Here is a 60,948-nt window from a genome sequence, read left to right as displayed (position 1 = left end):
CATTTAATGTTTTAATAACTGAGGACTTTTCATGACAATGAGACACTCTGCTCCTGGCAGCACCAATGTACTTCAAGAGGAAGATGGGCATCGAAGAGGCACCTTATGGAGTTTGATAGCCATTTGGGAAAGAAACTGCTCTTGCCTGGACTATTGCATCAACTGGACACAGAGAACCCACAGAGAGAGGACTACTGAACTTGCCTAAGGTGAGATGATCTTTCGGGGTTCCTGATTCATGAAAGAGTCTGCGAGACATTCTGCAGGACACAACAGATAGTGACTGAACTGACTTTGAATTTTCCTGCTTTATGGAAATGTCTGCTGGATACCATGGGCCTGAAGGCTGAAGATGGATGCCCCAACGGTACAAAAGAACTTTGGGTGACTGTCCAGGCAGCGAGATGTCTTTGTCATTTCTAGAGTTTGAAGTTTCTTAGTTCTTGTTTACTTAGGTAATATTATATCTTTCTGGAATCTTTGATGGAGTTAAGAATAGTTAGTTATAGTTGTAGTTTTCCTTAGTTATGATAAAGATTATTGTAACTTTTACTTGATAACTGTTTTGTTATATATAATTTTGCTATGTTAAAGTTAAAGCCGTTTTTTTTTTTTTGTTTAAACCGAAAAAGGGGAAATGATGGAGGAAGGTCATTGGCTAATAAAGGAACTGCCCTGGTCCATTTTATTGGTTAGGACATAGGTAGGTGGAGTAAACAGATCAAAATGCTGGGAGGAAGAGGAAGTGAGGTCAGAGTCTTGACAGCTTCTTCTCTCTGGAGCAGACGCCTGAGAGAAACGCCATGCCCCGCTCCCGGGATGAAGCTCCGACCCAGGATGGACTAGGCTAGAATCTCCCCGGTAAGCGCACCTTGGGGTGCAACACACAGACGATTAGAAATGGGCTAAATTAATATGTGAGAATTAGCCTAGAAGAGAATGGGCCAAGCTGTGATTAAAAGGATACAGTGTCCGTGTAATTATTTTGGGGCATAAGCTAGCAGGGCAGGTGGATGGGGTGTTGGGGACGCAGCCCCGCCGCCGCCCCTATTACTTCAATGGAGTTCTTCAGAGATAGAGACCATAACTAAGAAAGTGGGTCTGATTTTATATGGCATGCCTTTCATCATGGTGATCAGTATTGTACAGAGTCAGATGACAGAGATTGAGTATTGAGACTCTATGTCCCAAAACAAGAATTTTTGTGTTCTGTGACAGTCATGACCGTAAAGATATTTATTGCAATTGAATTTTGAAAAATGATGCATGTTTGCTTGGAAAATTTATTAGAAGTATGTATCATCTTTGGGTGTGAGAAGGAAATTATTTGGTTTAAAAAGACATTTTTTTTTCTGCTTCTTGATACTATATCAAAGTACCTGTTACAAGGTGATTTAAAAGAAAGGTGCTTATTTAGCTATCTATGAGAATGAGAAAGTAGAGCAATCAGCACTCAAATCTGTTTATCTTCTGCTGGAGTTACTTTGGATATATCACACAATATGCATATAAAGATGACAAATGGGCTTTGTAAACAGATGAGTCATAAGGAGACAGAAAGCCTGAAAGTGGACAGACAGGCTGATGGTTAAATCCACCCTCATGACAGTAATTCCTTGTAAAGAAAATGGTTCCCCAGAGCTAATTACCTTCTCCCAACCCCACCTCATAAAGGTTCATCCACCTAATAGCAAAGACGCAGGGAAAAGACTCAGGATATTACTGTTTGGGGAAATGCTGTGGGACAATGGTCTTTTATTCTGTCATTTGTATCATTTTTTAATAAAATGCCGATTGGACAAGTAGTGAGGCAGAAAGTATAGGCTGGGCAATAAGAAGAGGAGAATTTCTTTGGGACTGAACAACTGCAGGATTGGGCAGAATAGAAACCTCAGTCAACAGGGAAATCTCCATTGAAAACACATAAAATGTTTTAATGATGGTTCAATTATATTTTGACCAAAAAGATAAAACAAGGCAAAAAAACAAAATATTTTGTAGAGATTTTGAGAATTGCTTTTGTTTTCTTTATTCATTGTAATTGAATTTAATTTCCAAAAAAAAATGTATGGTCAACTACCTTTATTTCTTGATATAGAGGAAATGGTAAGCATATAATTTATTTATTTAGTTAAAATGTTAATGTTTATTATTTTTTATTTCATGTGTGAGTGTCTAATCTGAATGTATACGTGTGAAAAAGATATGTGCTTATTGTTGTAGAGGACAGAGAAAGTCATCAAGTCCCCCTGAGCCATCGATCATAAGGGTACTGGAAATTGAACACTGGACCTCTGCAAAAGTAACAAATGCTCTTAATCACTGAGCTTTCTTCCCAGACCCTGTTCATCCTATTTATGACTTTAATAAAGTCATATAATTAGGAAATCAGCATTAGTTTACCATCCTGCAAGAATATTTCTTTCTTTCATAACTGTGTCAGACATTTTCTTTTGTAATAAAATGGTCTTGCTCTACAGGCATGTATTTTTTTTAAATCTCTTTCATTCTGGAACAGTTTTGAATTCCTCTGGAGAATTTTCCCTTCTTGTCAGTTTTAAACAAAGAATATTAATTACTTCATAAATTGAACTTGTTTTGTAATACTTTTTCTCCTCATGATTAAATTGAGATAAATTAACATTGGGCCTATATTATTTTTCAAAGACTTTATAATGAAGTAGTATGATTCAGTAGCTTAAGTATCAGGCAATAATTTACCCACTTTGAGACGAAAGTAATTTTGGTAACAGGTATCAGCAGGATTTTTTTCTCCTGACATCTCTTCTTGACTGAGATGACTCTTCCTGTGACATTAGTGGTGTATTTAATGATGGCTCTGAATCTTTATTTCCCTTAATATTTTATCATTATGTGAATTAAAATAATAATACAATATTTTTGCTACTTCTTAGATAATGTCACACAATAGAACTTTACCAAATTTATCCACATTCTTTGTAGTAACTTCCCCTAGGTCCTCTCCCACTTCCTGTCTTTCTATGGAGTCTTTCTTTATTAATTAATACCTTCTTTAAAAATGATTCTACTCTTTCATCCAACATATTGTCATATTATTAAATTGCAATTGTTAAAAAGCAAAAACCGAGTACAATGACAACCTCTAGAAGAACATCATGATTTAAATAGACAGTAGAAACAAAAATTTTTGTCTGTCATTACATGGTCATGGAAGAAAATAAAGCTCTGTATACAAGTCTCAAAAACCCACAACAAAGTCAACTGTGATGAGATTGAAAGCACTCTAGAATTTGTAGCTCAGACCTTATCAAATGTTTGACATGGAAAACTGACAATGTGTAGTCAACAAATTTAGAGTTATTTGTTTGTTTTTCTTATCTTAGTTTACATAGTGGTTCCAGACAGAGTTGTCTACCTGCACTTGGAACTTGGGGAAAAATCATAAAACTGATGCTGATTGCAAAATTTTTGTGACTTGTAGGTAGTCAGGAATGATATTTTAAATCTGTACTCTTACTGAATTTTATTTTCATTTCATTCAGACTAAATACTGGCATGGTTTAGTTTTTGTGCTGTGTTTTGTTTATAAAGAAGTATTTCTGGTTTGCTGGCAGTGGTATTGAACTCTTTGTAAAAGATGTCTGTTGGCCTAAAATTTTCAAGTGCCTGGAGATACAAATTCAATGACTTTGGATAGCTTATAAGTTCAAGGTCTACAGCCTGGTCTACAAGAGCTGGCTAGTTCCTGGACAGAGAAACAACACTGTCTCAAAAAAAAAAAAAAAAAAAAAAACAAGAGAGAGAGAGAAAGAGAATGAAAGGAAACAAATACCATGAAACATCCAGAGAATGCTATGTATGGACATGTGTAACTAATTTAGAGAAAACAGCATAGGTCACATACTTCTGAATGGAAGGTAGAATACTCTTAACTTTAGGTTGCAATGAATGGTAGAGGGAAAGAGGCAAATCATCATTAATAAACAAAAGTTACTTAAAGCTGCCATTTTAGACATTACAAATATGCCCTTCCTTATAAAGCATGATACTTATGGTTGCTTTGCACTTCAACTTCACAATGTGATTATGAAAGCACTGTACCAAAATGAAATACCATGTGATGTCAGTAAAACTAACCTGTGCCATATGGGAGGAGCTTGAAAACTAGGTTGTTCTTTCTTGGATCATAGCATGAGGACAAGTAAACACATTGGTTCAGAAAGATGTCAAAGCTACTCATACATAATAGATCCTGTTTTTCAGTCAGAAGATTCTCTGTGCTTCTGTTGTAGGAGTGGAGACATTTGGAGACTGTGGGCTTTTACAGAGATGAGCTGTTTCTAAACCTATAATCAGCTCTGCTTAGCTCCTGATGATTTGCATGTGATCAGAGGACAGCCTTCTTTCCTGTGCACTTTTAAAGAGCTGGTCAAACTCTCCAGAATGTAAGTTCAAATCAAAATACAGCATAGACATGAGGGTCTCTGCTCAATTACTCGGACTGCTGATACTCTGGCTCCCAAGTAAGGAGGGTTTCTTGGGACATTTCTCAAAATATTGTGATTAGTGTTGATTGATTTTTGAAGATAATCATTTCATGATATTATTAATTGCATGGGTGTTTTCTTCTAATATTCCAAATTCAGGTGCCAGATGTGACATCCAGGTTACACAGTCTCCATCCTCCTTATCTGCATCTCTGGGAGACAGAATCACCATTTCTTGTAGAACAAGTCAAGGTGTTAGCAACTATATGTCTTGGTATCAACAGAAACCAGGGGAAGTTCCTAAGCTCTTGATCTATTATGCATCCACTTTGCAATCAGGAGTTCCTCAAAGGTTCAGTGGAAGTGGGTCTGGGACAGATTTTTCCTTTACCATCAGTCGCCTTGAGCCTGAAGATATTGCAACTTATTACTGTATGCAAGGTCAAGATTGGAAGCACAGTGATACATGTCATGACAAAAACCACTTGTAGTAGCAGAAGTGAGAGTGTAAACTTCCCCAGATATTCGTGGTTGTTCTCTCACTTGTGGAGAGCATTTCTCAGATGCAACCAAGGCATGAGGGTCACCTGGAGAATTTTGTGAATGGCACAGGGAGACTGCTTTGCACATACTTCACTACTGCATCACCACAATGTCTGAGATATGACAACGCTTCTCCTGAATCCTTAATAATAATTATAATCCTTAATAATGAATCACTGATTCATCCTTGTGAACTAGAGAGGCATAAAGGAAAGCAGAAGCCACCCTAATTATTCAAAGAAGTTATCCTCCCTACGGTATTAGTCTTACTCCAGTATGTGATGTGAACTCTTTTTCTGAGAAGAGCCCCAACATTTTGTTATCCACCATGCTGCTACATTTCAAAGATTTGACAACAAAGAGACTGATAGATGAGACAATTAAACTTTTGCATACTTGGCTTCTAACTCCTTGAATTAAGCTAATATATTTTCTTAATCATGTACATAGCCATAGCTATTATGCAAAAACAATAAGATAGATATCATATACAACTCTAGGACAAATATAATGAGACACACAGAGTTGATTCTGTGCTTCCTTTTATTGAATCACAAAAGATTCAGAACAATATATTCTTGGGGTCTTGTACTATCCTCATTCTAGTGTAACACCCATTTAAAGACTCACCAACTCTTAATGCAACCACAGTACAGAGTTTTTGTTGAGCAGGGGAAACTAGAAACGGAAGTAAAAGTGATTGTCTGGGTCATTTTAAAATGTTAATAATATCTTAAGTATGCTTTTTAAAACAAATCGTTATCTTTTAAAGAATTTGCACTCTAATAAATTAAATAATTAATTTAATCATATTAAATGGGTGATGTTAATCACACCATGAGAATTTTATTCACAACTGTGCTGCTTGGACCAACAAGGAAGAAAGAGACTTAGGAGTGGAGGAAATTGTATGGGCATCAGAACATTAACTTCCAAGTCACTATAAGAGTCTGATTATTTGAGAAAAAAATATTGGCATTGGAAATAAGAAAAGGTGCAGCAGAAGTTTCTGATGCATACTTCAGTAGTTTACATCATGGTTGTATTACTTTGGGAGGGATACAGGAATGCTTTTACAGAAATAAGAAGCAACATCTTCAGAATACAAACTGCTAATGGTGTGAGTGGAATTCTCCCCAGGTTCACCGGTGCTGTAGCTTGAAGGAAACCCATAGTCCAAATTCAGACTTCACGAGCTTTCCCTAGTTAGCTAATACTAGGTTAATTAATTGTCATTGCTCCCACTTATCCTGCAAATAATCATTACTCTTTCTCCTAAGGATGCAGACAAGAAGGAGGAGATTGGGTCATTTGAATGGTACTCATCATGTCTATGATAGGAAACATACAACCCATATACACAGTTAATCATTAAAGAAATTACTTCTCTGATGAGATCAAGGAAAGTGATAATTTGATTGAGGGAGCCATTATGGGACTAGCAAGAAACCTGACACTAGAGAAATTCTCAGAAATCCACAAGGATGGCCCCAGCTAAGACCCTAAGTAATAAAGGAGAAGGTGCTGGAACTGGCCTTGCCCTGTAGTCAGATTGATGAATATCTTAAATACCACCACAGAATCTTCATGCAGCAACTTATGGAAACAGAGGTAGAGACCCTCAGCAGATCACTGGTCTGAGCTTCCAAAGTCCAGTTGAAGAGTGGGAGTAGCAAGAACATGAGCAAAGAGATCAAGACCATGATGTGGACATGTTTACCTGAGCAAATGAGAGCTTACCAACTCCAGCTGGATAAGGAAGGAAACAGCATAGGTCCAGACTAGTCCCTCTGAATGTAGATGACAGTTCTCTGGCTGGGGGAGACTGTGGGGCCACTGGTGGTGACACCAGGACTTATAGCTGCTTCTTTTACTGGCTTTTAGAGAACCTATTTTCTTTGGATGGATACCCTGCTCTGCCTAGATATAGTAAGGAGGGTGTTGGACCTTCCCCAAAACAATGTGCCTTACCCTCTCTGAGAAGTGGATGGAAATTGGGGTGGTGGGATCGGTGGAGGGAATGGGAGAAGGGGAGAGACGGGAAACTGAGATTGTTATGTAAAATGAAAAGAGATACTTTGTTTTATTTTTAGAAAGGAAAAATAAAATACATTAAAAAATAAAAATAGATTCAGTAGGGAGCAGGGCCTTGGCTGCCATACAAGCCTACAGTGGCTTGTTTGGGGCCAAGAAAAGATATTTAAGGCCCAGAAGCTAGTCAGTAGGTCTTTCCAGGAGAAGTACTGCTTAGAGTTTCACCCAGGCAAACAAGGCATCCTTGGCACGCTGGAGGAATCCAATCTGGGGGACAGCACTGTGGCCTGGGAATCCCAGCACACAAGGACTGTCTGGCAGGCCAGACAAAAGGAGACCCTTATAGGAATCCTTACCCAAATTTCAGGGACAGGCAGGAATTGGCCAGGGAAATGGGGTTGCCTGAGTACCACTTCCGGGTGTGGTTTCAGAACTGCAGCACTTGCAGAGGGGCAGTGAGGAAGCTAGTGTCTAGGCAAAAATCTGACGTGCCTGTACCAAGGCAAAGAGCACCCTCACCTCTCAGATCACAGAAAGCTTCGCCCTCAAATCAGCTTGTCACAGTTGATCCTGGTACAAGCTTTTGATTTCCGGGCTTCCATGCCTCGAATGAGCTCGCCAGAAGGACTGTTTTACCCGAAGACATGATCCACATATGGTTTCAGAACAGAAGAGCACACCACTATAGCACTGGCGGGGGCAGAGTTCGAGGTCAAATCTCTCTGGCATCATCTATGAAGAAGGGAGGCAGGGAGCCTGAACTTGGCCAGGACAGCTTGTTGACAGGTTCCTGCAGGAGACAGGGGTGTATAGACTTTGACCCAGACCTCTCCACCAAACTTCTCCAGAGTCTCCTTGCATAAGCAGCACAGACCTCTCTGAACCAGACCACCCAGAGCTCCACGAAGTGGCCTTGAGCATCTGTCCTTAGTTGTTCTTTCACTAAGGGCTGACAGAAACTCAAAGCTGACAAGCAGGCACAGGTCACACTAGACCTGGATGACCAAGGGGGGCAGAGAGACCAAACACTTGAGACCTCTCTGGGCGAAGAGGAATATCAAGAACTGCTGGACCTGCTCAAGGCTTCATGGTCTCATTTGGGTGCTCTTGCCCAGAGGGTAAGACTCTTACAGAAAACACCTACCAGGGACAATTTGATCCCTGGCTTTGTGCATGACAGCCATTAATAGGAATAAACACAAAACTGTAAACAGAACTCTTCTGGCTCCCAAACTGAACAGTTCTCCAGAACCACATGGGGGACTTCAAGGCCTTCCCATGAGTCCCAGGACTAGGAAATTCCCTGTGAAATGGTGTCTTCTCAAGACTAGAGGGAAATTTCACTGGTAATACCTCAGCTACAAGCCAGACTGAGTAAAGCCTCAACAGTTGAAAGACCTCTATGAAAAGAACTTTAAGCGTTCGAAGAAAGAAATTGAAGAAGATGTAAGAAAATGGAGAATTCTCATATGCTTTTGGATAAGTAGGATAAACAGAATAAAAATGGCAATCTTGTCAAAAGCAATCTACAGATTCAATGCAATCCCATCAAAATCCCAACACAATTCTTCACAGACTTCAAAAGAACAACACTCAACTTCACATGGAAGAACAGAAAACACAATATAGCCAAAACAATCATGTACAAGAAAGAAACCTCCAAAGGCATCGACATACCTGACTTCAAACTCTACTATAGAGCCATAGTAATGAAAACAGCTTAGTATTGGCATTGCTCCTCAGTTGAAGAATGGATAAAGAAAATGTGGTATGTTTAAACAATGCAGTACTACTCAGCAGCAAAAAGCAATGACATCTTGAAATTTGTGTGCAAATAGATAGAACTAGAAAAAAGTATACCGAGAGTTAATGTAGACCCAGAAAACATGGTATGTACTCACTTATAAGTGGATATTAGACATAAAGCAAGGGATAAACAACCTATAGTTTACAGCCCTAGGGAAGCAAGGTAACAAGGTGACAACTAAGAGAGACATGCATAGATCCCCTGGAAAGGGAAATTAGATTAAATCTCCTGAGAAAATTGGAAGTGGGGGGAGGGAGAAAAGACTTGACTTCTCTGAAGTTTCTGTTACCATTGGTTATAAATGGCCAAATGATTTCCCATAGTAGTCCTTCCGTACCTTGAATCTGGAACAGCAAGCACAACAAAAATTGAGAGAGAGATAGAGTTGACAGAGAGCCTTCATGTCTGTTCTGTGACATGATAATGACTGACATTTAGAGAGAGTATGACTTGACAGTTCAGAGGTTCTGAGCAAGTGCAGTTCCCACGTGCTAATTATCACATCTCGGCCAGGGCACAGCACAGTGGCAGTGCTGTTTTATCTTAGTACCTGTGCTGTGCCAGTTACAGGTGCCTAAAGCCAGGCAAGAATATTGCAGATTATTTCTGCCAATGATAGTTTTTATTTAAAAAGTTATTTTGGCGCAGTTTTCAACATTGCAATGTATATAAACCCAGATATGAAGTTCTTTTTTTTCATTTTATTAATATTAGGTAGAACTCCATTGTTTAAAAAAGCCACAGTAAAGGTCTCTAGATGTCTGAGTTATTGTGGTCATTGTTGGACTCCTTGGTTAGTGATTTTCCTTCTATTATTTTCTGTAAGGCTGGATTCGTGGCTACGTATTGTTTAAATTTGTTTTTATCCTGGAAAATTTTGTTTTCTCCATTTATAGTGAACAAAAGCATGGCTGGATATAGTAGTCTGGGCTTGCATCCATGGTCTCTTAGTTTTTGGAGTACATCTATCCAGGACCTTCTGGCTTTCATGGTTTCCATAGAGAAGTCAGTTAGTTCCTTGGGCAGCTGAGGATAGGGAACCTGAAATGACCCTATCCTAGAGAAATACTGACGAATATCTTGCATATCATCATAGAACCTTCATCTGGTGATGGATGGAGATAGAGACAGAGACCCACACTGGAGCACTGGACTGAGCTCCCAAGGTCCCAATGAGGAGCAGAAGGAGGGAGAACATGAGCAAAGAAGTCGGGACCACGAGGGGTGCACCCACCCACTGAGACAGTGGAGCTGATCTATTGGGAGCTCACCAAGGCCAGCTGGACTGTGACCGAAAAAGCATGGGATAAAACTGGACTCTCTGAACATGGCGAACAATGAGGGCTGATGAGAAGCCAAGGACAATGGCACGGGGTTTTGATCCTACTTAATGTGCTGGCTTTGTGGGAGCCTAGCCAGTTTGGATGTTCACCTTCCTAGATATGGACGGAGGGGGGAGGACCTAGGACTTACCACAGGGCAGGGAACCCGGACTGCTCTGTGGACTGGAGAGGGAGGGGGTAGGAGTGGGGGGAGGGGGAGAAGGGTGGGAGGAGGGGGAGAAGGGTGGGAGGAGGGGGAGGGAAATGGGAGGCTGGGAGGAGGTGGAAACTTGTTTTTTGTTTTTGTTTTTTTTTTCTCCTTTTCTCAATAAAAAAAAAAGAATTTCATGCTCAATAAAAAAAAATTCATATTTCCAAAGAACAATACAAACTCACTCCTAAAAAAAAAAAGCCACAGTAAATACTAGAAAATGGCTTCACCTCTTCTTAATCATAAGTGTTAAATTTTTTCCTTTCTTTTCTTTTCTCTTCCTTCCTTCCTTCCTTTCTTTTTTTTTTTTTTTTTGAGTCACAGTTTCTCTGAGGCATGTTCATTGTTCTGAAACTCACTCTGCAGACCAGGCTGACCTCAAACTTGGGGATCCACGTGTTTCTACCTCCCAAGTGCTGGAATTAAAGGTATGCATCACCACATGACTAAGAGCTTTTTACTTAGAGCAAAGAGCACTTCTACAAGGAATTATTCCATTTGAAAAAAATATTAAAACACATTTATTGGAAAAACAAATAAATTTCAAATAATTTTTGATAAACTCTCACCACTATTATTTTGTATAATATACTGAAAATTTTTATGTCAATACAAAAATAGCATTACTCCTTTAAAATTATATTATTAAGGGATAAAGACATGACCCAGAAATTCAGAACACTTGTTGCTCTTATTTAGGACTCAGGGTGTTTTTTAGGAAAACAGGAAGCCGATAAGAAATATTTCTCAACATTACAGAAATCGTTATCAACACAGTTTTATCACAGGAGATTTAAGGGTCAAACTACTCAATAGATGTAACTTTGCTTAGAGGCTCAAATTAAGCCAGGCTTCACAGAAATATATGGGAATTACTCTCCATCAAATCAATGCATCAATAATGAGGAAAAGAAAAACAGAGAAAATTTTTGCTCACCAGTATTATATCTATAAATAAATATATATGCTTTTGCTTTAACTGGGGTTGCCCTAAATAAAAGACCACATGTGCTTATAAATGTAAAACAGCCTGACCAATATCTTGATATTTGCATACTTTATCATCAGAAACCACAAATTTCTCACAGTTTGTTTTAAAAAGAGGTACTCATGAGAAGAGCAATACGTAGCCTGAAACAGAGATTAGAAAACATGATGAATTATTGGGTGCACATTTTCAGCTTCCTGCTGATCAGTGTCACAGGTAAGACAGAGAAAGGTCAATTAGTTCAGAATCTAAAATTATTTTCCCTGGGAAAGTTTGAGTCTAAGATAAACCACTTTTATTTTGTTTCTTCTGAATATTGGGGGGTACAGAGTTAACTTTGTTTCAATTCCTCCTGATCACAGTGTCCAAAGGAGAAATTGTCCTCATCCAGTCTCCAGCTTACATGACTGCATCTAGTGGGGAAAAGGTCATCATCACCTGCAGAGCCAGCTCAAGTATAAACTCCAATTACTTGCACTGGTACCAGCAAAAGTCAGGAGCCTCCCCCAAACTCTTGATTTATAGCACATCCTACCTGGCTCCTGGAGTCCTAGATAGATTCAGTGGCAGTGGATCTGGGAACTCTTATTTTCTCACAATTAGCTGCATGCAGGATGAAGATGCTGCCACTTACTACTGTCAGCATGGGAGTAGTAGCCCACCCCACAGTGCTACAGACTGGAACAAAAACACTTTACTCTACTATGGCCCAGCTGCTTCCTCCTAGAGATAAAATCTGGCCAAGGGTTTGACTGATATGTGACAGTATTTCCTAAAGTGTTGTAAGGTGGTGTTAGTATTTTTTAGACATATATACATTTTCCTACTTTTAATGCTTCCAATTTCTAACATTTTAATATGAATCTGGTAGATTCTTTTATATCAGTAGGTTTTTTTTTGTTTGTTTGTTTGGGTAGGGATCAAGGGAGACAGATATGGTTATCTGTGGGATTATTTTTAAATTATAATTTGCAGCACTAGTACTTACAAGAATCCCAGAGGCATTGGCTTCTAGGGTTGTGAATCTCGTTCAGCTACTAGGATATGTGCCTTCTCAGACTTGTGAGTTTCCTAAGGCAGGTTTAGGGTAGGCATATCAGAGTGTATCCAACTGTGTGCCTATGTTGCTTCAGTGTTTCTTCATAGCTATGGAGAAGTTGAAATTCTCCAGTCTTGGGGTAGAATAACATTACAAATGAAAAGTGAGAAGCAGGGACATATGAACAGGCTATTTCTGTAGGTCATTGGTGGATATAGTGTTAAAGTAGCTCTGTGAAGTATTCGTTCCTGCGACTGAGAGCAAAGTATAGACAAGGTGACTTTATTACTTATTTTGTACAATACATTTTTCTCATGGATTTTCCTATACTAGTTCCTCTCAGGCCCTTCCCACCTATGTATCTTCTATGAGGAAGTGAAGTGGTGAGAGCTCAGATGCATCAGATTCTGAACTAGAAGCCAGTTAGTTTAGATTCACCAGCAAAAAGACTTCATTGTCTGTGGCATACGTGGGGATTGGGGTAGGCCTCACTCTTTCATTCATACAGCCACAGGAAATCCTCTTGTTTACAAGTTGATCTCAAGTGGTGACATGGAGTGGTCCACACAGAGGACATTCACTACTAATTTTCAATGCCATTTGCATTCTAGGATAACTTAGTGTCTCCATGACACCCCTCTCTGCTTCAGTGCTGCTCTTCAAGAATCTAGTTGGATAGCATTTGTTTATTCTGTAATTTGGCTCAGTTTGTTGGAGAAAAGTGTAGGTGGCACCTCTATCCAGCCATTTTATTGGAGGTTCAGGAGCCCTTTACACCTGGCTTATGCTTCTTTCACTCATCTCAGGATCTTCTCTGACTGCTTGTTCTCTGGGACAATCACTTATTGAAAGTAAACTGCCTCTATCATTCCACTAAAAGAAGCATCCATTGTCCTCTGTCTTCTCATTTTTATTAACAGACCATTTCTCTGAAATTGTCCTGCTAAGCAGTCAGAAAAATACTGAAATAAAGGAAATTATCAGAATTCTGGTCATATCTGCGCTGCTGGGTTAATAGAGACAATTGCAGACAGAATAACATTAGTAGAATTTCTCACCAAAGCTTCACAGTGACCTTTAAGACATAGCTCTATTTGAAAATACTATTATATTTTTGGATTGTAGCTGCTGGGGGGAAGCAGCTATTAAATCTCAGTCTCAATATTTCCTGTTCTGAATGTTTTACATTATGACTTGTATTGTTGTGGATGGTAACTCATAGTACTTTTGACGGTGACAAGTTGCAGTACCTTCAGACTCCTAGTTACATATAGTGAGTGAAATCTGTCCCTAAACCCCTACCACTGAGACTAGCCTGTGCCTCAGATAGTAAAGTGGATATGAATACAGTATAGGAGAAGTTTGGAAGCTTTCCACAGTTTGTGATGACACATGTCTAATCTATTACTAACACTTCAATGGTGACTTTGTCTCTAAGAGATGCAGAGAGTGAATATGGGGACTATGTTTCATGGTGATGACTAATGGAATTAAAATATTGACTGTTTAAAATGACTATAATTTTGGCAGTATATTTCTTTGTTGTATTTATGAATCAATTTCAGATTAGTGCAATAGCCAGCCTTAATATAAAGATGTTTCACTCTTCTTTGAATAGTAGTTAATACAGAGACTGGGTGGTCGTGCTGACTAAAACAAGTTAACTCTTGAGTGCCCAACCATAAGAGAATCACCATGTCACCCACTCTAAGGCATGGGGAGCCTGAAGGAAATGGTTTAAGAATGAATGTAAGAGCTAGAAAATGAAGACAAGCTATAGATATGCTTTCTCATATGACTGATGCACAGATGAAAACAAGAACACAACAGCTGCAATGATCTGCATGATGTCTGCACAGCAATGGGCTCACCAACATTCAGTCATAGATTGGATGGAAACCTCATGTTACTTCAGAGCTACTGAGGAAGGCGAAGAAATTACCTTCAGGGATGTAGCCATCCTTGAAGTACTCATACAATGGTGGAGAGCTTCATAATCATGCGGGTGTTTGTGGCCCTTGTTAAATATAGTGGGTAACAAGGAAAAAGCAAACCACAAAATCATGAACAGATGGGAATCTAGTGGCAAGAGAAGGTGGTATTGGAGTTGGAGAAAGAGAGTAAATGAGAGTGGAGAGACAAATGCAACCAATACTTATTATATAGATTTATGAAATTTGTGAAGGTTGCATTAACTAAAAATACATTTTAAAATAAACTCCCAATAAAAACAATATAAAAGTATATGGAGAGCCTGGAAGTCGGGGTGTAGACTTTTAACCCCAACATTCAGAAGGCAGAGGCAGGCAGATCTTTGTGAGTTAGAGGCCAACTTGGTCTACAAGAGCTATTTCCAGGACTCCAAAGTTACAGAGAAATCCTTTCTCAAAACCCCTCCCAAAAAAAGAAGATGGAGAAGGAACTAAAATATAAGTATTATGATTACTTTTGAGGTAAATGTCACTTTAAACTGATTTTTAATCTTATGTAAATCATTGAAGTTATTACTAAAATATATCATTTTTTAATTTTTTTCTAAAATATATTCTTATTATTTGGGATGAGAACAACTGTTGAGGAGAAATATTCACCAAGATCACCAGGGAGATGCATGTGCTCAAAGAAGCAAGATTCACCAGGTAAGTTACTACAGGAAGGTGAAAGTCCCTGCCAAGATATGGGATTTGCTCATAGGTCCGTGGCCAGAATTCTACAGCCTCTATCAGATGTACCCTGTGAGACAAACATGTTCTTGTTTTTACAGAAACTACATTCCTTACCACCAAATATCTCGCCTCCACCAAAGTTACTGCTTTAGCACTCCCACTCCTCACATGTAAAACTATTCCTGCTCGAAATGACTATACTGGCTTCTCTATTTTCACAGGAGGTCAAATAATGCTTGGCCATGTGACCCACATCCTAGTCTGTTATTATGCTGGAGAGTCATTATCATGTCTTTGTTTTGAGCTCAGCAGAAAGAAAATTAAGCAACAGCTGAAATTCCCTGACTCCATTTCCCATAATATCCCAGTGACCTTCAAATCCTGACTGCAGCTGAGAAACGTCAGCAGGCAGGAAGATGAAAAGCAGCACACGAGGCCTCCTACTTTCTCGTTTCTGATTCCCTGGTGTGTGTGGGGTTATATTATGGCTTGTAACATTGTAAGAGGGTTACTATAATACTGTCCATGTTAATAAATGGCAGCATCTTCAGACTTGAGGCTGCTGCTCATGAGTGTGAATTGTATCCCAGATACAGTGCTATTGAAACTTGATGGGCCCCCAGATTGCACACTGGATGAACTATATATAAGTTCTAGCAATTTTCCATATTTCTACTGGTCCCTGAATAAACAGTTATGGATACTCTCACTTGCCCTTCAATTGGTGGTTCATCTGTCTCCTTGAGAATCACGAAGGAAAGAATTATACTGTGTTATCTGGATGTCATATTTCATATATAGATGAAAAGCTTCCAACAAATATAGTAAACTAATCAAGTTACAAGAAGACTCTGATAAAGAGCACAATGAGATATAAAATTGTTGATATTGCCCTTCCTTTCCTGGGAACAGAGCAGCAACAACAGCCTAGGTGATCCTACTGAGACCTGCTATTAGTGTATGACTAGTCTATTAAGAAGTCTCCTGGGTCGTAGATAATGCTCTATGTTAACATGGATGGTCAGTTTGAGGATTAGTTGGGCTCAACTCAGGATTCAAGGAAGATCACCTGAGAAATCTCTGGCAGGAATAGATGGCCCAGATGTTTAAGTTCTACATCCAGAACAGATTCAAGACTGCTGCCTGAGATGATCAAGACTCACAGGATACTCCAGTCAGGACTTGATGACAATTCTAAACTTTCTTTAGGTCCCCAAAAGATTATCAGTGCCCCCAACCAGCAGGAAGTAGCCTGGAATACTATGCCCACATTTCCAAAAAGTGGACTATGGGTATTTTCCTTTGTTTTTTTAAAATAGAGGGGGAAGTGGTGCAGGAGAATTGTCTGTATTCTGTCAATAATGTTTTAAATAAACGAAGATTGGCTAGGCAGGAAGTATAGGTGGGAAAACCAGACAGGAAGTAAAAATGATGCAAGGAGAACGAGAGAATTCTGGGAAGGAGGAAGTTGATTCCTCACTCTTCTGCCCAGACTCTGAAGAAGCAAGATGTGAACTGCCCTGCTGAGAAAGGTACTGAACCATGTGGCTAGCATAGATAAAAACAATGGTTTAATATAATCTACAAGAGCTAATAAGTAGCCTGACCTAATGGGCCAATCAGCTTTATAACTTATGGAGATCTCTGTGTGATTTTCTTTGGGGCTTGCCAGCTGTGGGGTACCGGGTGGGACAGAAACCCCAACAAGCAGCCAGGCCTTAATGTTACAATATATAGCTGCATTTTTTATACCCTAGAACTGAACAGTTCCTTGGTTTGGGAATGTCAATATTCTACCTTTCTTTCTAACATTTAGTAGTAGTAGTAGTATTTTATATGGTTTATTAGTACAGAGCATGATAGCTGTATAAAGACCCAAAGCTTCAATAAAAATCTTTCAAGGCAAATGAAAGTCATGGATCAGATTATCTTAGCTGGAATACTGGAGGAACTCAGTCTTCTGACTCTTTGATGTTAACTAAGTGATAATTCTGATCTGAGGAAACCTAATATATTCAATGTGGATGTTTTGAAGTCAGTGATGTTAGATATATTAGGCAGAGTAGTAAAGAGGGGTTCATACAAGCAACAAAGATTTTACCTTCCAGAAATGGTGTGTCTCCTCTGTACTCAGATAAGATTGCTTCTTGCTTCCACTTGGTGTATTTTTGAAAAGAGAAACAGAATATTTTACTGAATAAAAATATATAATAAACAGTTTCTCTTAGCTGAGCATTCTCTAAGTAATTTATAACCTGGTGAGCTCCTCTGACATCTGCATTTGAAAGTTTCTCAGGGTCAGTTCTCATAATCTCAGTGGAGCAGAGGAGGGGTGCCTTAGCAATGTTTGTTAATTCATTTTTTGTTGAGAGGGCAGATAAGATTGTCAAAATAGCATATTTCAGGGAATGATTGAGTCAGAAGGAAGGAAAAGGTCACAATAAAGCAAAGTTCAGCCCAAACCACTGTCTGTTCTGTGATGATCATGTAGAAAGAATGTATTGCAGGTCTTAAAGATCTGCCTTGCCATTATTGCCCATGTGACTTTTTGCAAGTTGTCTGCGTGTTTTGAGGACTGGATACATTCTCTCTGATATGCAGATTAAAGATATTAATGATCCCCAATGAATCATGATATTTTAATTACAAATGATGTCACATATTTTTCTATTTTATATACCTTTTGATATTTTTGAGCTACAATGCTATAATATTAGCCACAAGTCATATTCAAAAGTCATCTGTTTTCTTTTTATAATTCCCATGTGTTCTATGCTTTCATTATAGAATTTAAACATTTTCTTTCTCCCTCATAAAAACCTTTCATCTCTTCAAATATAGTTTGGAAAGTTGAGTAAAAGAAACAGGCAGATCTGAGTTATCAGGTTTTCAAATGAAAATTCCAGTAATCCTTAGCTGGACTTCATCATGGAAAATATTAATTCCACAAAATGAAGAATAGAACCTGTCATTCCATATAGATCAAACTGAGCTTAGCTATGAAAAAAGCCTATGAAAATAATTTTTTTTCCAAAAAATGAACAATATGATAGAGAATAAAAAATCTGAGATCTTTGGGACTTTACTAAATTAAATACTACAAGGAAGTGAAAGTTCACACGTGTTTTTGAGCCAAGAACTTCCTTGCCTAAACCCTGATGTTTGCATATTTACTCCTCAGCAACCACAGGTTCCTCATACTTGCTTTTAAGAGAATAAACATAGAAAAAAGAAGTTTATAGTTAGAGACAGAGAATAGTAAACAAGATGGGTTTGCTGGTACAAACTCTCAACCTGCTACTACTCAGTGTAGAGGGTGAGAAAGAAGAGAGACTTGAACACAGCATCCTTTTCCTACTGTAAGTTTTAATTTAAAAGATTTTTTTCTTCCTTCCTCCCTCCTCTCTCTCTCTCTCTCTCTCTCTCTCTCTCTCTCTCTCTGTCTCTCTTTCTATCTCCCTCCTCTACTTCTTTTTTTTTGGCACAGTATGTGGTTTGAATGCTAGAATTTTTATTACTAACTCCTATCTCTTTTTATTTTCACCCCTCCCATAACTTTGAATGGAGAAATTGTTCTCACCAAATTTCCAGAATCACTGTCTGTTTCTCAAGGAAAGAAAGTTACAAAAAACAGCTTACGTGTTATTAAGTGTCATCTCTGATAACTTCCAGGAGTTGCATCCAAAGCTGGGACCCACTCATAAGCTCTTGATTTGTAGCATATCCAACCTTTTTTTTTTTTTTTTTTGAATCTTAGATCTTCTCAGTGGCAGTGGTTCTGGGCCATCTTACTCTTTCACACTCAGAAGCAGGGCAGCTAAAGATACTGCCATTACCTAACAGCCACAGAACAGTTCTCCCATTCACACATTTCTCCAGTACCTTTCAAATTCTCAGAAACCATCTGATTTCCCCCTCAGATAGATAATCAAGCCGGTCAAGAGTTTCACTAATAGGTAACAGAATATACCAATATTTCTAGAATATTTCTAGCTCCCCTCAAGGGAGCTAAGCAGCTCCTTCTTAAAAGAACAAGAGAAAATGTATAGATGGAGATAATAAAATAAGACAGTGAGAGAGGCCATCTTTGTGGCATTCTGTACACAGGAACATGTGACAGCAGAGATTCAGATTTTCTGAACTTCACAGTTATTCTGTAAAAGATGTCATTGGGCTTTTGAGAATATATCCATGGACTTAGAAATTCATATATTCTTCCCTAATTTAGGGAAGAATAACAACTCTCTATCAGAATAGATCTTCATCAGAGACATTCTGTGTTTCAAGGGGGAAGATGTAAACAATGCAATCACAGTTTTTTCTAAGAATTCTTCCTGAGGTGGGCAATATGGATAAAAATATCTAACAGCAAAAGCACAGTTTTCTATGACTTCTTCCTAAGGTGGGCAATATATACAAAAATATCTTAATGAATTTTTGTGGAACATGAAGCATAGTGGAAATGGGTGTTCTTAAAAAACAAACACAAGTACAAGAATGTAAAAGTTTAAAAGTATGACATGTAGTCTTCATTCTATTACCTAATTTTTAGTTTGAGAACTTTAAATTTTAGAGTTTGGTAATGGTAATGGACACACACACACACACACACACACAAAATAAGCTTCTTGGAATAAACAACCTCTACAGCTACCCATGAAAGGACCCATAAACACGTATGTACTGTCTAAAACTTATATATCTGACAGCCCCTGACACGGAAGGAAGCACAACAAGGAAATTCTACATTAAATATGATACAAATATCATTAAATATGATACAAATAAGTTGCAACTTATAGATGGATGCAGTTCTGTGGTCAACAAAGATGAGCATGTTTCCTAAACTAAACGTGTACTGCCTCCCTCCATCCGAGACTTAAGATAGCCCTGGGCTTTTAAAATCACTGAATTTTCCAGTCCTGTGGCTGTGGCCAATCATTGCTGATTTGCATGTTTCCAGAGCACAGCCCACTGCATTGAGGACTTCTTCATAGTCAGCTCACACCTTGTGCTAGAGTCACCCTAGTACCGGTTGCGGCACAGACATGAGGGCACACATTCAGCACCTGGGGTTGTTGCTGCTCTGGCTTACAGGTAAGAAGAGAGCATTGGAAATGTGTTCACCTGGTTGTGGTCAGCACTTCCTGGTCTTTTGGAAAGTTTCCCTTTAATTAGATTAATTATTTGAAATTTGTTTTTAATTTTCCAATATCAGGTGCCAAATGTGACATTCAGATGACCCAGTCTCCTGCTTCCCTGTCTGCATCTCTGGGAGACAGTGTCACCATCACATGCAGGGCAAGTGAGAACATTTACACTAATTTAGCATGGTATCAACAGAAACCAGGGAAATCTCCTAACCTTCTGATCTATAATGCAAAGAGCTTGGCAGCTGGGGTCCCATCGAGGTTTAGTGGGAGTGGATCTGGTACACAGTATTCTCTCAAAATCAGCAGCCTGCAGGCTGAAGATATTGCAATATATTATTGTCAACATTATTATGGTATCCCTCCCACAGTGACTCAAGCCATGACATAAACCACTAAGAGAAGCAGAAGTGAGAGCCCAGGCTTTGGCAGTTGCTGCTTCTGGTGTCTCCACATTGTTGAGATTGTCTCCTATGTCAGAATTTAAGGGTCAAAGTAATGTTTTAGCAGTAATATAATTATTGGCAATAACTGATATTGATACAACAGAAATGTCAACACACACAGAGAGAGGAGAGAGAGAGAGGAGAGAGAAAGAGAGAGAGAGAGAGACTTACACAAGTGCACCAAGTTACAGACAGGGACTAGAAAATTATTAGCTATAGCATTAAAATTTTGTGAAAGCAGTCTTCTAACACAGCAATAAGGTCATTCAAACACATGGCTTAATAGTAGCCTCTAGCATGGGCAGAGCTCTGGTTAAGAGTTTTGGTTTCTCTTTCAGAAGACTTTTGTTTGGGTCCCAAAAACCACTTTACTGCTAGGAACTATTGATAAATCAAGGTCTAGGGTGTCTGAACCTCTCTCATGTCTCTGAGAACTTTGCATTCATATGGTACACATAATGGAAGCCAGGAAAAGAATAGATATATAAAAATAAGTCTTAAATATTTGAAAATCCTAAGGGAGTAGTACTCAGAAAACTGATACTGGAAACATATTTTTCTCAGACTCTAGAGTCCATTTTTTTTTAAAATAAAATAAGGCTTCTTGCCTACAAGTACTTAGATATGTGTCATATCATATGCATGGAGGGGAGGTTTTCCTCCATTAACTACTTATTTCTCTCTTTACTAGGAGGTCAAGTGTTTAATTGTGTTTATACTGCAGTGAAAAAAATAATGACTTGGCAATTTATAAAAGAAAGTATCAAGTTTTAGTTGCTGAGGAATTCCATCAGGACGGGTGAGTGTTTGCTATCCAGGGACGGACTGTCCCGGAAGAGAGCACAATTCCCCCTCCCCCAGCTCCTTCTGCAGGGCTGTCTTTCTTTCCCACGACCCAGCCCCCCAGCCCCCCTCCCCAACCCTGCCCTGCTGTATGCTAGGACCAGTGCTCAAGAACAGTTTTAAGCTCCTACACTAAGGCTACCCACCCAGAGCGGTGAGTGCCTGCCTACCGGGCAGGCCTCAGGGTCCCCTGTAAGGGAGCCCACGCACCTTTAGCTCCTGCGCCAGGCTTCCGGTACTCTTCTGGATATCGCCCTCCCCTTCCTTGCTCCTTTCATCCTTTTGCCCCCGGATCATTGGGCTACCTAGGGGCGCTGTTTAGTTGCTGAGGAATCCCATCTGGACGGGAACGGTTCCTGCTTCTACACTGAAGAGATACACCCAGAGAGTCAATCACAGGAGAGACTGGACCAAGACACCAGGCCTCTCCTGGCTCCATTTGAAGGAAGAGATGGGAAGGCGCCAAGGCAAGAATTCCTCCTACAATCTGAAAGGCAACATGATACCACCAGAATCCAGGGATCCCGAAATAAGAAGAATTGTACACCCTACTCCAGAAGAATTAGAAGAAATCGACTCAAAAGTGAACTATATGAAAATAATAGAGGACCTTAAACAGGAGGTGAAAAACTGCCATAAACAATTAGAGATTACAAAAAAAAAGTAGAGGAAATGAATAAATCGCTCAAAGACACGCAAGAAAACCAAGAGAAACAAGAAAAAGCAATCAAACAGGTTAGGGAAGCAGTTCAAGACGTGAAGAATGAGATGGAAGCAATGAAGAAAACACAAACCGAGGGAAGAATGGAGAAGGAAAATCTGGGTAAACGATCAGGAACTACAGAGACAAGTACTAACAACAGATTACAAGAGATAGAAGAAAGAATGTCAGACACTGAAGATACCATAGAGAAAATAAACACACTGATCAAAGAAAACAGCAAAACCAACAAATCCTCATCACAAAACATTCAGGAAATCTGGGACACAATAAAAAGACCAAACCTAAGAATAATTGAGATAGAAGAAGGAGAAGAAGTACAGCTCAATGGTCCAGAAAATATATTTAATAAAATTATAGAAGAAAACTTTCCCAACCTAAAGAAAGATATTCCTTTGAAGGTTCAAGAAGCATACAGAACACCGAATAGACTGGACCAAAAAAAAAAATCACCTCACCATATATTAATCAAAACACAAAATATACAGAATAAAGAAAGAATATTATGAGCCGCAAAGGAAAAAGGCCAAGTTACTTATAAAGGTAAACCTATCAGACTTACACCTGACTTCTCTATGGAAACCATGAAAGTCAGAAGGTCTTGGATAGATGTACTGCAATAACTAAGAGACCATGGATGTAATCCCAGACTACTATATCCAGCCATGCTTTTGTTCACTATAAATGGAGAAAACAAAATTTTTATGGATAAAAACAAATCTAAACAATACGTAGCCACAAATCCAGCCTTACAGAAAATAATAGAAGGAAAATCACTAACCAAGGAGTCCAACAATGACCACAATAACTCAGATATCTAGAGACCCTTCACCAGCGCAACTCAAAGAAGGGAAACACACAAACCCTACTACTAAAAAAGTGACCGGAGTTAACAACCACTGGTCATTAATAACACTTAATGTCAATGAGCTCAACTCACCTATAAAAAGGCACAGGCTAAGAGATTGGATATGAAAACAGGATCCAACATTCTGCTGTCTACAAGAAACACACCTCAATCACAAAGACAGGCACCTACTCAGAGTAAAGGGCTGGGAAAAGGCTTATCAAGCAAATGGACCTAAGAAACAAGCAGGTGTGGCCATACTAATTTCTAACAAAGTTGACTTCAAACTTAAATCAATCAGAAGAGATGGAGAGGGACATTTTATACTCATAACAGGAACAATTCATCAGGAAGAAGTCTCAATCCTGAATATCTATGCCCCTAATATAAAAGCACGCACGTACGTAAAAGAAACATTACTAAAACTCAAGGCAGCCATCAAACCGCACACACTAATTGTAGGAGACTTCAACACTCTTCTCTCACCAATGGACAGGTCAATCAGACAGAAACCTAACAGAGAAATTAGAGAATTAATGGAGGTAATGAAGCAAATGGACTTAACAGACATCTATAGATTATTCCACCCAAGGAGAAAAGAATATACCTTCTTCTCTGCAGCTCATGGAACCTTCTCGAAAATTGACCACATACTCGGCAACAAAGATAACTTACACAGTTACAAAAACATATTAGTAACCACCTGTTTCTTATCAGATCACCATGGATTAAAGTTAGAATTCAACAACAATGCTACCCCCAGAAAGCCTACAAACTCATGGAAACTGAACAGTCAACTACTGAACCATACCTGGATTAAGGAAGAAATAAAGAAAGAAATTAAAGTCTTCCTTGAATTCAATGAAAATAAAGAAACAACATACTCGAACTTATGGGACACTATGAAAGCAGTGCTAAGAGGAAAGTTCATAGCACTAAGTGCCCACTTAAAGAAAACAGAGAAAGCACATATTGGAGACTTAACATCCCACCTGAAAGCTCTAGAAGTAAGAGAAGCAGACTCACCTAGGAGGAGTAGAAGACTGGAAATAATCAAACTGAGAGCTGAAATCAACAAAATAGAAACACAGAAAACAATCCAAAGAATCAATGAAACAAAAAGCTGGTTCCTGGAGAAAATCAACAAGATTGATAAACCCCTATCCAAACTAATCAAACGACAGAGAGAAAATACGCAAATTAATAAGATCAGAAATGAAAACAGGGACATAACCACAGACACAGAGGAAATTCAGAGAATCATTAGATCTTACTACAAAAACCTGTATGCCACAAAACTGGAAAATGTAAAAGAAATGGACACTTTTTTAGATAAATACCATTTATCAAAATTAAACCAGGACCAGGTGAACAATCTAAACAGACCTGTCAGTCGCCAAGAATTAGAAGCTGTTAGCAAAAACCTCCCTAACAAAAAAAGCCCAGGACCAGATGGTTTCAATGCGGAATTCTACCAGAACTTCCAAGAAGACCTAATACCTATACTCCTTAATGTATTCCACAATATAGAAACAGAAGGGTCATTACCAAATTCCTTTTATGAAGCTACAGTTACTCTGATACCAAAACCACACAAAGACTCAACCAGGAAAGAGAATTACAGGCCAATCTCACTCATGAATATCGACGCAAAAATCCTAAACAAAATACTGTCAAACCGAATCCAAGAACACATTAGAAAAATTATCCATTATGATCAAGTAGGCTTCATCCCAGAGATGCAGGGCTGGTTCAACATACGAAAATCTATCAATGTAACCCAGCATATAAATAAACTGAAAGAAAAAAACCATATGATTATTTCATTAGATGCTGAAAAAGCATTTGACAAAATTCAACATCCATTTATGTTAAAATATTGGAGAGATTAGGGATACAAGGGTCATACCTAAATATAATAAAAGCTATATACAGCAAGCCGACAACTAACATCAAATTAAACGGAGAGAAACTCAAAGCCATCCCGCTTAACTCAGGAACACGGCAAGGCTGTCCACTCTCGCCATACCTCTTCAATATAGTGCTTGAAGTTCTAGCAATAGCAATAAGACAACATAATGGGATCAAGGGGATTCGAATTGGAAAGGAAGAAGTGAAACTTTCGTTATTTGTAGATGATATGATAGTGTACATAAGCGACCCCCAAAACTCCACCAAAGAACTTTTATAGCTGATAAACACCTTTAGTAATGTGGCAGGATACAAGATCAACTCCAAAAACTCAGTTACCCTCTTATACACAAAGGATATGGAAGCAGAGAGGGAAATCAGAGAAGCTTCACCTTTCACGATAGCCACAAACAGCATAAAATATCTTGGGGTAAATCTAACCAAGGAAGTGAAAGATCTATTTGACAAGAACTTTAAGGCATTGAAGAAAGAAATTGAAGAGGATACCAAAAAATGGATGGAACTCCCTTGCTCTTGGATTGGGAGGATCAACATAGTAAAAATGGCAATTTTACCAGATGCAAATTTTGTTTCAATGCAATCCCAATCAAGATCCCATGAAAATTGTTCAGAGATCTGGAGAGGACAATAATCAACTTTATATGGAAAAACAGAAAACCCAGGATAGCCAAAACAATCCTATACAATAAAGGATCTTCTGGAGGCATTACCATCCCTGACTTCAAACTCTATTACAGAGCTACAGTAATAAAAACAGTGTGGTACTGACATAAAAACAGAGAAGTCGACCAATGGAATCGTATAGAAGGCCTGGATTTTAACCCTCAAACCTATGAACCTCATTTTCGATATAGGAGCTAAAAGTATACAATGGAAGAAAGAAAGCATCTTCAACAAATGGTGCTGGCACAACTGGATGTCAACCTGTAGAAGAATGAATATAGACCCATATCTATCACCATCCACAAAACTCAAGTCCTGATGGATTAAAGACCTCAATATCAGCCCGATCACACTGAACCTGATAGAAGATAAAGTGGGAAATACCCTACAACAGATGGGCACAGGAGATCGCTTCCTATGTATAACCCCAGAAGCACAGACATTAAGGGCAACATTGAATAAATGGGACCTACTTAAACTGAGAAGCTTCTGTAAAGCAAAAGACACTGTCACTAAGACACAAACGCAACCTACTGACTGGGAGAAGATCTTCACCAACCCTGCAAAAGACAAAGGTCTGATCTCCAATGTATATAGAGAACTCAAGAAATTAGACTTTAAAATGCTCATTAACCCAATTAAAAAATGGGGCATTGAACTGAACAGAGAATTCTCAACAGAAGAAGTTCAAATGGCCAAAAGACACTTAAAGTCATGCTCAACTTCCTTAGCAATCAGGGAAATTCAAATCAAAACAACTTTGAGATATCATCTTACACCTGTCAGAATGGCTAAAGTCAAAAACACCAAGGATAGCCTTTGCTGGAAAGGCTGTGGAGGAAGGGGTACCCTCATCCATTGCTGGTGGGAATGCAATCTTGTGCAACCACTGTGGAAGTCAGTGTTTCGGTTTCTCAGGAAATTCGGGATCAACCTACCCCTGGACCCAGCCATACCACTCTTGGGAATATACCCAAGAGATGCTCTCTCATATGACAAAAGCATTTGTTCAACTATGTTCATAGCAGTATTATTTGTAATAGCCAGAACCTGGAAACAACCTAGATGTCCTTCAATGGAAGAATGGATGAAGAAAGTATGGAATATATACACACTAGAGTACTACGCTGCGGTAAAAAACAATGACTTCTCGAATTTTGCATGCAAATGGATGGAAATAGAAAACACTATCCTGAGTGAGGTATCCCAGACCCAAAAAGATGAACATGGGATGTACTCACTCATAATTGGTTTCTATCCATAAATAAGGGTTACGGAGTCTACAATAGGTGAACCTAAAGAAGCGAAGTAAGAAGGTGACCCCAAGGAAAAACATATAGTTATCCTCTTGGCTAAGGGAAGTAGACAAAGTTGCCGGGGAGAAAATTGGAATCTTGGCGGTGGGGTGGGATGGGGGTAAGCGGAGATGGGGAGAGAAAAGGTAGATGGCAAGGAGGGGAGGACTTGGGGAAACAGGAGGATTGGGATAAAGGAAGGTTGGATAGGGGAGAACGGCACCATAATTCTTAGTTAAGGGAGCCACTTTAGGGTGGGCAAGAGACTTGAACCTAGGGGGCTCCCAGGTGACCAAGCTGAGGTCCCCAGTTAGTTCCTTGGGCAGTTGGGGATAGGGAACCTGAAATGACCCTATCCTAGAGCAATACTGACGAATATCTTGCATATCATCATAGAACCTTCATCTGGTGATGGATGGAGATAGAGACAGAGACCCACACTGGAGCACTGGACTGAGCTCCCAAGGTCCCAATGAGGAGCAGAAGGAGGGAGAACATGAGCAAAGAAGTCGGGACCACGAGGGGTGCACCCACCCACTGAGACAGTGGAGCTGATCTACTGGGAGCTCTCCAAGGCCAGCTGGACTGTGACTGACAAAGCATGGGATAAAACTGGACTCTCTGAACATGGCGAACCATTAATGAGGGCTGATGAGACGCCAAGGACAATGGCACAGGGTTTTGATCCTACTTAATGTGCTGGCTTTGTGGGAGCCTAGCCAGTTTGGATGTTCACCTTCCTAGATATGGACGGAGGGTGGAGGACCTAGGACTTACCACAGGGCAGGGAACCCTGACTGCTCTTTGGACTGGAGTGGCAGGGGGAAAGGAGTGGGGGGAGGGGGAGAAGGGTGGGAGGAGGGGGAGAAGGGTTGGAGGAAGGGGAGGGAAATGGGAGGCTGGGAGGAGGTGGAAACTTGTTTTTTTTTCTCCTTTTCGCAATAAAAAAATAAAAATAAAAAAATAAAAACTTCAAAAATTTAAAAAAAAGAAAAAAATATTTCTTTTCATTAAAGGGGGATATGCTACTGAGATGAAAAATTTGCAATGGTATAGATCTTGGTTTATTGATAAAAATTTTAGGTTAATTTTGTTTTATGTATATTTCTGCTCTTGATTAAGTTATTGTGCTATTTCAGGTGTTGTTGGCTTCCTTGGCTTGAGGTTTTACTTCTAGTACTTTTTGTAAGGCTGGGTTAGTGGATATCTATTGTTTAAATGTTTTTTTCATGGAATATCTTGTTTTCTCCATCAATGGTGAAAGAAAGCTTTCCTGGGTATAGTAGTCTGGGCTTGCATCCATCATCTCTTAGTGTCTGCAGCATATCTATCCAAGACTTCTGGCTTTCATGGTTTCCATAGAGAAGGCAGGTATAATTCTCATAAGTTTACTTTATGTGTTACTTGACCCTTTTCCTTTGCAGCTCTTAATATTCTTTCTTTATTGTGTATATTTTGTGTTTTGATTATTATATGATGAGGGGAATTTTTTTTTATCCAATCTATTTGGTGTTCTGTAAGCTTCTTGTACCTTCATTAGGAACATCCTTCTTTAGGTTGGGAAAGTTTTCTTCTTTAATTTTGTTGAATGTTTTTTCTGGGCCTTTGATCTGAAGTTCTTCTTCTTCTACTCCTATTATTCTTAGGCTTGATTTTTCCATGGTGTCCCAGATTTCCTGGACTTTTTGTGTTAATAATTTGTTGGATTTGATATTTTCTTTGATCTATGAGTCTCTTTCCTCTATAGTATCTTCAGCACCTGAGATTGTTTCCTCTATCTCTTGTATTCTGTTGGTTGTACTTGTCTCTGTAGTTCCTGTTCATTTAATCAGATTTTCCATATCCAGCCATCCCTTGGTTTGTGTTTTCTTTATTACGTCCATTTCGGTCTTCAAGTCTCGAACTGTTTTCTTTACCTGCTTGATTGCTGTTTCTTGGTTTTCTTTATTATCTTTGAGGAGTTTATTAATTTCTTCTAACTTTTTGTTTGTCTTCTCTTTCATTTCTTTAAGGAAGTTTTTCACTTCCTGTTTAAGGGTCTCCATCATTTTCCTAAGGTTATGTTTACAGTCGATTTCTTCTACTTCTTCTGGGTATGTCCAAGTCTTTTGTTTCATGTTTGCTGGATTCTGGTGTTACCATGTTGCTTTTCAAGATAGGGAGGATTTTTTTCGTCTGCACCTGCCCATCTCTTTCTTTCAGAGACGTGGCATCTTTGTACAATCTTTGCTGTGTCTGACTGTGTACTTGGGAGTTTTTCTTGGTCTGCCCTCTCTTAAGTGCTAGGTCCCCACAGCACTGGAGCAGGCTCTCAGATTCCCTCTTCCTTGAAGCAGGCTGTGCTTCAGGACCTCACAGATGAAAAGGTGAATGAGGGTGGAATGAGGTAAAGAAAGCCAGCAACAGAGAACACACCCCACTTGATGGCCAAAAAATCTTAGGGAATTGAAGAGGACCTGGATTCCATCCCCTGGGACTGTCCCAGATAGTGGCACTTCAGTCTGTCTGGCCCTGTGGCCACTTACTCTGGTGAGCAGGGTTTCTTGCAGGGTTCTAAGGACCTCACAGACAAAAAAAAGGCAGGTTTGGGGCAAGGGTGGGATGGTAGAAAGAAGTCCCAGTGGCAGGAACACTTCCCACTGGCTTTCTAGGCCCCTCAGCTCTGAAGCAGGCTGTGTTGCAGGTTCCAAGGACCTCACAGATGAAAAGGTGGGCTTGGGAGAAGGTGGGAATGGGGTAAAGAAAGTCAGCAGCAGGGAACACACCCTGCTGGATGGCCAGAAAAGCTTAGGGAATGGAGTGGGCCTGGATTCCATCCCCCTCACCCCCAGGACTGTCCCAGAGAGTTACACTTCAGGCTTTCTGGCCCTGTGGCCAGTAACCTCTCCAGATCCCCTCAGCACGGGAGCCAGTATATTGCATGTCTTAAAGATTTTACTTAGCCGGGTGGTGGTGGCGCACGCCTTTAATCCCAGCACTCGGGAGGCAGAGGCAGGCGGATCTCTGTGAGTTCGAGACCAGCCTGGTCTACAAGAGCTAGTTCCAGGACAGGCTCCAAAACCACAGAGAAACCCTGTCTCGAAAAACCAAAAAAAAAAAGATTTTACTTGGCATTATTGCCCAGGTAATTCTTTGCAATTTGCCTGTGTGTTCAGAGAACTTGATGCATTCTCTCTGATATGCTTAATTAGGATATCCATGATCTCCAATGAAGCATGACGTTTTAGTTACAAATGACATCATACATTTATTTCTATATTACAAAACTTTGGATATTTTAGAGTTGAGATTCTGTTGAAGTCACACGTTATTTTCAAAAGCCATCAGTTTTCTTTTTATAATTCCTATGTGTTCAGTGTTTTTATTATAGAATTTCAGACATTTTCTTTTTACCTTTTAACAATATTCCATCATGCATAGCATTGGAAAGTTGACTAAAGACACTATACAGTGAAATAAAAATGCAACTTAAATTGAGGAATTTTCTTTCATCTGAGCCAAATTTGTATGTCTTTCCAAGGACTGTTATGGAAATTTACCAAGAACTCATGGTTTGCTGCAAGAAGGATGTAAGCTCTTACAGTCCTTAATGTCAGAACCCTGGAACCAATTTCAGTCAGTCAACTTCAGGGGATGTAGGGTTGAGGACCTCTGCAGATATTACAGAGGAGAATCTAACCCTGCCTCAGCTCTCAATTGATGTCTTTAGGAGTCTAATAAATGCATGGCTTTTAAATGTGGTATTTTACATACAACTAAAATTTGAATGCATTTTGGAACACAACATTTAAATTCTTTTGTAAAATATTAGAAGAGTATGCTACCATGTCTCATATGAGCTATTTGATAAAGGCAATGATCTTAGCCAGTTATAAAGTTTATACTCTTATAAGTGCATGTATATCTATTATTAGTCAAACCATTCTTTATGACTTTGTTTGCCTCCATTCAGTGATCAGTCATAAACTCAGTGGAGAAAACAGAACTAGGAAATTAGGGAAGATATAAGGCTAAGCAGACTTGTATTTCCAGCCATATTTTAAAAAAAAGTAGAAATATGTTTATGCTATTTTTTTGCTAATTAAACACTTGAATTTTTATTTTAATGTTACACTTTCCTATTGCTCATTCTTTTTTAATGAAAGTCAAGAAAGACAAAAGCTCACGTTCTCCACAAATTTTCTAGAAATTAAGATTATTATTAATTATTTACAATGATTTTTCTTATGAATATTCATTCATCCTATCCCAAACAATTTGATGATTCATCAATACTTAAAACTCTATATCTTGGTTATATATTTATTTTGATATTACAAACCTTTGGATATTTTAGAGCTGAGATATTAGTCACATGTCATTTTCAAAGCCATCAGTTTATACTCTTGAATTTTTATTTTAATGTTACATTTTCCCTCTGTTTATGAATTTTGTCATTTAGTAAAGTTTCAAAGTAAGCCAAAGGCTCATATTCCCACAAATTTTCTAGAAATTAACACAATTATTATTTATTTACACTGACTTTTTTATAGCTTTCAAAGTTTATTTAACATAATTTTAGACTTGCAAAAAAAACCCACAAATATAATGCAAAAAGAGTTCATAGGACCAGAATTTTCTTTGTCCCAAACCTCATTTCTTTTTCTTTCTTTTTTTATTTGTTTTGGTTTTTCGAGACAGGCTTTCTCTGTGGTTTTGGAGCCTGTCCTGGAACTAGCTCTTGTAGACCAGGCTGGTCTCGAACTCACAGAGATCCGCCTGCCTCTGCCTCCCGAGTGCTGGGATTAAAGGCATGCGCCACCACCGCCCGGCTTCTTTTTTTATTTTTTATTGAGAAAAAGAAAAAAAGAAGTTTCCGTCTCCTCCCAGTTTCCAATTTCCCTCCCCCTCTTCCCACCCTTCTCCCCCTCCCCCCACTTCTCTCCCCCTCCCTCTCCAGTCCAAAGAGCAGTCAGGGTTCCCTGCCCTGTGGAAAGTCCAAGGTCCTCCCCCCTCCGTTCATGTCTAGGAAGGTGAGCATCCAAACTGGCTAGGCTCCCACAAAGCCAGAACATGAAGTAGGATCAAAACCCCGTGCAATTGTCCTTGGCTTCTCATCAGCACTCATTGTTTGCCATATTCAGAGAGTCTGGTTTTATCCCATACTTTTTCAGTCACAGTCCAGCTGGCCTTGGTGAGCTCCCATTAGATCAGTCCCACTGTCTCAGTAAGTGGGTGCACCCCTCGTGTTCCTGACTTCCCTGCTCATGTTCTTCCTCCTTCTGCTCCTCATTGGGACCTTGAGAGCTCAGTCCAGTGCTCCAGTGTGGGTCTCTGTCTCTATCTCCATCCATCACCAGATGAAGGTTCTATGGTGATATGCAAGACATTCGTCAGTATTGCTATAGGATAGGGTCATTTCAGGTTCCCTATCCCCAGCTGCCCAAGGAACTAAATGGGGACATCGCCTTGGGCTCCTGGGAGCCACTCTAGGTTCAAGTCTCTTGCCAACCCTAAGGTGGCTCCCTTAACTAACCCGGAGGCGGTGGCGGGGGAAGAGACAGAAATCCTTAATAAATAAATAAATTAAAAATAAAATAAAATAAAATAGCAGTGAAAAAAAAAAGACTTGTGCTTCCCTGCTGCCCTATCCAACCTTCCTTTATCCCAATCATCCTTTTTCCCCAAGATCTCCCCATCCTCCTCTTCTCCCTTTTCTTTCCACATCTCCACTTACCCACATCCAACCCCACCCCCAAGATCCCAATTTTTTCCCCGGCAATTTTGTCTACTTCCCATAGCAAGGATGATAACATATGTTTTTATTTGGGTTCACCTTCTTATTTAGCTTCTTTAGGATCACCAATTATAGATTTATTGACCTTTATTTATGGCTAGAAACCAATTATGAATGAGTACATCCCATGTTCATTTTTTGGGTCTGGGTTACCTCACTCAGGATAGTGTTTTCTATTTCTATCCATTTGCATGCAAAATTCGAGAAGTCATTGTTTTTTTACCGCAGCATAGTACTCTAATGTGTATATATTTCAAACTTTCATCATCCATTCTTCCATTGAAGGACAACTAGGTTGTTTCCAGGTTCTGGCTATTACAAATAATACTGCTATGAACATAGTTGAACAAATGCTTTTGTCATATGAGAGAGCATCTCTTGGGTATATTCCCAAGAGTGTTATTGCTGTGTCTTGGGGTAGGTTGATCCTGAATTTCCTGAGAAACAGCCACACTGATTTCCAGAGTGGTTGCACAAGTTTGCATTCCCACCAGCAATGGATGGGTGTACCCCTTTCTCCATAACCTCTCCAGCAAAGGCTATCACTGGTGTTTTTCATTTTAGCAATTCTGACAGGTGTAAGATGATATCTCAAAGTTGTTTTGATTTGCATTTCCCTGATTGCTTAGGAGGTTGAGCATGACCTTAAGTGTCTTTTGGCCATTTGAACTTCTTCTGTTGAGAATTCTCTGTTCAGTTCAGTGCCCCATTTTTTAATTGGGTTAATGAGCATTTTAAAGTCTAATTTCTTGAGTTCTCTATATATTTTGGAGATCAGACCTTTGTCTGTTGCGGGGTTGGTGAAGATCTTCTCCCAGTCAGTAGGTTGACTTTTTGTCTTAGTGAAAGTTTCCTTTGCTTTACAGAAGCTTCTCAGTTTAAGTAGGTCCCATTTATTCAATGTTGCCCTTAATGTCTGTGCTGCTGGGGTTATACCTAGGAAGCAATCTCCTGTGCCCATCTGTTGTAGGGTACTTCCCACTTTCTCTTCTATCAGGTTCAGTGTGTTCGGACTGATATTGAGGTCTTTGATCCATTTGGACTTGAGTTTTGTGCACGGTGAGAGATATGGGTCTATTTTCATTCTTCTACAGGTTGACATCCAGTTGTGCCAGCACCATTTGTTGAAGATGCTTTCTTTCTTCCATTGTATACTTTTAGCTCCTTTATCAAAAATGAGGTGTTCATAGGTTTGTGGGATAAAATCCGGGTCTTCTATATGATTCCATTGGTCAACTTCTCTGTTTTTATGCCAGTACCACACTGTTTTCATCACTGTAGCTTTGTAATAGAGTTTGAAGTCAGGGATGGTAATGCCTCCAGAAGATCCTTTATTGTATAGGATTGTTTTGGCTATCCTGGGTTTTTTGTTTTTCCATATAAAGTTGATTATTGTCCTCTCAAGTTCTGTGAAGAATTTTGATGGGACCCTGATGGGGATTGCATTGAATCTATAAATTGCCTTTGGTAGAATTGCCATTTTTACTATGTTGATCCTCCCAATCCAAGAGCAAGGAAGGTCCTTCCATTTTCTGGGATCCTCTTCAATTTCTTTCTTCAATGCCTTAAAGTTCTTGTCAAATAGATCTTTCACTTCCTTGGTTAGAGTTACCCCAAGATATTTCATGCTGTTTGTGGCTATCGTGAAAAGTGAAGCTTCTCTGATTTTCCTCTCTGCTTCCATATCCTTTGTGTATAAGAGGGTAACTGAGTTTTTGGAGTTGATCTTATATCCTGCCACATTACTAAAGGTATTTATCAGATGTAAAATTCTTTGGTGGAGTTTTAGGGGTTGCTTATGTACACTATCATATCATCTGCAAATAATGAAAGTTTAACTTCTTCCTTTCCAATTCGAATCCCCTTGATCCCCTTATGTTGTCTTATTGCTATTGCTAGAACTTCAAGCACTATATTGAAGTGGTATGGCGAGAGTGGACAGCCTTGTCGTGTTCCTGAGTTAAGCGGGATGGCTTTGAGTTTCTCTCCGTTTAATTTGATGTTAGTTGTCGGCTTGCTGTAAATAGCTTTTATTATATTTAGGTATGACCCTTGTATCTCTATTCTCTCCAAAACTTTTATCATTATTGGATGTTGAATTTTGTCAAATGCTTTTTCAGCATCTAATGAAATGATCATATGTTTTTTTTTCTTTCAGTTTTTTTATATGCTGGATTACATTGATAGATTTTTGTATGTTGAACCAGCCCTGCATCTCTGGGATGAAGCCTACTTGATCATAATGGATAATTTTTCTAATGTGTTCTTGGGTTCGGTTTGATAGTATTATGTTGAAGATTTTTGCGTCGATATTCATGAGTGAGATTGGCCTGTAATTCTCTTTCTTGATTGAGTCTTTGAGTGCTTTGGGTATCAGAGTAACTGTAGCTTCATAAAAGGAATTTGGTAATGACTCTTCTGTTTCTATATTGTGAAATACATTAAGGAGTATAGGTATTAGGTCTTCTTGGAAGTTCTGGTAGAATTCTGGATTGAAACCAACTTGTCCTGGGCTTTTTTTTTTTACTTTATTTTATTTTATTTATTTATTTATTTAAGATTTCTGCCTCCTCCCTGCCACCGCCTCCCATTGTCCTCCCCCTCCTGCCATCAAGTTCCCCTCCCTCATCAGCCCGAAGAACAATCAGGGTTCCCTACCTGTGGGAATTCCAAGAACCACCCACCTCCATTCAGGTCTAGTAAGTTGAGTATCCAAACTGCCTAGGCTCCCACAAAGCCAGTATGTGCAGTAGCATCAAAAACCCATTGACATTGTTCTTGAGTTCTCAGTAGTCCTCATTGTCCGCTATATTCAGCAAGTCCAGTTTTATCCCATGCTTTATCAGACCCAGGCTAGCTGGCCTTGTGAGTTCCCCAGGGATTTTTTTGGTAGGGAGGCTTTTGATAACAGCTTCTAATTCTTTGGGACTAACAGGTCTATTTAGTTTGTTCACCTGGTCCTGGTTTAACTTTGGTATATGGTATTTATCTAAAAAAGTGTCCATTTCTTTTACATTTTCAAGTTTTGTGGCATACAGGCTTTTGTAGTAAGATGTAATGATTCTCTGAATTTCCTATGTGTCTGTGGTTATGTCCCTCATTTCATTTCTGATCTTATTAATTTGCATATTCTCTCTCTGCGGTTTGTTTGGTTTGGATTGGGGTTTATCAATCTTATTGATTTTCTCCAGGGACCAACTTTTTGTTTCATTGATTCTTTGGATTGTTTTCTGTGTTTCTATTTTGTTGATTTCAGCACTCATTTTGATTATTTCCAGTTCTACTCCTCCTAGGTGAGTCTGCTTCTTTTTTTTTTTCTAGAGCTTTCAGGTGGCCTGTTAAGTCTTCAATGTGTGCTTTCTCTGTTTTTCTAAGTGGGCACTTAGTGCTATGAACTTTCTTCTTAGCACTGCTTTCATAGTGTCCCATAAATTTGAGTATGTTGTTTTCTTATTTTCATGAATTCAAGGAAGACTTTAACTTCTTTCATTATTTCTTCCTTAATCCAGGTGTGGTTCAGTAGTTGACTGTTCAGTTTCCATGAGTTTGTAGGCTTTCTGTGGGTAGCATTGTTGTTGAATTCTAACTTTAATCCATGGTGATCTAATAAGACACGGGTGGTTACGAATATTTTTTTGTAACTGTGTAAATTTGCTTTGTTACCCAGTATGTTGTCAATTTTCAAGAAGGTTACATGAGCTTCAGTTAAGAAGGTATATTCTTTCCTATTTGGGTGGAATATTCTATAGATGTCTGTTAATTCCATTTGATTCATTACCTCCATTAATTCTCTAATTTCTCTATTAGGTTTCTCTCTGATTGACTTGTCCATTGGTGAGAGAGGCGTGTCGAAGTCTCCTACTATTATTGTGTGCAGTTTGATGACTGCCTTGAGTTTTAGTAATGTTTCTTTTACGTACGTGGATGCTTTTATATTAAGGGAATAGATATTCAGGTTAGAGGTCATCCTGATGTATTGTTCCTGTTATGAGTATAAAATGTCCCTCTCCATCTCTCGGATTGATTTAAGTTTGAAGTCAACTTTGTTAGAAATTGGTATGGCCACACCTGCTTGTTTCCTAGGTCCATTTGCTTGGTAAGCCTTTCCCAGCCCTTTACTCTGAGTAGGTGCCTGTCTTTGTGGTTGAGGTGTGTTTCTTGTATACAGCAGAATGTTGGATCCTGTTTTCATATCCAATCTCTTTGCCTGTGCCTTTTTATAGGTGAGTTGAGCCCATTGACATTAAGTGATATTATTGACCAGTTGTTGTTAACTCCGGTCACTTTTTTAGTAGTAGAGTTTGTGTGTTTCCCTTCTTTGAGTTGCACTGGTGAAGAGTCTCTAGATGTCTGAGTTATTGTGGTCATTGGTGGACTCCTTGGTTAGTGATTTTCCTTCTATTACTTTCTGTAAGGCTGGATTTGTGGCTACGTATTGTTTAGATTTGTTTTTATCCTTAAAATTTTTTTTTCTCCTTTTATAGTGAATGAAAGCTTGGCTGGGTATAGTAGTCTGGGCTTTTATCTATGGTCTCTTTGTTTCTACAGTACATCTATCCAGGACCTTCTGGCTTTCATGGTTTCCATAGAGAAGTCAGGTGTAAGTCTGATAGGTTCACCTTTATAAGTAACTTGGCCTTTTTCCTTTGCGGCTCTTAATATTCTTTCTTTATTCTGTATGCTTTGTGTTTTGACATGGGGATTTTTTTTTTGATCCAGCCTATTGGTGTTCTGTATGCTTCTTGAATCTTCATAGGTATATATTTCTTCAGGTTGGGAAAGTTTTCTTCTATAATTTTATTAAATATATTTTTTTTACCATTGAGCTGAACTTCTTCTTCTTCTACTGCTATTATTCTTAGGTGTGGTCTTTTTATTGTTTCCCATATTTCTTGAATGTTTTGTGATGAGAGTTTGTTGGACTTACTGTTTTCTTTGATCAGTGCATTTATTTTCTCTATGGTATCTTCAGAATCTGAGATTCTTTTTTCTATCTCTTGTATTCTGCTGGTTATGCTTGTTTCTGTAGTCTCTCTTTGTTTACCTAGATTTTCCATGTCCAGCCGGCCGTCTGTTTGTGTTTTCTTCTTTGCCTCCATTTCATTTTTCAAGTCTTGAACTGTTTCCATTATCTGTTTGATTGTGTTTCCTTGGTTTCCTAGGGTATCATTCACTGATTTATTCAATTCTTCAAACTTTCTGTTATACTTCTCATCCATTTCTATAAGGGCATTTTTTACATTCTGTTTAAGGGCGTCAATCATTTTCATAAAGTCATTTTTTTTTTTTACTTCTTCTTGATTAAAGTGTTCATGTTCTCCTGTTGTGAGGTTGCTGGGTTCTGGTTGTTTCATGTTGTTTTTCAGATTGTTGGGTGAACTCTTCCATTGGCGCCTGTACATCTCTTCCTCTGAATGATTCCCTATGGATCTTCTTTTACAGGATCAGGTCTCCTTGCCTACTGATGTACCTTCCCAGTGATGGCTCTCCTGGTTCTCCAGTGATGTCTCTCCTGGTGCCGAGATCAGATCTCCGTGCTGGTTGAGTAGCTTGTGAACAAAGCACCTAACTTGCTTGCTGCAGGCAGGCTATTGAAACAAAGGAGCTCCTGCCAGCTAGGTTGCCCTCAGGATTTGGCCCTAGCGCCCAGAAGGGGGAAGGGAGGCAGAAGGGGGTTGGGTTCTGGATGCAAGCTGGGTGGGATAGGAAGAGAGAGGCAGTATGCTGGGAATATAGGTCCAGCAGGAAGCCCAGGAAGTATAGGGAGGATGAGGAACGTCTGAGTTTCCTGTCCTGGGCTGCTGCCACGGATCCAAAACTCACCCCAATGATGGCACTCCTGGTGCTGAGATCAGATCTCCATGCTGGTTAGTTAGCTCGTAAACAAAGGGCCTACCCTGCTTGCTGCAGGCAGGCTATTGAAACAAAGGAGCTCCCACCTGCTAGGTTGCCCTTGGGATTCCCCCAAACCTCATTTCAAACATGCATGCATACACACATTTGTGCAGTGATTTTTCTAATGGATATTCATTCACTCCTAACTATCCCTAATCCATATAGTTTGATGATTCATCAGTTTTTTAAATTTTCTATTTTGATTGAACATATTTGTTTTCAAACATATGCAGATTTTCTCAGTTTCTTATGTAACTACTTACAAGAGGTAAACTGTTTTTTTAAAATAATTTTTCCAAGGCTTGCATCCTTAGTAGAAGCTTTGTTTCAAATTGTAAATATCCATCCTTCCTCCTGAGCAGTGTCAGCAATCCATAGTTCAAATCATCAGTATATTGTCGTGCGAGCAACAGGCTGCATTCCACCACCTGGCTAGCTTTACCCCAAATAATTACACGCAAACTGTATTCTTTTAAACACTGCTTGGCCCATTAGTTTTAACCTCTTATTGGTTAGCTCTTACATACTGATCTAACCTATTTCTAAAATTCTTTGTAGCACCACGAGCTGGCTTACCAGGAAAGATCTTAACCTGCATCAGTGTGGAGTGGGAGAATCATGGCAACTTCCTGACTCGGCTTCTTTCTCCCAACATTCTGTTCTGTTTACTCCACCTACCTAATTTTCTGTCCTATCAGGCCAAGCAGTCTTTTTTATTAGTTAACCAATGAAAGCAACAGAAAAGATACAAGACCCACCTCCATCATCAGTATATTATCATGTACAATACATAATGAACAGAATGGAATATTCAACTGTGTTTTATTAAGTTGATTTGTATTACATTATGCCATCCAACAGTGCATTAATATAAGTTTCTGAACACATTTCAGCTTAGGCTTTAGGAAGATATATGTGTCAAATGAACTTTTGATATAATATTTCTGATTGACATATTTTTACTTGCTGTCTCCCCAGTGTAAGAAATGATATCACTGAATAGGGACAGAATGTGTTTACAGGAATTTACACATTCTCCACACATTTACGTCTATATTTAAAATTTTCTTCTCAATGTTTCCTTATTTCTTAGAAGCAAAACATGGAATAAATGTTTGCTTGCTTACACATAACAGTCTGACTGTACTTGCACATTATTTTCTCTGATCATGTAGAGTGAGAAACATTACAGCCTTTGGTCCCTCACTTTTTTATTCCCCAATCACCCTGCAATTTGCACTGACTGTCCTAATTCTTTTAGTTTCCACTAGGCTCTGACTTGGTCTGTTACAGATCTCACCAGAAGAGAGCATGATTTACATTTAAATGGCCAAGGACAGCACCATTCTGACAATGACATCATGAATTAGAGAAAGAGGACTCCAGGCTCTTGATCACTTAGCTTCACAAATGTCACCAGGCCCTTGACCACTTCTGTGAGACTTGTCAGAGCACATTTCATTGGATCAGCCTATGGAATCTGTCAACGCTGAGTATTTGCAGTTATCAGAGAGGGAGCAAAGCTCCTCCCAGATGATCATTCATTTTTATAAAAATCTTGACTCCTGACGATCAGAAATCCAGTCTTCTTTTTTTTTTCTTTATTTTTTAATGTTTTTTTATTAAAAATTTCCGAGTTTTTCCTGCCTCCCATTCCACCCTCCCCCACTTTTCTCCCCCTCCCTCTCCAGTCCAAAGAACAGTCTGGGTTCTCTGCCCTGTGGGAAGTCCAAGGTCCTTGCCCCTCCATCCAGGTCTAGGAAGGTGAGCATCCAAACAGGCTAGGCTCCCACGAAACCAGTACATGCAGTAGGATCAAACCCCAATGCCATTGTCCTTGGCTTCTCAGCAGCCCTCATTGTTCAGAGAGTCCAGTTTTATCCCATGCTTTTTCAGGCCCAGTCCAGCTGGCTTTGGTGAGCTCCCATTAGATCATCCACACTGTCTCAGTGGGTGGGTGTACCCCTCGCGGTCCTGACTTCCTTGCTCATGTTCTCTTTCTTTCATCTCCTCACTTGGACCTTGGGAGCTCAGTCCTGTGCTCCAATGTGTGTCTCTGTCCCTATCTCCATCCATCGCCAGATGAAGGTTCTATGGTGATATGCAAGATATTCATCAGTATGGCTATAGGATAGGGCCATTCCAGGCTTCCTCTTATCAGCTGCCCAAGGATCTAGCTGGGGACATCTCCCTGGACACCTGAGAACCCGTCTAGAGTCAAGTCTCTTGCCAACCCTAAAATGGCTCCCTTCATTAAGATATCTACTTCCCTGCTCCCATATCCACCCTTCCTTTATTCCAACCATCCCTTTTCCCCAAGCTCTCCCCATCCTCCCCTTCTCACTTTTCTCTCCCCATTTCCCCTTACACCCATCCCACCCCACCCCAAAGTTCCCAATTTTTGCCCAGCAATCTTGTCTACTTCCAATATCCAGGAGGATAACTATATGTTATTCTTTGGGTTCACCTTCTTATTTAGCTTCTCTAGGATCACGAATTATAGGCTCAATGTCTTTTATTTATGGCTAGAAACCAATTATGAGTGAGTACATCCCATGTTCATATTTTTGGGTCTGGGTTACCTCACTCAGAATAGTGTTTTCTATTTCCATCCACTTACATGCAAAATTCAAGATGTCATTGCTTTTTTACCACTGAGTAGTACGCTAATATGTATATATTCCACACTTTCTTCATCCATTCTTCCATTGAAGGGTATCTAGGTTGTTTCCAGGTTTTGGCTATTACAAATAATGCTGCTATGAACATAGTTGAAGAAATGCTTTTGTCATATGATAGGGCATCTCTTGGGCATATTCCCAAGAGTGGCATTGCTGGGTCTTGGGGTAGGTTGATTCCAAATTTCCTGAGAAACTGCCACACTGATTTCCAAAGAGGTTGTGTGAGTTTGCAATCCCACCAGCAATGGATTAGTGTACCCCTTTCTCCACAACTTATCGAGCAAAGACTATCATTGGTGTTTTTCATTTTAGCCATTGTGAGAGGTGTAAGATGGTATCTCAGAGTTGTTTTGGTTTGCATTTCCCTGATCACTAAGGAGGTTGAGCATGACCTTAAGTGTCTTTTGGCCATCTGTACTTCTTCTGTTGAGAATTCTCTGTTCAGTTCAGTGCCCCAATTTTTAGTTGGGTTAATCAGCATTTTCAAGTCTAGTTTCTTGAGTTCTTTATATATTTTGGAGATCAGACCTAGTCTGTTGTTTGGTTGGTGAAGAACTTCTCCCAGTCAGTAAGTTGCCTTTTTGTCTTACAGTTTCCTTTGCTTTACAGAACCTTCTCAGTTTCAGGAGGCCCCATTTATTCAATGTTGCCCTTAATGTCTGTGCTGCTGGGGTTATACGTAGGAAGCAGTCTCCTGTGCCCATATGTTGTAGAGTACTTCCCAGTTTCTCTTCTATCAGGTTCAGTGTATTCACATTGATATTGAGGTCTTTAATCCATTTGGACTTGAGTTTTGTGCAGGGTGATAGATATGGGTCTATTTTCATTCTTCTACAAGTTGACATTCAGTTATGCCAGCACCATTTGTTGAAGATGCTTTCTTTCTTCCATTGTATACTGTTAGCTCCTTTATCAAAAATCAGGTGTTCATAGGTTTGTGGGTTAAAATCCGGGTCTTCTATTCGATTCCATTGGTAGATTTCCCTGTTTTTATGCCAATACCAAGCTGTTTTCAATATTGTAGCTTTGTAATAGAGTTTGAATTCAGGGATAGTAATGCCTCCTGAAGTTCCTTTATTGTATAAGTTTGTTTTGGCTATTTTGGGTTTTTGTTTTTCCATATAAAGTTGATTATTGTCCTCTCCAGATCTGTGAAGAATTTTGATGGGATCTTGATGGGGATTGCATTGAATCTATAAATTGTCATTGGTAGAATTGCCATTTTTACTATGTTGATTCTCCCAATCCAGGAGCAAAGAATATCCTTCCATTTTCTGGTATCCTCCTCAATTTCTTTCTTTAAAGACTTAACATTCTTGTCAAATAGATCTTTCACTTCCTTGGTTAGCGTTACCCCAAGATATTTTATGCTACTTGTGGCTATTGTGAAAGGTGATGCTTCTCTGATTTCCCTCTCTGCTTCCTTATCCTTTGTTTGTAAGAGGGCATCTGAGTTTTTGGAGTTGATCTTGTATCCTCCCACATTACTAAAGGTGTTTATCAGCTGTAGGAGTTCTTTGGTGGAGTTTTTTTGGGTCGCTTATGTATACTATCATATCATCTGCAAATAACAAATGTTTAACTTCTTCCTTTCCATTTCAAATCCCCTTGGTCCCCTTATGTTGTCTTTTTGCTATTGCTAGAACTTCACACACTATATTGAAGAGGTATGGAGAGAGTGGACAGCCTTGTCGTGTTCCTGATTTTAGTGGGATAGCTTTGAGTTTCTCTCCAATTAATTTGATGTTAGCTGTTGACTTGCTGTATATTGCTCTTATTATATTTAGGTATGACCCTTGTATCCCTAATCTCTCCAAGACCTTTATCATAAAGGGGTGTTGAATTTTGTCAAATGCTTCTTCAGCATCTAATGAAATGATCATATGGTTTTTTCTTTCAGTTTATTTATATGATGGATTACATTGATAGATTTGCCTATGTTGAACCAGCTCTGCCTCTCTCAGATGAAACCTACTTGATCATAATGGATAATTTTTCTTTTTTTTTTATTTTATTTTTTTAAATTTATTTATTTATTAAGGATTTCTGCCTCCTCCCCGCAACCGCTTCCCATTTCCCTCCCCCTCCCCCGATCAAGTCCCCCATGTGTTCTTGGATTCGGTTTGCCAGTATTTTATTGAGAATTTTTGCATCGATGTTCATGAGTGAGATTGGCCTATGATTCTCTTTCTTGGTTGAGTCTTTGTGTGGTTTTGGCATCAGGGTATCTGTATCTTCATAAAAGGAATTTGGCAATGACTCTTCTGTTTCTAAATTGTGAAATACATTAAGGAGTATAGGTATTAGGTCTTCTTGGAAGTTCTGGTAGAAATCTGCATTGAAACCCTCTGGTCCTGGGCTTTTTTTGGTAGTGAGGTTTTTGATAACAGCTTCTAATTCTTCGCGACTAACAAGTCTATTTTGATTGTTCACCTGATCCTTGTTTAACTTTGGTATATGGTACTTATCTAAAAAATGTCCATTTCTTTTACATTTTCCAACTTTGTGGCATAGAGGCTTTTGTAGTAAGATGTAATGATTCTTTGAATTTCCTCTGTGTCTGTGGTTATGCCCCCCTTTTCATTTCTGATCTTATTAATTTGCGTGTTCTCTCTCTGCCATTTGATTAGTTTGTCAATCTTGTTGATTTTCTCCAAGAACCAGCTTTTTGTTTCACTGATTCTTTGGAATGTTTTCTGTGTTTCCATTTTGTTGATTTCAGCCCTCAGTTTGATTATTTCCAGTCTTCTACTCCTCCTAGGTGAGTCTGCTTCTCTTTTTTTTTCTAGAGCTTTCAGGTGTGCTGATAAGACTCTAATGTGTGCTTTCTCCTTTTTTTTTTTTTTAGTGGGCACTTAGTGCTATGAACTTTCCTCTTAGCACTGCCTTTAAGTGTCCCATAGGTTTGAGTATATTGTGTATTTATTTTCATTAAATTCAAGGAAGACTTTAATTTCTTTCTTTATTTCTTCCTTGATCCAGGTGTGGTTCAGTAGTTGACTGTTCAGTTTCCATGAGTTTGTAGGCTTTCTGGGGGTAGCATTGTTGTTGAATTCTAACTTTAATCCATGGTGATCCGATAAGACACAGGTGGTTACTAATATTTTTTTGTACCTGAGGAAGTTTGCTTTGTTACCGAGTATGTGGTCAATTTTTGAGATGGTACCATGAGCTGCATTGAATAAGGCATATTCTTTCCTATTTGGGTGGAATCTTCTATAGATGTCTGTTAAGTCCATTTGCTTCATTACCTCCATTAATTCCCTTATTTCTCTGTTAGATTTCTGTCTGATTGACCTTTCTATTAGTGAGAGAGGAGTGTTGAAGTCTTCTACTATTAGTGTGTGTAGTTTGATGACTGCCTTGAGTTTTAGTAATGTTTCTTTTCCGTAAGTGGGTGCTTTTATATTAGGGGCATAGATATTCAGGATTGAGACTTCATCCTGATGAATTTTTCCTGTTATGAGTATAAAATGTCCCTCGCCATCTCTTCTGATTGATTTTAGTTCTTAAAAACATAAGGCAGAGTGTTGGATGCATGATAGGCACTAAAAAATTTAATTCCTATTTTTTTTTTTTTAGAAAGGAGAGTTTTTCAGAGTGAGAATTCTATAGAAATATCCCTAAGTTATATCAGTTAATGTCAAACACTGGCACATTGTTTTTCCCCAGGCTTTATGCATTCATGGCCATTTTATTAGACTTGGATGAATGAGAAAATCCTTAGTTGAACAGCTGTCAGTAGAAGGAGGAAGTCATTCTGGGTCATTGGGTTTTCCGATGTACATGCCAGTAATCCTCAGCTGGACTTCATCATGGAAAATATTAATTCCACAAAGTGAAGAATAGATATTGCCATGACATGTAGATCACACTAAGCCAGCTATGAGAAAGTTTGTAGAGATACTTTGTACAAGGAATGTACAACATTCTAGAGAAGAAAAAACACTGAGAGCTTTGCTACTTTACTAAATTAAATACTATAAGTGTTTATAAGACAAGGACATCTTTTCCTACACTCTGCTATTTGCCTATTTACTCCTCAGAAACCACAGATGACTCAGACATGCTTTTAAGACAATGAACTTAGAATACAAAAAAGAAGGTTGTAGTCAGAGACAGAGACCAGACAACAAGAAGTGTTTGCTGGTGCAAACTGTCTACTTGCTGTTACTCAGTGTAGTGCATGAGCAAGAAGGCAGACTTTAATTTGAACATGGCATTTGTTTTCTGGAGCTTTAGTTAAAAAGGAAAAAAAAATTTCCTTTCTTTCTTCCTACTTTTCTTCTTTCCTTCCTTCCCTCCTTACTTCTTTCTTTCCTGCCTATCCTCTTCCTCTACTTCTTTGTCATTATGTTTTTCTTCTTTACATAGTGTATTGTATGATGATAGAATCTTGATCATCTAAATTCTGTCTCTTTTCATCTTAACCCTGCCAAGGTATTGAATTGAAAAATTGTTCTCACAAAGTTTCCTGAATTACTGTTTCTTTCTTTCTTTCTTTTTTTTTGGTTGATTTTTTTAAATTTATTTATTTATTTATTAAAGATTTCTGTCTCTTCTCCGCCACTGCCTCCCATTTCCCTCCCCCTCCCCCAATCAAGGCCCCTTCCCCCAATCAAGTCCCCCTCCCTCGTTATCCCAAAGAGCAATCAGGGTTCCCTGCCCTGTGGGAAGTCCAAGGACAATCCACCTCCATCCAGGTCTAGTAAGGTGAGCATCCAAACTGCCTAGGCTCCCACAAAGCCTGTACGTGCAGTAGGATCAAAAACCCATTGCCGTTGTTCTTGAGTTCTCAGTAGTCCTCATTGTCCGCTATGTTCAGCGAGTCCGGTTTTATCCCAGGCTTTTTCAGACCCAGGCCAGCTGGCCTTGGTGAGTTCCCGATAGAACATCCACATTGTCACAGTGTGTGGGTGCACCCCTCGCAGTCCTGAGTTCCTTGCTCGTGCTCTCTCTCCTGCTCCTGATTTGGACCTTGAGATTTCTGTCCGGTGCTCCAATGTGGGTCTCATCTGTTTCTAAAGGAAAGAATGTCCCAATCATCTTTAAGGACAGTTCAAGTGGCATCTCTGATAATTTCCACTGGCTCCATCCAAAGCTGGGAGCCACTCATAATCTCCTTATTTGTAGCATATCCAACTTTGCTTCTAGAGTCGTATATATCTTCAGTGGCAGTAGTTCTGGGACCTCTTACTCATAATCAACAACATGGAGGTTGAAGATGCTGTTGATTCATATTAACAACCACAGAACAGTCCCTCATCCTCACATTTCTACAAATCAGAAGAAAGTGCATTTCATATTCCCATGATCCATCTGATTTTACTCTAAGAAAATCAATCTGCTCAAGAGTTAGACTAATATGTGAAAGAATATATCCCAATCTTTTTTTCAAGAAAAGTAAGTCTGTGTTTCACTAAATAGCCCTATGCAGGCCCTACCTTAAAATGACAAGAGAAATTGCATAGATGTTTAAAATGAGAAGAGCTGAGAAACAAATTTGGTGCAGCACATAGAGAAGAGAGCTACTGTGCTATCAATAACAGTGAAGAGGCAAGTAGTTTCTACTAAGTAACCACCATATAACAATTAAAATGCATTAGACTTTCTAAACCAGTGTAGATTTGGCACAGAATATTTTTCAAATAGTCATAATATTAGCCATCTCTGATAGATTTACATTGTATCTCAAGGTAGAATATGTTAAAATATAAAGATAGAAAAGCACATATCAAACAATGTCCATACAAAAACTGTGGATGTTAATAACAGGCATGTGAAATATAACACAAAAATATTTCAAGACACCAAGAATGTTATTTTGTAGCATGTGTGTATATGTAAATGGTCAATTTATTTATTTAATGACTTTGATTTTTAATTTTTCATTACATTTAACTATTCATTGAGGTGACACATTCCATAGCCACAGGTTATAAGTCAATTTGAGAGAGTTAATTCTTTTCTTCCACCATGTAGGTCCTGTGAATGGAATTCAGGTATTCAGAAACAAGTTGGCAATTGATCCTTCTTGCCAGTACACAAATGAAAGGTTTTCAAATGATATTATAAAAAAATGTAGCATTCATAAATAACAGGATCCTGATAGAGTTCTAACATATAGTGAACTGTTTTTTTTTTTTTTTTTTTTTTTTGGTTTTTCGAGGCAGGGTTTCTCTGTGGCTTTGGAGCCTGTCCTGGAACTAGCTCTGTAGACCAGGCTGGTCTCGAACTCACAGAGATCCGCCTGCCTCTGCCTCCCGAGTGCTGGGATTAAAGGCGTGCGCCACCATCGCCCGGCACCATATAGTGAACTGAAATTGAAATATTTACAGAAAAAAAGAGTTCCTTAAGAATTGAATGAAAATTCAGTGGACATTTTCAATAAAGTATAAAACAGATCATTCAACATTTTTAAGTGGGGAAGAGTGATGTCTCTGCAGGAAACTATGATCACTGCTCTCTCAGAGGACGAGAGTTTGATTCCTAGCATTTATGTCTGCTTGTTCACAACTGCCTCTAATTGTACTCCAGGAGATCTGTTGCCTTCTTTGCTCTTGTTAGACACTCTGCCCACAGATAAACCCAAACAGACACATGAAAATACACATAATTGTAAAATTAGAATTGTAATCAAGGATCTTGAGATGTATAGTTCAGAGGTTAAAGTGCTCTGATCTTGTGGTGGACCTGAGTAGTTCAGTCGCAGTACCCATATCCAGTGGCTGAAAACTTCTTGTTGCTCCAGGCCCTCTCTTTCTAACACATATGTGCTCATGTGGACACATAATATACAGGTATATGCAGCCATATAAATTAAAAATACTAAAACTTAATCTTAAAAATTCAATTTATAAAGATATTAAGGGAATAGAGGGCTTAAACAATACAACAATTAAATTGGTTCAAAAAGATATCTGAATATTTATCAAGAAGAGAAAAGACATTCAATATAAAGATACATGAAACAGTTTTCTTAATATATTAGTTCACAAAATAATATATATTAAATTTATTAAAGCCCCAAAAGATCATGTATGATAGAGCATGCTTGTATTTCAAGGAATATGAGAAGTTGACCCAGACAGACCTCTTTTACAATGAATTTAATACCATAACCAGAAACATAGAAATTGTGCTTTATAAACAAAGTACAACACAAAACTTTAAATCATGCAAGTATTTTTCCTGATTATAATAAAATGAAATTTAGGTTTGCAACAAGAGTGTAGATTTAAAATAATAATGAAACTATGTACCACTCAAAATAATTTGAATAGATAATGCTATCAATATTAAATTTATGATTTTTAAATAAATTTCATGTGCATATGGACAGTTCTCTCTTGGATCACTAAGAAAACTTGCATAAAAGAGCTGGATTTTGAGGCTGCACAGGTCCCTATTTCTATGTCAAACATTTGATGAAATTTTTGTACAGTCTACAAATTCTAGAGTACTTGCTCAAGCTACAAGAATCTCCTAACAATTGTATTGTTTTCATGTAGTTGGGACTCATTTCCAGAGTTTTGCAGTCTACCATGGTCACATAAATCACAGACATAAAATTTCATTTCTATTATTTATTTAAGTCATGTTGTTTTTCTGAAAAATGTCAATGTGTTCAGCTTCTGCTTGTACATAGTGGAAGACATGAACCCAGTAAGTGATTGATTGCTGAGGTGCAAATATCAAGCAAACCCCAAATATCATAAACATTTCTGTGGTGTATTAATGATATATTCAAGTATGGATATATTTGCTGTCTCTAAGAACTTCTTCTTTGCCTCTAAAAACTTTGCAGTCATATAGCCAACCCTAAATTGGTCCCCTTAATTAAGATATATACTTCCCTGCTGCAATATCCACCCATCCTCCATTCCAACCGTCCCATTCCCCTAAGCTCTCCCTATCCTCCCCTTCTCACTTTTTTCTCCCCAACTCCCACACCACCCCCATCCCCAAGTTTCCAATTTTTGCCTGGAAATCCTGTTTCCTTCCAATATCCAGGAGGATAACTATATGTTTTTCTTTGGGTTCACCTTCTTATTTAGCTTCTCTAGGATCGCGGATTATAGGCTCAATGTCCTTTATTTATAGCTAGAATCCACTATTAGTGAGTATATATCATATTCATCTTTTTGGGTCTGGGTTACCTCCCTCAGGATAGTGTTTTCTATTTCCATCCATTTGCATACAAAATTCAAGATGTCCTCAGGTGTCCATGGAGATGTCCCCAGCTAGGTCCTTGGGCAGGTGAGGAGAGGCAGCCTAAAATGGCCCTATCCTATAGCCATCCTGATGAATATCTTGCATATCACCATAGAACCTTCATCTGGCGATGGATGATGCTAGAGACAGAAACCCACATTGGAGCACTGGACTGAGCTCCCAAGGTCCAAATGAGGAGAAGAAGGAGGGAGAACATGAGCAAGGATGTCAGGATGGCAAGAGGTGCACCCACCCACTGAGAGGGCGGGGCTGATCTAATGGGCACTCACCAAAGCCAGCTGGACTGGGACTGACGGAGCATGTGATCAAACCGGACTCTCTGAACGTGTCGAACAAGGAGGGCTGAGAAGCCAAGGACAAAGGCACTGGGTTTTGATCCTACTTCATGTTCTGGCTTTGTGGGAGCCTAGTCTGTTTGGATGCTCACCTTCCTAGACCTGGATGGAGGGGCAAGGACCTTGGACTTCCCACAGGGCAGGGAACCCTGACTGCTCTTTGAAGTGGAGAGGGAGGGGTATGGGGGAGGGGGAAGGAAATGGGAGGAGCTGGAAATTTTTAAAAATAAATTTAAAAAAAAGAAAAAAAGATGATGAACCAATAAAAAAATATATTCCAAGAAAAGACATATATGCATAAAATAAAAATAAGTCTTCAGTATTTGAGACCCCTAATGTAGGAGTACTCAGAAAAACTAAAACTGGGAACATATTTTTCTCCGAATCTAGAGTCAATTTCTTAATAAAAGTGAAGCTTCTTGACCACAGGTTCCCCATATATGATGTTTTCTCATATCACATTCATGGAGGGGAGGTTTTCCTCCATCAGCTGTTCATTTTTCTCTTTACTAGGAGGACACTTGATCTTGCTTTTTTATTGCAGTGAAAAACATCATGACTTGGCAATTTATGAAAGAAATATCTAAATTATTCCTTTCAGTGGGTTAGTCCATGATCAACACAATGGAAAGCATAGTTGCAGAGAGGCAGGGGGCTTCAGAATTTTGCTGTAGATTTCTTTAATATATCTATATCCCAAGAGAGTAAGCTAATAGTTTACATGCGTATTTGCAAGTAGGAGACAAAGAGACAGAGAGCTGTGAATGAAAAAAAAAACCTCACAAAATTGCATGCATATCACTCTCTAAACAAATAATAATGTCGTTCCAAACCATCATTTCATAGCAGCTTCTAGAATAGCCAAATACACTCAAACAGATGTTATGGTTCTAATTATTAGACCAGTTCTTCATAAAACTGACTTTGGCAGCAAACTGTGACCTTAAAATAATGTTATAGGAAACCTCATTTTATTTTTGCATACATAGTCTATCATGCAGATGCTCACAATCAGAAGCATCGAGGAGAAAAGTCAGGTTCTTTTAACAAAGCCTATTAATCAAAAGAGAAAGTCATATACGTTAGACCCCTTTATGGGCCAAAATAAAGGCTCTTAGAATTACTTTTAAATGTCAAGCTGTTTTATGGCAGTGTTTGTATCCTGTACATCATTTAAATTTTGATTAAAATTCTTGATGACTTGTTACAACATAGATTATGATATATTTTTTCAGTTAAGACGAAAGAGAGTTATAATCTCATTTTTTTCTATGTTCAGCTTAGTCCTTAACTTCCAAAAAGAATCCTGCATTGTTAATATACTTGTTCATTTTCGACCTACTTACTCTCTGACTCTATGATGTTTTTCTTTTTATTGATCTAAAACTTGTGCTGCAAAGCTTGCATATACATATTATAAATATGCCCCCAAGAATTAACATTCTGAAAATTTCATAACAGTAACCACAGTTGGCTTTTTGTTGTCAAGGTTCAGAAACAACTCTTGGATTCTGAGGTCTAAAGATGACATTGTTAAGTGGTCTATACCTTCATGGCATAGAGCTCTTACTTTAGAATAGCATCAGAGAATTCAATATTTTAAGTAAAAATGCTACTGTATTTAAGATCTTGGAAGTAAATTCATAGGTGTTACTCAGACTCCCATTTTAGTTATTAAAATGATCAATGCACAGATCTGAAATGGGTAGTCACCCTGTCTTCTGCACATATGTTAGAGACTTTAGCTTAATGTTTTTATGGGACTCCTGAATGTAAGAAGGAGTGGGTGTCTGCTTCTTGGGCATGCTCAAAGATCTCTTCAACTTTGATATATGATGGCTTTTGCTTTATATTATTATACTTTACTTTCTTGTACTCAACTATTGCCTCTGAGAAGACAAAATTGTCAAACTAAAGACTGGAATGAAGTGGATTTAAAAATGAAAGGAGGTGGGAATGATCTGATATGAGTAGAGAGGGGAAAAGCTATAACCAGGATATAATGTATGAAAAAATAATTTATTTTCAATAAAAGGAAAAATAAATAAAATATATAGTGGCTTTTGTTATTCTGCTATACCCACTGATTGATGCCTAGTCCAAATGTAATCAGAGAGGTTTTTTCAAGCAATTGAGGGAAACAGATGAAGAGATTGACAGGCAAGCATGATGGAGAGCTCAGAGAATCCTGAATAATAAGGGGAGGATGGATTGTATTAGCCAGAGGGGGTCAAGGACACCACAAGAAAAGCAACAGAATCAACTAACCAGAAGTCATTGGGGTTCAAAGAGACTGAATCAACAGTCAGGGAATCTTCCTAAGACTGACTTAGACCCTCTGTATATATGTTACAATTGTGTAGCTTGGTCTTCTTGTAAGACTCCCAACAGTGGGAGAAGGGCCTGTCTCTGACTCTTTTGCTAGATTTTGGGATACTATTCCTCATACTGGTTGTCTTGTCCAATATTAGGACTAGGGTAGGTGCCCAGTCTTACTGCAACTTGATATCCCATGTTTGGTTGCTATTCATTAGAGGCTGGCATTTTCCTGAATAAAAATGAAGGCAGCATGGATGGGCAAGGCAGAGGGGAGGTGGAGGAAGAGACTGGGAAGAGAGAAGAAAAGAGAAACTGTGGTCAGTATAAAAATAAAAATAATAATACTAAAATAACAAATAATTAAAATGTAAAGTAAAACCTTTTTTATTTTTTTAGAATTTTAGATATGCATATATGTATATTAACCAAAGTATCCAATGTAGATTTATGAAACTTTAATAGTGGACCCTCCTTTATTTTTGCACAGTTTGAAAGCATCTATTGATTTTCTCAGGGTTATGTATCCATTTGCTTCCGGGTGGAAATAGTTGCCCCTTGACTGAAGAAGAAACCTCTGCTCTGTCCATTTTAAGCCTTTTCGTTCATGTAAGTCAGACTAGTGAGCAGTTTGTGAAGGAAAGAAATTATTTACTCTGGGAAAATGACTACCTTTGAACAACTGTCATACTAAGGTACCCAGTAGTTTTCTTTTGATTTAATTCGATTTGTATTTGTTTTTGTTTTATTTTTTGTATGATTCTTTACTACAATGTTAAAAGCCTTGTGCTCTTTTTCTATATGTTGTTTCTCAGTCTTCTTTAACATATTTCTGGAATTAATAATAGCAACAGCCCCGGAAGATGAGGATATAGGTATGAAGATAGGTGGTGTGTGAACCAGTAGCTTGCATCTTGCTGACAATACAGCACTACTTGCTTGAAATCTAAATAAGCTTCAGGTCATGGTGAATACAGTGTTGGAAGTAAGTAAAAACATTGGTATGAAAGTAAAGAGTAGTGGTGAGAGGAAGCATTCCTGCAATACTGCAATGATTTTCTTAAACTGATCACTTAATTCTTCGCAGATTTTGACTGATGCTATGGTTTTCTTTATAGCTAATTTCTAGTATTCTTATGATTTTCTCTGGATACCTGTAGAACTTCATTGTTTCCCAAATGCTTTTCCTCCAAATGCCATCGAATGCCTTCCTGAAGTCAATGTATAGACATATAAGCCTTTTCCAAATTCTTCATATTTTTTTGCTGGTTGCCTCAAAGTAAAGATCTGGTCAATTGTCCTTTCTTAGCCCTGAATCTATATTGAACTTCTGCTAGGATTATTTTTTGTTCTGCCCTTTATCATTTGTAGGATGATATAGTGGAGAAGATCTTGCTGCTATCGCACAACAATGTAATGCCCCTGTAACTTAGAGAGTCCAGCTTGTCTTTATTCTTGTATATGGGAATTATGGCTGTTTGCTTTCATTCTGTGGGAATCACTTTATGTTTCCACATCTCTCTGAAGAGTCTGACAAGCACCCCGGGCCCTGAGACTATTATAGCTGCCTCCAGCTCCTCTGCCATGTCATCCAATCATGGGAACTTCCTGCATTTTGCAATGTTGATAGCATCATCTCTCTTGCTTTTGTAAGTATTTAATATTTTCTCATTGTCTCTGTTGTTCGAGTGGCTGTCAAAGTATTTCTCATTGTACTGTACTTTGATAGCATTAGCATCATTGAATAGGTCATCAAAATATTGTCTCTATCTTTATTTTACTTCCCCTGGTTCTCTTAATAAATATCCTTGCTCATCTTTAGTCACCTGAATTTGAGAAACTTATCTAGAATTATTTGTCTGATAGATTTATAGACAAGATGTGTTTTATTATGGAGTCTAGCCTCTTTAAACTCTTTGCATATACCTTATATATATTGCCCTCTCTCTGTCTTCACTCGTCTTTGACCTCACTTTCCAGAAAGTTGTGGTGTTTTTCTGCCTGAGAATTACCTCTTCATTTGCTCTTTAGCTTCCTTCTTCTTTCAAATTGATTGTCTCTGAAGTAAGCTATTCTACTAATGTTGCCCTTTTACATAAACAAGCATCTCCTTGGAAATGTCCCATGTAACTGATTTCCCAGTAGCTTCCTGGTCTCCTGGCTGCTGCCTCCTTAATGATGATCCTGAAAACAAGCAGCTAGATCCTGTGCAAATGTGGAAATTTAGTACATGGTTTGAAAGAGGTCCAGGTTGTTGGCTAATGGCTACCACAGGAAGAAGAAGAGACCTTGTTGGTTGTCCTCATCAGCTCAGTTAAGTTATATAGCCAACATAAGAAGGAAATTTGAATGAAATATTTTTGTCATGCTATTTAGAAGCTTAATTTAAAAAATTAATTATGGATATAATAATAAATTCCATTAATAGATTAAAGTCTTTTTGCTGAAATTTCCCAAAAGACCACTCATCTGATTCTGAGGCAGATTGCTAGAAAAATGAAATAGTGGTTTATAATTATAAAGTTTATATATTTTCATAATAATTTACATGCATTATTGATGTTCTTCATTTTAAGAACATATCTATGTTATATTGGAATATTTGGCTTTACACTTTATTCTAAGTAATTGCCATCATCATCATTTAGGATTTCTGCCATCATTGAACTACAATATGACCAGGAGAGCTGTTCTCATGAGAACACTTCCAATATCTTTTAAAATATTGTCCCCTTTGCTAGGAATCTCATCTGGGAACATGGTTGTGGATTCTTTGGAATTTCCCTAGCACCAGGTTTCTAGAAATAGTGGAGTGGGAGCTTGAACTGGCCTTTCCCTGTAAGGAGATTGGTGAATAACCCAACTATCATCATAGAACCGTCATCCAGAAACTGACAGAACCAAATGCAGAGATCCACAATGAAGTATCAGGTTGAGCTTCAGGAATCCAATGAAAAAAAGGCAGGAAAGAATGTAGGAGAAAAGGAAGTCAAAATCATGTTGGAGAAATCTACAGAGACAGCTGAACCAAACTCATCAAAACTGAGGAACTCTAGACAAACAGCTGTGAATTTTCTTGGGACTGAATTAGGCTCTCCGTATGTGGGAGACAGGGGTGAAGCTTGTGCTATCTGAGGGGCACCTGGCACTAGGACCAGGTTCCTGTTATATGAGCTCTCTTATTGGAGTCCATTTCCTATGGTGGGATGCCAAGCTCAGCCTTAATGTAAGGAGGAGGGTTTTTGTTCTGCCCCAATTTAATGTGCCAAACTTAATTGACTCTCCATATTATCCCTTACATGGTGGAAAAAGTAGATGGGGCAGGCTGGGGTGGAGGCAGGGTGGAAAGAGTGTAGAAAGTAGAATTGTGGTTGTAATAAAAATAAAAATTTTAAAGTAAGTTAAAAAGACATTGACTCTTAACTATACGACCTTTTCAAAACAGTCACTTACGTGCTGTAGTCAATTGATTTACTTCATTAATTCCCCACTAATCTCTCCTAAGTGAGATAAAAGGATTAAAATTGACAATAGATATTGTTTCTTCTTGAGGTATGTGCTGACCCTTTCTACCCTGAAGCTAAGTAATATAGGACTTTGAAAGTATCAAGAGGTAGTTTTAAATTGCCCAAAATAATGGGTGTCCATTATTAAATTTTTATAAATGTACATTGTGCATTTTGATTAAAACATAGTATATGGATGTGTAAAGTCCTCAAACAAGATTTATAAGGTATATTAAGATGTTTAAAAGATTGTGAAGACATTTATCAGACAGTGCTGCTAACCAAATTATTCACAATCATCTCTGTCTATGACCTTTTCCTGCATAATGATGGAGACAACGTAGGTCTTCATGTAAACCTATATAAACTATCCTCTAGAGGAACACTCTGAGCTTCACACACTTGCTGTGCATTCTCTCAGTAGTGACAAAAATTTTAATGTAATTATGGAAAAGGTAGACAAAAGATAGCAGAAGAAAGGACGGGATAGAAAGAGTAAACAGACGAAGTTGGTTTGGAATAGTGAGAATATGGTATACATAGTGTTTAACTTTGCTGCACTGCTACCTCAGTGGATCATCATAGTTGTAGATCTTGTGAGAGGGAGTTTGATTAACAAGTTGGGTCCTGGATGCAATCACAGAAATGCTGATTATAAGATTTAATGCATACACAAAAGAAGTACATTTGTGCATGGGGAAAAATAAGATGATGTGGCCACAGAAATGTGAGAGAAGAGTCTGGAAGATTCAATGGGTAAAGTTTCCCTGAAAACATGTTTGGACCCTCACCACCCATATCCAGAATTTGTCTTTAGAAATATTCAGCTCACCTAGTGTTGTTCCTCAGAATTGGCAATAAAAAATAAATTTTGGTTACATTCATGGTATTATAAGAATTTTGATTCTTAGGGTTATATTTATATCATGTATGTGTAAAACTTTGAACTATTCTCAGCAAGTTTCAAATCAGTAAAAAGAGAAACTTCATAAGGTCATAGAACACATTGAAAATGAGTACTTTTATTAACTATTCAGGAGTCTTTTGGGAAGTTAATGAATAGATTTATTATACAAAAATGAGGATATAACTTCAGTTTTTATCTGAAAAGAGAGATATTTTATTATGATCTATGTTGCAAAAATGCAATAATTATTTTATTGTTATTTATTGTCACTGAAGTGACAGGTACACTACAATAGACCAAAATCTCCTGCATAAAATTTCCTCAATACATAATTCAATTTTGATTTACATGCTTTATTCAATGCAAATAGACTTTCCCAATAATGTATCTGATTGGAATCATATGTATGCTAGATCAGAAGGATTTTCATAAATTGTTATTTTATTATTATTATTATTAAAAATTTCCGCCTCCTCCCCACCTCCCATTTCCCTACCCTTCCCCCCTCCCCTCCTCCTCCTTCTCCAGTCCAAAGAGCAGTCAGGGTTCCCTGCCCTGTGGGAAGTCCAAGGTCCTCCCCCCTCCATCCAGGACCAGGAATGTGCACATCTAAACAGACTAGGCTCCCTCAAAGCCAGTACATGCAATAGGGTCAAAACCCAGTGCCATTGTCCTTGGCTTCTCAGTCAGCCATAAATTGTTATTTTTAAGGATTCTTTTAATGACATTAAGTCTGGTATTGGCTGCATTGGGTTACTACCTCTGATTAGCTATGTTTCTCTGGGTGAATGTGGTCAAATTAGAGGCTACAATCAAGACATATGCTGGAATGACATGATTTCTTGGTAGGAGAGCAGGGTTTATGCAGGCTGATGTCAATGCTGTTCCATTTCCAGTTATCTTTCTATAACATGAAAGGGGTCCTGGCTTGTTTGTTGGGGTTTTTGTCCCATCAGGTACCCCCAGCTGTTTAGCCCCAAAGAAAATCATACATAAGTCTCCATAAACTATAAGCTGATTGGCCTGTTAGCTCTAGCTTCTCACTGGCTAACTCTCACATCTTGAATAACCCATTTTTCTGATCTATGTTAGCCATGTGGCTCAGTACCTTTTTTCTGTGGGGCAGATCACATCCTGCTGCTTCGATGGTCTGGGCAGGAGTGGGAGGAATCAACCTCCTCCCTCCCAGAACTCTCCTGTTCTCATTACACCATTTCTACTTCCTGTCTTGCTTTCCCACCTATATTTCCTGCCTGGCCAATCAGTGTTTATTTATTATATGATTGAAAGAATACAGACAATTCTCCTACACCAGCTTTCTTTTATGTTCCTCCAGTTTTCAGATAGACATAAGCTCTTAGCTACTAGTTCAGGACAATGCGTGCCTGATTTTTGCCTATTTCCTACAATGTTTGTCATGGGTCAACCTTACAGAATGGTAAGCCCACAGTTTAAACACTTTCTTCTATGAATTGCCTTAGTTCTGGTGTTTTGTCACAGAAATAGTAAAGTATCAAAAATACTTGTCCTCCTAGTAAGGAGAGAAATGAAAGGAAACACTTAATGGAGGGAAGCCTTGACTCCTAATTGTGTAGAATATGAGAGCCAAGAAGCTATCTGAGGATACTGTGGTCAGGAAGAAAAAAAAATGGACTCCAGATTCTGAATATATTTCTTTTCCAGTTTCAATTTGTGACTACTAGGGTTTCTAACTGTTTTTAAATATTTAAGACTTAATTTTATTATCTGTGTATACATGTTTTGCATGCATACAAACGTATGTTTGAATGTGTGTGTATGTATGTTTATAACTCTGTTGTGTAAATATTTACTATTATAACTGCAACCCAGGAAAAGTAAATAATTCATGTGAGTAAAGAGAACCATTAACATGTTTTTAATGCTAGTGCTTAGGAAGAGGACTGAGATTTAGAGCATAGAAGAGTTTGTTTGGTCCCTATATAAAACATCACATTCACTCTAAATAATAGCAAAGAGAAAAGAGAAACACCATTAGCAGCTAGTGACCCCAGAAGAAGAAGCAACTGGGGCAGCTGTTGCTCTCACTTCTGCTTATCTGGGTTTAAGCCATGACTTAAATCACTGCGGGAGGGTTACTCTAATGTAAACAGTAATAAATTGCACCATCTGTAGACTGCAGACTATAGACTGCTAATCTTGAGAGGCACCTGTGGGCGAGATCCACTGCCATTGAACCTTGATTGGACCCCATCTGTCAAGCTGTATGCATCATAAATCAGGAGCTTAAGAACTTTAATGGTCTCTGCTTGGTGTAGGGCAATTCTATATTCTGTCAATTATGTTTTAAATAAACTATGATTGGTCAGTAGCGGGGCAGGAAGTATAGGCAGGACAAGCAGACAGGAAATAGAGGCAGAGCAAGAACAGAAGTATTCTGGGAAGAGAGAAGCTTCCTCCACAGTCCTGTCTAGACACCAAAGAGACAGGATGAGACCTCCCCCTCTGAAAAAGGTACCTAGCCATGCAGCTAACATAAATAAGAAAAATGGGTTATATAAGTTATAAGAGCCAATACGAAGCCTGAGCTATGGGCTGATCAGTTTATAACTTTGTAGAACTCTGTGTTATTTTTCTTTGGGATATAACAATTGCAGAAACCAGTCAGGACCAAAACCCAAACAAGCAGGCCCTCATGTTGATACCATGTTTACTTTTAACAACGTTCTGACTTGCCTGGAATGTGATGGCGACACTGTCTCCCAGAGATACATACATGAAGCCTGGAGACTGAGACATCTAGATGTCTCATCTGGCACATGAGACAGGAAAATTGAAAAAAAAGTTTTCACAAAATTAATTTTGTAAGATGAGAACTTTCCCAGAGACCAGTAATTACTGACCACAATCAGAAGACCACATTTCCAATGATATCTTCATTACCTGTAATTCAGAGCCGGTACAACCTCAGAAGCTGTTTGAGTGCCCTCATGTCTGTGCTGAGTCCTCTAAAAGGCTGACTCCAGGACAGGCTGTGACTTGAATATGGAGAATTCCTCAGGGCAGTGGGATGTGCTCTGGGGACATGCAAATCCCTTAGCCTTAGCCACAGTTGTAAAACTGCTAATATGGAGGTAAATTGACTCAAGAGAGCCATTTTTTTGCAGTCAACAAAGTTCAGTAGACCTGGAGATCTGAAGAATCTTTTGATATCTGATATGATCATACAGAGTTTGGCATTTTTTTAGTTTGTTTTTGGTCTTGCTTTTGTAGTCTACACTGTGTGTCTACACTGTGCTCTTTTGCATTCCTTTTAGAACAGTACTGTATATCTAGCGCTATTTTATGTTGGAAGTATGTGATTTATTTATCCAGTTTGTTTTTTTCAAAGGGATACAGTTAAGAGATTGGAGAAATCTGAGAAGAGACTTTAGACTTTGCACTTTGAACCAAATTTGAGACTGTTAAAGACTAGGGGGAATTTTGAAGTTGGACTGAATGCATTTCTGCACTATGGTATGTCTATAAGTGTATGGGGCCACTGTGAGGAATATGGTAGTTTGGATAAAGAGCACACTCCTAGAACCATGAGTTTGAAAGCTTGGCCCATAGGAAGTGGTACTACTAGGTGGCGTAGATGAAATAGACATGACATTTCTGGAGGAAGTGTGTCACTTTGGACAGGATTTGAGGTCTCAGATGCTCAAGTGTGGCCAGTGTGTTACTGTCTCATGCTGCTCTCTGGAGATCCAGATGTTGTTGTCTTATCCCACTTGCTATGATGCTTCCTGCCATGAAAATAATGGACTAAACCTTTGAAACAGTTATCTAACCCCAATTAAATGTTTTTCTTTGTTTTAGTGTTGCTATAGTTATGGTGTCTCTTCACAGCAATAAAGACTGTAACTAAGATAGTGAGCCTGGTATCATTTACCATACCTTACATCATGATCATTTATAATGTATTGAGCCTGGGAACAGTGAGTAAAAATTGAATTCTTGTGCCACTAACCAAGAATTTTGGTGCTTTCTGAAGGAAATATCTAAAGGGAATCATTGTATTGGTTCTTTAGAAAATGGATTATGTGTTCACGGAACATATTTTCAGAATTATGTATTATCTTTTGGTATGAGCAATAATTATTTGGTTCAAAAAGATAGAAGATTATTTTGAGTCTTGGTGATATTACAAAATTTCTGATACATGATTTGGGATTCTCCTCTGTAAGTTATGAATACCATTGGTTAATACAAAATCTTTCTTGTGTCTGGCAGGGCAGAATAGATATAAACATTGTACCTGTAATTCTTGCTTGATACCTGCTTTGTTGTATGTAATTTT

At 38.6% G+C, this 60,948-nt stretch overlaps 3 gene segments (V, D, J or C); 2 read left to right on the top strand and 1 right to left on the bottom strand.

Annotated features, from left to right (window-relative positions):
* Positions 1–11,541: 11,541 nt before the first annotated feature.
* On the top strand, positions 11,542–12,101 carry LOC121433154. The segment is given in 2 exon segments: positions 11,542–11,590; positions 11,737–12,101. Coding segments are annotated over 2 exon segments (414 nt in total).
* Positions 12,102–20,119: 8,018 nt separating this feature from the next.
* On the top strand, positions 20,120–20,620 carry LOC121433147. The segment is given in 2 exon segments: positions 20,120–20,176; positions 20,298–20,620. Coding segments are annotated over 2 exon segments (372 nt in total).
* Positions 20,621–53,966: 33,346 nt separating this feature from the next.
* The window catches only part of LOC121433141, a 9,904-nt gene continuing 2,922 nt past the window's right edge, over positions 53,967–60,948 (bottom strand). Inside the window, 1 exon segment of the V gene segment in view lies at positions 53,967–54,008. Within this exon segment, the coding sequence occupies positions 53,967–54,008 (42 nt within the window).

The sequence above is a fragment of the Microtus oregoni genome, unplaced genomic scaffold (assembly GCF_018167655.1).
Source record: "Microtus oregoni isolate MIOR12 unplaced genomic scaffold, Mior012 000002F_ref0000024, whole genome shotgun sequence".
Lineage (NCBI taxonomy): Eukaryota > Metazoa > Chordata > Mammalia > Rodentia > Cricetidae > Microtus > Microtus oregoni.
Note: the sequence above shows the minus strand (reverse complement) of the source record. Positions and strands in the feature narration are given on the sequence as shown.